General features: G+C 44.9%; 1 protein-coding gene and 1 pseudogene across 1 annotated transcript; both read left to right on the top strand.

Moving 5' to 3' along the window:
• The first annotated feature begins 26,388 nt into the window (after nucleotides 1–26,388).
• LOC147985508 (uncharacterized) lies at nucleotides 26,389–27,625 on the top strand (annotated as a pseudogene).
• A 534-nt stretch (nucleotides 27,626–28,159) lies between these two features.
• On the top strand, nucleotides 28,160–32,749 carry LOC125537680 (putative serine/threonine-protein kinase PBL7). Its single transcript, XM_048701002.2, has 5 exons — nucleotides 28,160–28,554; nucleotides 29,152–29,351; nucleotides 29,730–29,919; nucleotides 31,202–31,593; nucleotides 31,998–32,749. Exons 1-5 carry the CDS (start codon nucleotides 28,374–28,376, stop codon nucleotides 32,463–32,465), a joined length of 1,431 nt encoding a protein of 476 aa, XP_048556959.1. The 5' UTR covers nucleotides 28,160–28,373; the 3' UTR covers nucleotides 32,466–32,749.
• Nucleotides 32,750–72,089: the final 39,340 nt, after the last annotated feature.

Genomic DNA, 72,089 nt, shown 5'->3' on the forward strand with positions numbered 1-72,089 from the left:
TTCGACATCGGGTCCATGGGCATGAACACAAAGGTTCAAGGTCGACTCCCACTTCTTCAATGCATAGCCTTTCATTCACTCCTCGTTTTGGAAGAAATTGTAGTGCAGAAGATTTATCTGGCGAAGTACCAGAAGAGTAAGACTCGCATCTCTTTTGAGTTACACGGATTAGGGAAGGCATAGGTTCAACCCGTAGGGGTATCTTAGGAACACCTACCACTAACTTCGAGAGCATATAACATCAGCTCAATAGTAGAGCATGGTTGACAATAAGCAGAGGATACAATTTACCGAAGGCAATATGTATCAGGGGAAGAGCGCGCGAGATTTTGAATATGAAGGACATTCCGGATAATAATCCAACAAAGGATTCAGCGGTCCTTAATGGATCTGATGTGAGTATCAGTACTCAATCAGAAGAAGGAAAGAGTGCAAAGGCATTGGATTATAGAAACATCTGAATAATTCGATGCATGAGTACAAAGGAGTTATGATTTCAAGTCGAAGGATCAGAAGCAGAGGCTCTGATCAAAAGATGAGTAAGTTGAATAGACTTAGAGGTGCACCCGATCAAATCTTGATTGGGCAAGAACCAGCTCATAACCGGAGCGATGTCGGAGCCAGAAAGAAAGTTTCCAAGGATTAACTGATGATTGCGAGTATTCGCTCACACATTGAATCCATAGGAACAGAATGACAACCACAAAGAATTTTAAAGAATATTGCTAAACATATGGAATTAATCCTAATGCAAGCAGGCAAGGAGAATTAAGAGCAATAGGCTGCAAAGGATTTTTGGAAGATCACATAGTATTTCCAAGTATTTTGGAAAGCAAATGAACAACTGGGGATGAACGGGTTCAGTGAATTATCCGTAGTGCAAAAATAAGCCGCAAAGTAGAAGGCATAAAGGATTCTCGAAACAACGGAGAATACATCTTCTAATAATAGGAGCATCTGGATATGAAGGTACAAGCGACAAGGATATTATTCATGGGGATTAATTATGGTCAGGAACTGCAAGGCAGTGGGCACAGGGTCTCGGCAAACATCGAGGAGTATCTACAGAATCTTCTGGCGAAGCAAGCGATCATCGATAATGTCGGGGCTCCCTGGGAGGAAGTGGTTACGAGATCCTAGAGTCAGAGTTAGTAAAAAGTTTAACCCGAATAGATGAGAGATCAGAGTCCCAGAGTATAGACGAGGAATAAAAGATCCTAATACCACCCAATGGTGACGTGGGCCCGTAAGCCACACAGCCAAGTTAGTAAAACGGTTTTCGGTTTCTAGACTCAACTTCGGCCAAGGAATTGGAAAGGGGGGATCCTACAGGCAGTTGGCTCTGATACCAACTTGTGACGCCCTTGGTTTGACCGTACACTAATCACACACGCAAATGTGTACGATCAAGATCAAGGACTCACGGGAAGATATCACAACACAACTATAGACACAAATTAAAATAATACAAGATTTATATTACAAGCAAGGGGCCTCGAGGGCTCGAAAACACAAGAGTCGGCGGAAGCAACAATATCTGAGTACAGACATAAGTTAGACAAGTTCGCCTTAAGAAGGCTAGCACAAAAGCAACAACGATCGAAAAGGCAAGGCCTCCTGCCTGGGAGCCGCCTAACTACTCCAAGTCGTCAACGGTCATCACGTAGTAGTAGGCATCCTCCGGGTAGTAGTAGTCATCAGTGGCGTTGTCTGGCTCCGGGGGTCCGTCATCTGGTCGCAACAATCGGGTATGGGGGAAAAGAAGTAGCAAAGCAACCGTGAGTACTCATCCAAAGTACTCGCAAGACTTACATCAGATCTAAACTAAGTATGCATCTATATCAAAGGAATGGGTTGTATCTGTGGACTAAACTGCAGAATGCCATAAAGGAAGGGGAAAGCCTAGCCTATCGAAGACTAGCATCTTCTGGAAACCACCATCTTGCAGCAACAGGAGGGAGTAGAGTAGCATAAAGTAAAGTAGCAATAATGTTATCAATCTCGGCCAGAGATCCTTTCTCGACTCCCTGCGAGAAAGCAATCCCAGAGCCATACTATCCATTCATCATATCCATTTCTCATGTCCATCCATTTCTCATCACAATCCATTTCTCATCAGAAGTATCCAGTTCTAGTTGCATCGATCGGGATATAACTCCAAGTGTCCGTTACCGTAGGACGGGCTATCGATAGATGTTTTCTTCCCTGCAGGGGTGCACAAACTTACCCACCACGCTCGATTAACTCCGGCCGGACACACTTCCCTGGGTCATGCCCGGCCTCGGCCAAACAATACGCCGCAACCCGACCTAGGCTTAATAGAGAGGTCAGCACGCCGGACTAAACCTATGCCCCCAGGGGTCATGGGCCATCTCCCCGGGAACTCCTGCACGTTGCGTGGGCGGCCGGTGAGCAGACCTAGCTACCTCCTTCAAAAAGGTAGGTGCTTACCAGTCCAACCCGGCGCGCGCCGCTCAGTCGCTGACGTCTATTAAGCTTCGGCTGATGTATATGACGCAGAACGCCCATACAATGCCCACGTGATAGTTAGTGCTATCAACCACAGGCCCCTCGGATCAAATATCCAAACCGTAGTGGATTAGGAGCACGGGGTAACGAGCAGAGACTCACGATCGATGTGACCCCGTCGCCCCGTCTCGAGTACTTGCGGCAAGGGCTAAGAATGCCCGGCCACGCCTCGTAAGTATCTCGCGGGCACCCTCCAGGTCAACCCGACTCCACATCACTCGCAATTAAGCTCGCGCGAGTACCCCTCAGGGCCGACCCGTCTTTAGTAACATGGCTCAGTGCAAAGTCATAGTAACCATAGTAACTGTGTGTCTAACACCAAGGGGAAAACCCGAGGAATCACCCCCGGTGAATTCCACTCGATGTTATCATCAAGGTGAACGTAAGAGGATCCACCCTCGAGGTTCACATTTGATGGGTTGCACGACAGAGCCGTAATGGAAGTGGTTAAGGAGGAAATCACCCTCGATGACCTTGACCGTATAGCTACACTACGGAGATCTCATCAGGAGTGATGTAAGAGGTTCCACCCTCGGCACTCGATGGTAGGTCTGCAGAGTCGTACAACTAGGGGGTGATGTGAAGTGTCGGGGCCTGGACGTCGATCACGTTGATCGAGTCATCGAACATAAAGTAAGGCAACTGGGACAAGGTGGGGTCACTGATAGATCTCTAACCAACCTATACTAAGCAGTTTAGGACAAGCAGGTAAGGTATGAAAGCAGGTAACAACAACAGGCTATGCATAAGAGTAGGATCATACAGAAAGCAGTAGCAGTTCTAATGCAAGCATGAGAGGGAAAGAAATGTGCGATATCGGAATGCTCAAGGAGGGTTTGCTTGCCTGGTTGCTCTGGCAAGGAGGGGGGTCGTCGTCGACGTAGTCGATCACAGGGGCTGCATCGGTCTCGGGGTCTACCGGAGAGAAGAGGGGGAAGAAACAATAAATATAAAGCAAACAAAGTATCACAAAGCATAACGTGGCAATATGTTGTGCTGGGTGTAACCTAACGTATGGCTACGCGATACAGGTGAAGGGGGAAATCAACCGGGAATGTTTTCCCGGTTCCGGACCTGTGTCAGACAAATGACCGGAGGGGGAAAGTTCCATGTTCAGATAGTTAGAGGCATCTGACAGGAAAAAGGATCGTGTATTCGGATTCGCCTCGTCGTTCTGAGCAACTTTCATATAGAAAACATTTTTATCCGAGCTACAATTATTTTTCTACGATTTTTCAAAGATTTAAAGATTTTCTAGAATATTTTTATTTAATCTAATCCAAATTTGACCAAGTCAAATTGACTAGTCAAAAAGGGAGGATGAGGCCCACATGTCATTGGCACATAATTTAATTGATGGCTAAACTAAAATGGAGGGGTTTAAATTAACATAGGGGGCCACATGACATAGGCTAGCAATTATCCTAAGTAGTACTAATTAGTCTAACTACTCTGACCACTAAGTATTTAATCAACCTAAACTAATCAGGGCCAGCCCCATTTGGCAGTGAGCCAGCCCTGCCTCCCACGCACACACACAACACACTCACGCACACCACGCTGCACACAAACATTGCACGCACACAGCACACACATACCCATGGCCATGACCAGCAGCGGTAGCAAGCAGAACAGCTTGCAAGGCGGCACAGCGGCACTACCAAGCAGCAACAGCAGCAAGCAAAAGCAGAGCTGCAGTGGCGAGCAGTAGTGCAAGAGCAGCAGTAGCACTAGGCTGCAGCATGCATAGCAGCAGCTACGACAGCAGGCGGCGACGTCAGTGGCGCAGCAGGAGCACGGGCGCGGCCCGGGCGGCGGGATCGCGAGCAGGCGCGCGGGGAAGCAGCAGCGCGTGGGCAGGCTGGCGGGGCGCCGTAGCGGGCGCGAGCAGCTGCGGGCGCGGCGGACTGGGGCGGCGGCCACGCGGCGGTCGTGCAGGGGCGAGGGGAGCGAACACAGGGCCCGGGCGACGATGGGCGCAAGGGCGCGCGGCCACGGGCAGGGGGCGTGGCCACGGCGCGTGCGCGTACACTAAAGCTCGAACGCGGCCAGGGTAGAGGACGACGGAGCTCAGGGACGACGACAAACAGCGACGAATCAAAGGGGAAAAGGGGGGAATTAGCCAAGGAGCTCACCGCGGAGCTTGTGGACGAGGTCAAGAGTTGCAGGGGTGGCCGGATGCATCAAGCTCGACAACAAGATGCGACGGCTGTGGCGGAAACCATCTCGATCCCGAGTGTACGGTGCCTCTTAGCTTGATTCAGCGGATGTAGGTGAAGGAGTCGATGATGGCGGAGCTACTGGAGAACCTCCTGATCGCCGGGGAGGCCAGTGGCCGCGAGGATGGCGACGGCGCGTCGACGAGAGCTCGGGAGCGAGCGAAACCGAGAGGGAGAGGACGAGCAAGAGGATAAGTGTGGGAGAGGGTTTGTCTTCAGGGTCGGGAGCGGTCTTATCCTCATCGGGGGTGTACCGGATGGTCGACACGGCGGCAACAACGGCCAGGGCAGCGTGGATGTGCTCCGCGCACAGGTTCTCTGCCTCCTGTAGGTGAGGATGAGGATAAGGGAAAGATGGGCTGGGCCTAGGTTCTGTAGCACTAGAGCCCAAGCGCCTGGCACCCTTTTTTTCTTTTTTTTATTTGCTTATGCCTTTCGCTACTGTTTCTATTTAAATGAGCTAGCAAACAATTTTCGTTAATTGTGAAACTTTGCACATAAATCAAACACAACAATACTAGATGGCACAAAAAGTTTGGGGCCATTTGGAGTTATCTAACGGTTTTTGGAAATTGAAAAGGCAAATTTAATTGCTGCCGGACCACTCAAATAATTCCCAGGGGCATTTGGGAATTTAGGTGAGGTTGGTTACAACATTACAAATACTTAGAGAATAATTTCCAAATAATGAACTATTTTGATTGCATGACAGAAGAAGTAAATATTTGACATGCAATTCAAATTGGAATTTGGCTTCGATTTTGGACAAGTGGAAAATTAGCTTAGTGTTCACAATGACATGACCACCATTAGAGGGAGATCACTGTAGCATGATTCTCGGGTGTTACAAAGATCAAGTTTCCACGGATGTCCGCGACATAGTTCAAGCTTTCAAATCTGACCTGATGGCCAGGGGCGTGGCTATCGATCTGCTCTAGATGGCCAAGCGAGTTGGCCCGCAGTACGAAGCCACCGAACACGAAGATCTATCCAGGGAGGAAGGTTTCTCCCTGGACAATGTTGTTGTGGATGATTGACGGAGCCATCGGACCTCTTGACGATGACACAATGGAACTCTCAATGAAAGCACCAATGTCGGTGTCAAAACCGGCGGATCTCGGTAGGAGGTCCTGAACTGTGTGTCTGAGGTTGATGGTAACAGGAGATAGGGAACACAATGTTTACCCAGGTTCGGTCCCTCTCGATGGAGGTAACACCCTACGTCCTGCTAGATTAATATTGATGAGTATGGGGGTTACAAGAGTTGATCTACCACGAGATCATAATGGCTAAAACCCTAGAAGTCTAGCCTATCTGATTATGATTGTCTCTACGGACTAAGTCCTCCGGTTTATATAGACACCGGACGGGACTAGGGTTATACAAAGTCGGTTACAAAGAAAGGAATCTTCATATCCGAACGTCAAGCTTGCCATCCACGCCAAGGAGAGTCCCATCCGGACAGGGGTGAGAGTCTTCGGTCTTGTATCTTCGTAGCCCATCAGTCCGGCCCACGCACAACAGGCCGGACGCCCGAGGACCCCTTAGTCCAGGACTCCCTCAGTCACCTCCATCGCTCGGAGGCACGGAGATAGACTGCCGTATGGCAGGCGGTTCGGCATTCGCATCCGCAGCCGCCGGGGGAGACTCAACCTTAGGACCCAACCGCATGGGCCCACCAGGATGGGGTTGTCTCGAGGCCCCTCGAGACGTTCGGGGAGCAGCCCCCACTCGTCGAAGCGTGGCATTCCCCTGGCGAAGTCTCTCCCGTTCTTATAATCTTATAAGGGGAGCCCTCCCTGGGGAAGCGTGTCAGCCTCCCGTCCGACCAGGAGGCAGAGTACCCCGCTTAGCGCGTTTGAGGGCAGAGAAGGCGCCTGGAGCCTCATGGTGTCCTTACAACTAGTGAAGGCCCACATCGGATGGGAATGGCGCTGAATGGGAGCGATTCTCCACCAGATGAACTCCCTCACCACCATCGCCATCGTCATGCCCTCTCTCCTCTGGCCGGCCAGCCTGGCGGTGACTTGCACGAACCTCGGGCCGACGAGCCTCTCGTGCTTCCACCCGGAGCTCGGCTCTGCTGGAACCGACGGAGTTTGGAGCAGGGGCTGCGCACGACGGCATCGACGTACACCCATTGCTTCCGGAACCCCTCCGCGTCCGGATGGAGCTCCGTCGCGCTCACCGGACAAAACGACATGCACTCAGAGCACCGTGCGCTGGCGACCAACTGGAGGGAGAAGAAGTGGCGGAGCAGCGCCACCGAGGGGGCGATGCCCACGAAGGCCTCGCACAAGAACACGAAAACAAAAAAAGGAGGATGATGGACTCTGGATCCAGATGCAATGCGTGGACTTGGTAGTGCATGAGCACAGTATTGAAGAAATCCGAGAACGGCGGAAGCAAGCCGGAGAAGAGGGCATGGAGGTGAAGGGCGATGGTGGTGGCCTCTAGGTCGTTCGAGGACCGAGAGGCGGGCCAGATCTTCGTCGCCTTCCACTCATTGGAGTCAGCTGCGGTCACCAGGTGGATTTTTTGGACCGGCCTAGGGCGGGTTCCGGCCCCTCCTGGCGGTCCGACGCCGTCGTGGCCCTACTCCTCTTCCTCTTGGGAGCCATGGGGGTATGGCGATCTAGAGGCAGCGGAAGATTCGGCGGACAAAGCGTGAGGAAGGGAGGAACGGAAGGCAGGAGCGGAGCGGGGCAATGATGGCCCTGTTGCGTGCGCCAGTCTTTTGTCAGCCTGGGCAGTTGCCGATGGGACGTGGGGAAGTGGAGGCGTTCGTGCTCCGTCGTGCGCCACGCGTCAAGCCTGGCCCGTAGGAGATTGGGGCTTGCAGCGCTTCTCCCTTCGCCTCGAAGCCAGGACAAGCGCACCTTGGGCCCGGGGGCTACTGTTGGCATCCTGGGATTGGGGGTACCCAGGCCTGTCTGCCCGTGGCCCAGCGCGTGACTTCATCGACGGCCCGCTATGGACCTACTCCAAGACCTCAAGGGCAAGACCCTCGCGAGGGCCCCTGGCCTCGTGAGGCGAACGACACCAAGACCTCCTGAGGAGCAGCTCCCGAGCCTGCCTCCCGAGGAGCGAAGATCTTTATGCAGGTACCCACCTCACGAGGCTCGCGATGACATGAGCCATGACAACCAAGGGCGCCAGCGGGCGCAGTCCAGGAATTTTTTTCTCTTTCGTGCTAAGGAGGCAAGGACAAGAGCGGGTTCCCGAGGAGTCCCCCAAAGGCTTCCATTCCGGTGAAACAAGACCAAGACCATAGGCTCGGTAGGACGGATGTCATCGCCGAGCCCACAGCTGTGTCACGACCAAAAGCTCTGCAGCGAAGACCACCTTTCGTCAGGATATGATGTACTATTGTCCCCCTTCAAAATTGGCCAATGTGGTATTCCTTCCTGCCTAAGCTATGAGGGAGGAGAGCCGAGCCTAGTATAAGTATAGGCTAGTCTCCATCGTAGAGAGGGGATCAAACCCTTTGGCAATGGAACTCTCTCGAGGTAGCTCATCCACTGCACTAGTTCATACTCAACCTCCTCGCGAGGCCAATCCACCACAAAGCAGGAGTAGGGTTTTACACCGCAAGGTGGCCCAAACCTGGGTAAATCTCCGTGTTCATCTCTTTCCCCGCTCGCACTAACTCGGCGAGGCCAAGCCGTGAGGCGGCGAGCTTGAGGCAGCAGCCAAGCTAGATCTTCGCACACGCCCTAGTGTTCGAACCTTGTTTGGGTCCACGAAGCCTCGATTCCGACAACTTCGAACATTAAGGAGGAGAGGAACTCACCCAGCAAGCCGGAGACTTTGGGTACGTCAAAATCTCAGGAAGCTATGAAGCACCGGCATTGAAGGCTAGTTCGTGGGCTACTGAGGGAGTCCTCGGGCTGCCGGCATATCTCTCATGGGCCAAATAGGTGGGCCGCGCTGCGAACTACTAGAAGGTCGAACTATGAGGCGACTCCGTATCCGGACAAGAAGTCTTTGATGCCTTGGTGTGTCCTCCAAGTCAAGATAAGAAGAATCGACATGTTTATCCCTTCTTTGTAACCGACCATGTGTACCCCTGGTGTCTATATAAACCAGAGGGTTTAGTCCGTAGAGGCTAGAACAATATCCATCATCCGACTCACCTAGGGTTTAGTTCATCTGATCTCATGGTAGATCGACTCTATAATCATCCTACACACTTCAATATATTCAAGCAGGACGTAGGGTTTTACCTCTTCGAGAGGGTCCGAACCTGAGTAAACATCGTGTTCTTCGTCCCTTGTTCCCCATTGATCCAAGATCCACAACTCGGGACCCCCTACCTGAGATCCACCGGTTTTGACACCGACAATGTGTAAACCAAAAAAGATATATGATAATTATGGAACTCCGAGATTGCTTGGTAGTAACTAATAAGTGAACAAGATCACAAAGCAAATATCTAAAAGAGTTAAATATACTACACGTGCCCTAACTTATCCGACGCGGTCAGTTTGGAGTCTAAATTTGAAAAATACACAAAAGTGGTGTCGTAACTTGTCTAGACGTTCAAATACGGTGCCTGTGGACGTATGCCGCCGTATCAAGGGCCCGTGTGGCATGCGAGCGTGCCGTTGGGCCACATGTCAGTGGGTGTGGGCGCGTTGTGAGCTGTGTGTGTAGTTTTTTTTATAGAAATACCCCTGGACTTTAGCTAATTCTCGGGAAAATATCATTACGGGCGTTGGACGCATGCTATTTTTTTACGGCAACGTGCCTGTACTTTAATTAATTCTCACAAAAATATAAACACAAGTTGGTATAAAGGGAATTCAAACCACTCACCTCCTAGTTGCCTAACAAACAAGCGGACCAAGAGGCCACACTTTCATTTACATTTAACTGCCAGCTAACTTATATGCACGGTTCCACATATCTGCCTAACAAACAAAAGGACCAAGAGGCCACACTTTCATTTACATTTAACTGCCAGCTAGCAACTTATATGCACGATTCCACATATCGCTTTGCACATGTTTTCTACAGTTGTTTTTTGAAGTACTGCTTCGTTTTTTTTTTCAAGTGAAGTTTCCATTTAATTTTCATGATACATAAATCTTCCCATATGAAAAATAAAATAATTATCAATATGCAATTATTGTTTATTTTATATCTTTATTCTACTTTCATTATTGTGTACCTTGAAGAGATAAACATGAAATTTTCCTAAAAATTATGTGGACATAAAAAGTTGAACGTATACTAAAAATTATTGTGTAAATTTATGCATCTTCATTGAGGACCATAAGCACGAAGAATTATTGTGTATCTTCATTCTATTTTTAAAATGCACAATTATTTAAAATTGACATTATTGTATTTAAAAACTGTTCAACATGTATTAAATATTATTGTGTGACAATAATAAATTCTAGAAATGTACTAACATGTTAAGCGTGTTCCGAGAAATTTAAGCGCATTCATAATTTTCAAAAAACACGGTGAGCATTTTCTAAAATAATATGAAAATGAAAAATGAACATGAACGTGAATGCGTATTTCAAAAAATGCTCACCGTGTTTTTAATATACGTTCAAATTTTTAATTCCACATCAATTTTAGAAAAACTTCATGTTTATCTCTTCAAAGTACACAATAATGGAAATAGAATAGACATAAAGTAAACAAAATTCCATATTGATAATTATTTTATTTTTTCATATGGAAAAATTTATGTATCATGAAAACTAAACATAAACTTCAGTCGAAGAAAAACAAGATAGTAACTTGAAAATAAATAAAAAGAAAATTACTCTAGTAAAAGCAGAGCGATACGTGCAATCATCTATATAAACTGCTTGCTGATAATTTAATGCAAACTAGACCGTGGCTACCTGGTTCGCTCGATTGTTAGGCGATGAGGATGTCCCGTGTTCGAATTCCCTACACGCTGGCTTATTGGTGTAAGTGCATCTAGTGCCACCCCTAGTTGGTTTTGGAGTATTGACGACAAACCTAGTTGAGGGACTAATGTGTTTGTGAGAATTGCAGGATAACACAGGTAGAAGTCCCTCATTGATTCGGTTTTACTACCAGAGATGACCCCTAAAAATGTATGAAGATATTGAAGTCAAAGGTGGTATATGAAGATATTCACATTGAAGACTATGACAAAAGAAGACACGTTATGAAGCCTATGGAGCTTGAAGACTTAGATCTTTCGTAGTTCTTTTTCTTTTGTGTTGAGTCATAGGAACCACCGTACTGTTAAGTGGGGTCCAGGAGAACCAGTCAGAATGACTGAAGTGATGCCTAAACCAAAAACCTATGTCTTCGAGTGAAGACAATGAGAGAGAATCTTGTCCAGAGCCGGACAAGTCAGCTTTGCTTGTAGCCCAAGTAAAGTTGCCATGAGAGTTTGAAATCTGACCGTTGCGACACGTGTCAGTTCCTTAGTGACCCAGGGTCATTTCGGACAAATCAGGCCGGGTTGCCAAGTGGCTATAAATAGCCCACCCCCTACAACCATAAACGGTTGGCTGCTCAGATTTCAGTGCACGGCTTTTGTCGTTTGAGAGCAACCCACCTCGAAGCCTTTGAGAGAAAATTCCTAGCGAGGAGAAAAGCCCTAACCACCCAGAGCCAGAGAACATTGGGCATCACTTAAGTCTTCTTGTTTGTGTGATCTAAAGACTTATTACACTTGAGGACTGTGAATCCTCCAGACGGTTAGGCGTCGCGTTCAGAGCATCCAAGAGACATTGTGGATTGCCAGTGAACGAAGTCTGTGAAGATTTGGGAGTCTACCTTGAAGACTTACCAGAGTGATTGGGCGAGGACTATGTGACCTTAGCTCAAGGAGAATACGGTGAGGACTTGGTGTCCTGAGCTGCGTGTTCAGGACTGGGTGTCCGGGACTATGTGTCCTAAGGTTTAAATACCTAGCCGCTCCAACCAGACGTACAGTTGTCACAGCAACTGGAACTGGTCCAACACATCATTGTCTTCAACGAGTCACTGGTTTCATCTTCACTTCTTTTTTCTTACTGTTACTCATTGTGAAGCCATTGCTTGCTTGCTCTATCTTTTGTCTTCACAACGTGAATGTATGATCTGTTTGGCTTCATAACTTCTTCCCACCTGATCCTTATTACACTGTAGCTGTTTGTCATTGCGCTTTCACTTTATTGAATACTTGACCATGCCTGGCCTAGTGTAATCTAACTTCCGCTGCATAGTAATAGGCATAATCTTCTCTGTTTGTCTTCATAACTCCCACGTTTTGAAGACTTTCATAAAAATCGCCTATTCACCCCCCTCTAGTCGATATAACGCACTTTCAATTGGTATCAGAGCAAGGTGCTCCCTTGTTCTGCGTGATTCGGTTTAACCACCTGGAGTTTTAGCTATGTCGACTGCAGGGATAATCAAAGTCTCCGCTGCGTGCCCCGTCTTTGATGGAACTGAATATCCCTACTGGAAGAATAAGATGCGCATGCATCTTGAAGCCATTGACGTCGACCTATGGTATGTCGTCGAGAACGGCGTTCCCAAGGCTGGAGAAGGTGTCACTGCTGCTGATGTCAAGAAGTTCACTCAACTGGACTCTACTGCCAAAAATATCATCTGTGGTCATCTGACAAAAGGACAGTATGGCCGTGTGAGTGCCTTGAAGACATCAAAGCTGGTCTGGGACTGGCTCTCCAAGGTCAATGAAGGCATCTCAACCCAGAGAGATCAAAGAATTAGTGTTCTTCGCAACCTCTTCAACCGCTTCAAGCGAAATGACAATGAAAATGTCCAGCACACATTTGACCGGCTCACTGACATCACAAATGAGTTTCAAGCCCTCGGCGCCACTGAGATCACCAAACATGAAATCGTCAAGACGCTGCTGAGATCACTTGATAGTTCGTTTGACATCCTAGCCCTGATGATACAAGAATGTCCTGATTTCAAGACACTCGATCCGTCTGACATACTTGAGGCTCAACACACATGAGTTTCAGCTTTCTGAGAAAAGAGATATCTACGGTCCAAACTATGGGCGAACTCGTGCCTTGAAGGCAAAAGCTGTTTCCTCATCTGAAGAAGAATCTGACAGTAGTTCTGATGATCCTGAAGATATTGGAAGGGAACTTGCAATGCTAGTGAAGAAGTTCCAAAAATTCACCAAGAAGAAAGGCTTCAGAAAATCTTCACGATCAAGCTCAAGGAATGATGAAGCTTCTGCTCATGACTACAAGAAGAAAACATGTCACAAGTGCAAGAAAACTGGACACTTCATCTCTGAGTGTCCACAGTGGGACAATGAGAACAGAAGGAAGAAGAAGAGCAAGGAATATGATTCTGACGACAAGAAGAAGAAGAAATACTCAAAGTCTTCTTCCAAGTCTTCCTCAAAGTCTTCATCACACAAGAAGAGCTCATCTGGCAAGGCACGTGCGTTTGTTGGCAAGGAAATGGATTCAGAGGAGGAGTCCGCTTCTGAGGAGGCAGAGGTGGAGTTTGAGGAGGAGTCTGATTCTGGCATTGCGAGTCTGGCTACAGCATACGTCGCCAAGTCCATCTTCAACACTGAAGACAATGACTTCATCACCGACACCGATGCAAATGACAAGAACGACTCCACTCCTACCTACTGCTTCATGGCACGCGGTGCCAAGGTAAACACACGCACTACTCGCTATCAAACATCTAGTGACGATGACTCTGACTGTGATTCAAAACCCAGCTACAAAACACTTGCTAAAATTGCAACTGAACAACAGAAAGCTATGGAACATATTCAAAAACTGTTAGACAGAAGCGATGATCTGTTAGGTGCTGAAATGACTCGATCTGAATCCTTAATTGAAGACATAAAAAATCTTCAGGTTAAGTATGAGGAACTTGAAAGTTGTCATGAAACTCTCTCAACAACTCATGAAAAGCTTTCCTATGATTATCTTCAAAGGAAGCAAGATCTTGAGAAATTGAGAGCGGCTCATGAAAATCTTCAAAAGGAAAACGAGTCACTTCACGCCGAACAGATCAGCTCCGCTCAGAAAGGATTTGAACCACCATGTCTTAAATTCATTGAGCGTGATAATGCTACTACTGTTGCTGAATGTTCCACTGCTACTGCTGTTGCAATATCTTCAACTGTTTATGTGGGAACTAACCCCTCTGCTGAGGATTCCACTGCTATTGCTGATGAGAATGCTAGGTTGAAGACATTGCTTGAAACAGGGATGTACAAAAGTCTTAAAGAACATCAGACATTATGTGATGTCCTCAAGAAGCAGATTCTGAACCGAAACCCTAGGAAAGAGGGTGTTGGGTTCGTAAGGAAAATAAATGCAGATGGCTCTTACTGAAAACCTGAGCAGTACCCCAAAACCACATGGGTTGCTGCAAAGGAACCTTCAGCAGATCCATCCAATTTATCTGGCTTCACATGTGCTAATCCCATTATTATTGATGAATCCTTTGATGCAAACTATAAACTATTTAAGAATCAGAATGGTGAAGTGTTTGCCAGGTACATTGGTACTAACTGCAGGAATGGACCGCCTATGAAGAAGATCTGGGTTCCGAAAAGGTGTCTGGAGAATCTTCCTGTGAATGTCATCATGACACCTCACGTGAAGAAGACAAACCTCAGACCAAAGGCTTCATACGGTCCAAAGGCTTCATACAGACAGAGGACTCACCTGAGTCGCACTAACGCAAATGTTTTGCAGGGAAACCATACTCAGGCATATGAATATGAGAGCGGTTCATCGAACCGCCATGTTCATAAGACCAAGAACTATTCTGCTTATTCTTATGAGTACTATTGTCCGCCTGCAAGACTGTTTGCTAGGGCTCCAAAGCCAAAATTCTCAAATGCTGCACTTAGACTTATTGCTTCTCAGCCACCCTTGAAGATGTGGGTGGCTAAGAAAGCTTAACTCTCTTTTGCAGGGAAAGGTCTCCAGCAGAAAACCAAAATCGTCTAACGCCATTGCTGGGGACCTTAAACATCTTGTAGGGCGCAAGATCAAATGCCTGAATGGTCTTACTATGTACTTCATTCCTGAATCGCTTTCTACTCTCCCTATTAGTCCTAATCTGGATCTAAGTTTTCATAACCCACTGGTTCGTCAAATGTTTTTGCTTCACAATTCTCTTCGTGAAGCCTATCCCCCTAACTGCACTGTAGGGTACGACACCAGCGTCTTCAAAGTCTTCAGAATGGATTATTGACAATGGATGTACAAATCACATGACTGGCAAAAGAAGCCTTCTTATGGACTCAACCTTACGTCCATCCGACAAGAGCCACATCACATTTGCTGACACTGGTAAAAGTAAGGTATTGGGTCTAGGTAGAGTTGCAATCTCAAGGGATCAACACATGGATAAAGTCATGCTTGTTGAATCCCTTGGCTTCAACTTAATGTCTGTCTCAATGCTTTGCGATTTGAACATGATCGTAATGTTTGGAAAATATCGTTGCCTAGTACTAATGGAATCTGACAAGTCTCTGGTGTTTGAAGGGTATCGGAAAGATGATCTGTATGTGGTAGATTTCTCGGCAGGGCCACAACTTGCAGTATGTCTTCTTGCAAAAACTTCAGAATGCTGGCTTTGGCATCGGAGGCTTGGGCATGCTGGCATGAGGAACCTCCACACCCTTGCGAAGAAGAAGCATGTCATAGGCATCGAGGGCGTCAAGTTCAAGAAAGATCACTTATGCGGTGCCTGTGAAGCAGGGAAGATGACAAGGGAAAAACATCCTTCGAAGACAATCATGACTACTACTCAACCCTTCAAACTGCTCCACATGGATCTTTTCGGTCCCACTCACTACTCAACTTTTACTATTACTGCTTGCCTCTATGGCTTCGTCATTGTTGATGATTACTCTAGATATACTTGGGTGCACATAATCCTTTACAAGACTGAAGTGCAGGATGTCTTCATACGCTTCGCCAATCGAGCTATGAACAATTTTGGCGCCAAGATAAAGCACATCAGAAGTGACAATGGCACTGAATTCAAGAACACTGGCCTTGATACATATCTTGATACCTTGGGCATCACACATGAATTCTCAGCTCCGTACACGCCACAGCAGAATGGCGTCGTCGAACGCAAGAACAGAACACTCATTGAGATGGCCAGAACGATGCTAGATGAATACAGGACTCCAAGAAAATTCTGGACTGAAGCCATTGATACTGCATGTCATACAATCAATCGTGTTTATCTTCACAAGCTTCTGAACAAGACATCTTATGAACTCCTAACTGGCAAGAAGCCAAATGTCAGTTACTTCAGAGTATTTGGCTCAAGGTGCTGGATCAAGGACCCACACCACACCTCAAAGTTTGCACCAAAAGCACATGAGGGCTTTATGCTTGGATATGGAAAGGATTCGCACTCCTACAGAGTCTTCAACCTCTTTCATTACAAAGTTGTTGAAACAGTGGATGTGCGGTTCGATGAGACAAATGGTTCACAAAGAGAGCAACTACCAAATGTGCTAGATGAAGTTCCAGCTAGTGAATCAATCAAGCTTATGGGAACTGGAGAGATTATACCTTCTGAAGCTCATCCTGAAGAAGAAATTATCATCTCAGCACCTGATCAACATGAAGACAATGCTCAGCCTGAAGACATTCCTCCCAACAACAACACAGATCAGCAAGAGCAAAGTCTTCGCCCTGTACATCCTCGTGTTGCCAATGAAGTGCAGATTGATAGAATAATTGACAGCATCAATGCACCTGGTCCACTCACTCGTTCAAGGGCAACTCAGCTAGCAAATTTCTGTGGGCACTTCGCATTCGTCTCAATATCAGAATCCAAGAAAGTTAAAGAAGCCTTCATGGAACCTGAATGGATTCAAGCTATGCAAGAAGAGCTTCAACAGTTTGAGCTGAATAATGTATGGGAACTGGTTAAGCGTCCTGATCCACGGAAGCACAACATAATAGGCACCAAATGGATATACCGCAACAAACAAGATGAGCATGGTCAAGTTGTCAGAAACAAAGCTCGTCTCGTTGCTCAAGGATATACTCAAGTGGAGGGTATTGACTTCGATGAAACATTTGCTCCTGTGGCTAGGCTTGAAGTCATACGCATACTGCTGGCCTATGCAAATCATCATAACATACTTCTATATCAAATAAATGTGAGAAGTGCCTTTCTCAATGGAAAGATTGAAGAAGAAGTGTATGTTGCACAACCGCCTGGCTTTGAAAATCCAAAACATCCTGACATGGTATACAAGCTCAACAAGGCACTGTATGGCCTCAAACAAGCCCCTAGGGCCTGGTATGACACACTCAAATACTTCCTGAAGAGCAAAGGCTTCATACCTGGTTCCCTGGATCCCACTCTTTTCACGAAGACATATGATGGTGAACTATTTGTGTGCCAAATATATGTGGATGACATTATCTTCGGCTACACCAATCAGAAGTACAGTGAAGAGTTTGGATATATGATGCAAGAGCAATATCAGATGTCCATGATGGGGGAGCTGAAGTTCTTCCTTGGTCTTCAAATACGACAACAACGCAATGGCATCTTCATATCTCAAGACAAGTATCTCAAAGATTGCCTGAAGAAGTTCGGTATGCAAGACTGCAAAGGCTTCACAACACCAATGCCAGCCAAACATCATCTAGGTCCTGACGACAATGGTAAAGAGTTCGATCAAAAGGTATACCGCTCCATGATTGGTTCTTTGCTTTATTTATGTGCATCTAGGCCAGATATTATGCTTAGTGTTTGCATGTGTGCTCGATTTCAAGCGGCACCAAAGGAGTCGCATCACTTAGCTGTGAAGCGAATTCTTCGATATTTGGCTCACACCCCAACTCTAGGATTATGGTATCCAAAGGGCTCAGAGTTTGACTTGGTTGGATTTTCGGATGCTGATTATGCTAGTGACAAAGTTGATCGCAAGTCTACATCAGGCACATGTCACTTTCTGGGACGATCACTTGTATGTTGGTCTTCAAAGAAGCAGAACTATGTATCTCTCTCCACTGCTGAATCTGAATACATTGCTGCTGGATCTTGCTGCGCTCAGCTTCTGTGGATGAAGCAAACACTCAAGGACTATGGCATTCATCTGAAGCAAGTGCCACTTTACTGCGACAACGAAAGCGGCATCAAGATTGCCAACAACCCAGTTCAGCACTCAAAGACAAAGCACATTGAAATTCGTCATCACTTTCTCAGAGATCATGTTGTGAAGGAAGACATTGATATCATACACGTCAACACTGAAGAACAATAGGCAGATATCTTCACCAAGCCCTTGGATGAGAAGAGATTTTGCAAGTTGCGGTGTGAGCTAAATATCCTGGAATCCTCAAATGTCCTGTGATCAGGCACACATCCTAACACTTATGCATATGATGACTTAGATGTGCAATGCACAAAGTAAAGTATATCTTCAATCAATGAAGACATACATTCTAAGTGTGAATACATTAATGTGGAATTTGACTTCGGAGCGCCACGATAATTGTGCGCCGTGTCTGGGTCTAATACTTCCTATACGGTGGGTAACGCCACCACCAAACGTTCTATTTTAAAGTGTTTCACTCATGGCGTTACCTTGCAATATCTTCACATTTGGTTTGGCTTCAAACTTAACATGTCTTCATGATTATCTTCACTACATTGATTATATAGATATATACATACTAGTGTTCTGTCCTCTACAACATTCACTTATAGCTATGTCTTTTTGGTTGAATCTTTTGAACTAAGTGAATGTGATCGGACCCTGATCTCTCTATGCTTTCTATCTCAAATTCTATCTCTCCAAGTCATATGCATTCTATTGAAACTGTCGAATGTCTTCACTGCGTCCTTGTCAGCAGAAGATATAGAGACAACCATAAAGTCCGTTTTCAATGCTCATTCCTCCACATAAAATCCGGAGAAGTAGGAACGACCGCCCGATAATCAAGGCGTGCGTGGGACGTGGAACAAACCCCAAACTTCCGCAAACAGGCCACGCGTTCCTCAGATGCGAATCGCCAGGGGCACCTGTGTAATAGCACAGTGCCGCCCCTGTGCCTATAAATTCACACTTACCGCGGTCATTATCTCCTTCTTCCACCCTCGCACGAACCCTAGCGCCACCGCTAGCTCTCGACGATGCCGGCGACGAAGCGCTTCGCTGCCGCAACCTCTCCGACGCCGTCCTCACGCCGACCGCGGACATCGTTCTCTCCGCCGTCGCCGTAGGTGTCTTCCGTCGCCAAGTTAGGGCACGGAGGACTGAACTGCTCGGCATCATCTCCCACTTCCATCTAGCAATTTCAAGTGTGGTAAATAAAACTTCTTTTTACAGCCTCTTTTGATCTCAAGGTTCTGTCACTTTCTATCATAAAAAGTTTATCTTCACACAAGTTAGATCTCTCAATCTGCATCTCATAACATGCCTAGTATATTCACTTGTGCTTCATGAAGTAGTTAGATTCCTCACTTGTACTGATCTGTGGGTTCGTACAAATCTGGAACCAACTTCTTATCTATGAGTGAATGTCTTCGCACGATGAGGTCAATGTCTTCTAAACTGATTAATCTTCAAAACCTTCTGAGAATGCATATGACCTCTTCCCCTTCCCTCGCACCTTAATGCTGTCACAGGTACATGTCCGTGGGAGAACCCTTCGGTTCTCATAGTCTGCATTCATTTGCAGAATTCCTACAGCATCACATAAACTCTCCTGAAGCCAGTTCCTATTGGTCCAGCAAAAGAAAGCCTTTGAAGCCTTTGAAAATTTTGAAGCCTTTCAAGTTAAAGTTTATGGCTTCAGAAGCAGCAGCAAGGAAGGGGGGCAGACAGAGACGTGAAGGAACTTCCAAAGATCTGCCTGAAGACCTGGCAGAAATGTATAAAACAGACCCTGAAGAGAATTATGGGCAGCGCAAGACTCGAATCCAATGGATTCGACGCTATTGGGCTGAACAATGGTTCAAATACCGCTTCGTCACCCAAGAGTATGCTGAGAAAAGTGCCATCAAGAAACCGTGGGGGGACATCATTTACAAGAATCTCATACCCAGGACCAGAGATGAAGCCATTGCTCAAGGCTTCTACCCATGCATGGTCCGAGGACCACAGCCTGATGATGCACATCCGTCGTCACTACTCTGGTGTCGTGACGACAATCTGTTCAAGCGCAACTTCTAGTTTGCCCAACAATCAGCGAAGCAGAACAAGAAGAAATTTGGGTTAGACTTCAACCCTGGTCCCTCCGCACCAAGGGCAGATGGCACACGCGACGCCGAACCCAATATCATCGGTCCGTTTGCCAACCTTGAAGGCCTCATCACCCACATCCTAGTCCAAGGGACTGCCGTGAATGACCCTCCAGCTGACTCTGAGTCTGATGAAGCTCCTGCTGTACCGAAGCCAAAGCAATCAAAGAAGCCAAAAGCTTCAAAGCCGACCCCTTCCTCAAAAATCTCAAGGGCGAAGCCATTGACAACTGCACCTCCTGAGGACAGTGTGCAGTCTGAAGACGTATCCCGCGTCTCCAAGCCCCAGAAGGCCAAAGTGCCTCAGCCACACACCGGCAAAGAGCTCACAGCTGCTGCCATCCTGCGCAGCGAAGCCATAGATCTGTCAAGTGATGAAGATCTTGGAGATGACGCTCTAAAGCGAGCTCATCAGCATTGGTCATCCTCTGACGCCAATTGCACAAGATGCGTCATGGGCGGATCGCCCTCAAGAGGAAGAAGACTTTGAGGCCCAGCCCACTCCAACCCCACAAGCATCGTCTGCGTTCCGCAGGCTTCGCAAAGGTCCAAGGCCTCAAGTCTATGCTGAAGACATTCCGGCTGCATCAGCCGAAGAAAATGAAGAAGTACCACAAGATCCCACTCTCCCGCTACACCAAGAAGCAGTTCTCCAGGAGAACGTGCTTGTGACTGACCCTCTAGCTAGTCAAGCGGAGGCTGAAAATGTTGAGGCTGCCACAACCAACACTGAAGCCAATGTGGAGCCCTCCCCACCAAAAGCTTCAGCAGACAGCGAAGCTACTGAACCAGACACTTCTGTTCCCGAGTCTTCTGCAGGTCCTCAATTTGATTACCATGTTGAGCACAGGCCTCATGTACAGAAGCCACTCCCAAGGCTGCCAAGGTTCCCAGGTCCTGCATCAGCACCTGGCTCCTTTGACATCAATAGCTTCAAGGCAGACAATACGTTTTTCAACAGCTCCAAGAACCCCTATTCAAGGGAACGGATTTCATCAGATAGGTTCTGGAGCTATCCTCAGCGCAGCTACTATTCATGCATCCTATACAACCAAGGTCGCATCTTCCCGCACAAGCACCTTGATGTTGAAGCCATTGCTGGTCTGCCCTGCTTAGAGGAAGCGCTGAATTGCTTCAAGCAAGTGGGTCTGCTGCAGTTTATAACTGATGAAGAGCACTGGAATGAAGAGCTTCTGTTGCAATTCTATGCCACCCTACACATCAAGGGATACAACAGAGTTCCGAAGACTTGGGCCCTGGAGTGGATGACCGGCAACGTCCATCACGAAGCCAATGCATTCGATATCATTGAGCTCACCGGCCTGCCCACTCCTGGCGAACTCTTCGAGGAAGGTTGTCCACTTCACACTGAAGCTCTTGAGAGCATATTCCAGAGGCCTGAACCAAATATGAGTCAGATGCTCTCCATGATGAAGCCACTGCCTCTCGATGCTACTTATCCAACAGAGTTCTTCGTTGAAGACTTTGAGTACCTGCCCAGAACAATCTATCACATTATCCGGCGGACTCTCTGGCCTATTAAAGGGCACTCTCCAAATGCCAAGATTGAGGGTGCAATGAAGACTCTGATATTCTGTATCCTTCATGGCAAATGCTTCAACGCACAGGATTTCTTCATACGCCAACTCGCTGCATCAGGCTCAAATCTCTTTGGTTTAAAGTTCTATGCTCCTTGGGTAATGAGACTGATCAAGCTTCACTCTGCGATCTCATATCAGCCCTCAGCCCGCAACCATCGGATCTTCTTGCCAGATGTGGATACCTCTGTTAAAGCTATATATCCTGAGCCTACCAAGCAACCGTTGAGTCTTCAGAATGCAGAACACCAGAGCTTCACTCAGAACGATGAAGGTGTTGAAGCCATCTCCAGGGTGTATCCTTTGGCTGGCACTACACGTGCGCCACACCCTGCTTCAACTGAAGCCACTGATAGTGCAACTGCTTCAAGACCCAAGAAGATCGCTCGTGTTCTCAATGACCGAGAACTTCTTGTGGCCCTTCATCAAAAATAAGATAGGCATCACGACTGGCTAAAGCATTAGATGAAAAGCCTCTTGGTGGATGTTAATCGTCTTCGAAATCTTGCCACCAAGAATGCTTTCGTCACTCATGAAACCTGTCGTCGTACATGGAAAGGGCTCTCAATGATGTGTGCTGAAGCTGAACTTGAAGAGGATGGCTTCACTGAGCGCTTCAAGTTTGACACCACACCTCCTAGAAGGGCTGTGATGCGCAACACACCATCACTTGAAGACTCTGAGTTTTCTTCATCTGCTGCCATAGTCACTGCCAGAATCATTGATGAAGAAGACGATGCTACATCACCGCTACCTGCTTCAGCACCTCCCAGCTCTTCTGCACCGCCAAGCACCTCCAACGACCCTGCTGCTCCTGAGAACGAGTAGACACTCTATGTCTTCAAACCTTTTTGGTCCTTGCTAACAAAAGGGGGAGAAGCATATGGGTTGATAGTCTTCAAGCGGGTCCATATGGGCGGGTGCCTTATGTTTTGCTATATTTTGCTTCATGCTTACAACTCTCGTTTTTGCTTCATTTGGTTTCTTGAGTTGTAACACTAAAACTCGATGGTCGTCTGCTACTTGTTTGCCACCCTGTTGTGCAAAGATAAATTCCGCATGTGCGATGATAAATTCCGCACTTATCTCATTCCGCAGACGTCCATTTTCCATTATGCATGTCATTATCTTCATATACTTTCACATGCATAGTGGATTGTCATCATAAGCTGAAGTGGATCTCCACAAGTACAACCTGCCATGTGCATTTGCATTCCAGAAGCAAATTAACTTATATGCACATCTTCAGGGGGAGCCCTTGCAAGTTATGAAGACAATTCCTTATCCTTTACAATTTCACAGACTATATTCTCCGTTGAAAACTTCAACTAGTTTGTCATCAATCACCAAAAAGGGGGAGATTGTAAGTGCATCTAGTGCCACCCCTAGTTGGTTTTGGAGTATTGACGACAAACCTAGTTGAGGGACTAATGTGTTTGTGAGAATTGCAGGATAACACAGGTAGAAGTCCCTCATTGATTCGGTTTTACTACCAGAGATGACCCCTAAAAATGTATGAAGACATTGAAGCCAATGGTGGTATATGAAGATATTCACATTGAAGACTATGATAAAAGAAGACACGTTATGAAGCCTATGGAGCTCGAAGACTTAGATCTTTCGTAGTTCTTTTTCTTTTGTGTTGAGTCATAGGAACCACCGTACTGTTAAGTGGGGTCCAGGAGAACCAGTCAGAATGACTGAAGTGATGCCTAAACCAAAAACCTATGTCTTCGAGTGAAGACAATGAGAGAGAATCTTGTCCAGAGCCGGACAAGTCAGCTTTGCTTGTAGCCCAAGTAAAGTTGCCATGAGAGTTTGAAATCTGACCGTTGCGACACGTGTCAGTTCCTTAGTGACCCAGGGTCATTTCGGACAAATCAGGTCGGGTTGCCAAGTGGCTATAAATAGCCCACCCCCTACAACCATAAACGGTTGGCTGCTCAGATTTCAGTGCACGGCTTTTGTCGTTTGAGAGCAACCCACCTCGAAGCCTTTGAGAGAAAATTCCTAGCGAGGAGAAAAGCCCTAACCACCCAGAGCCAGAGAACATTGGGCATCACTTAAGTCTTCTTGTTTGTGTGATCTAAAGACTTATTACACTTGAGGACTGTGAATCCTCCAGACGGTTAGGCGTCGCGTTCAGAGCATCCAAGAGACATTGTGGATTGCCAGTGAACGAAGTCTGTGAAGATTTGGGAGTCTACCTTGAAGACTTACCAGAGTGATTGGGCGAGGACTATGTGACCTTAGCTCAAGGAGAATAAGGTGAGGACTTGGTGTCCTGAGCTGCGTGTTCAGGACTGGGTGTCCGGGACTATGTGTCCTAAGGTTTAAATACCTAGCCGCTCCAACCAGACGTACAGTTGTCACAGCAACTGGAACTGGTCCAACACATCATTGTCTTCAACGAGTCACTGGTTTCATCTTCACTTCTTTTTTCTTACTGTTACTCATTGTGAAGCCATTGCTTGCTTGCTCTATCTTTTGTCTTCACAACGTGAATGTATGATCTGTTTGGCTTCATAACTTCTTCCCACCTGATCCTTATTACACTGTAACTGTTTGTCATTGCGCTTTCACTTTATTGAATACTTGACCATGGCTGGCCTAGTGTAATCTAACTTCCGCTGCATAGTAATAGGCATAATCTTCTCTGTTTGTCTTCATAACTCCCACGTTTTGAAGACTTTCATAAAAATCGCCTATTCACCCCCCTCTAGTCGATATAACGCACTTTCAATTGGTATTTTTTGTGAGTATTAATTAAAATCAAGGGGTATTTTTCTTGCAAGAATTAATTAAAATCATGGGGCATTCATGTAAAAAAAACATAGCTCACATCGCGTCTCCAGCGCCTGCAACCACTAACATGTGACTCAGTGACAGGCTGGCATGCCACGCGGGCACTCAATACGGCGGCATACGTCCAGAGGCACCGTATTTGAACGCCTAGACAAGTTACGACACCATTTTTGTGTATTTTTCAAGTTTAGGCACCAAACTGACTACGCCGGACACGTTAGGACACCTGTAGTGTATTTAAATCTATCTAAAAGCACATATGATTCATATCTATGCCACACACTAGGACTTACTGTATCATCACACTTCTACCATCATAATGTGATGGTCGTCACATTTCAGTTACGAAAGTTTATGCACACAAGTATGTTGAGATTTTTATTCTTCTTTACCATTGTATGGCGTTCCACACTTGCTTGCAATTGCAACAAAAAACAATGTCAGATCTAAAAAAATGCATACCACATGATAATTCCTTCTCGTAAAGGTAAACTAGAAAATGGCTCAATGGTGACACCATAGGTTCTATGCGTCACTCTAGTGCGTACTACTATCTTCACTCCATCTTTCTCTAACTTTTCATATCCTTGATTACATAATTTGACAACTCTCATGCTAGCGCCTTATGAAAGCGCAAAAGTGAAACTAAATTCATCTGTGGTCATATTAAAAACACTATAAGATCACAATCCCGTAATCTCCATGGAAAAACAACGATAATCACAAGATAATTCCCCCTAAAACTAAAAAAACACGAATGATGAAATCCTATATCTAAGTGGCACATTTGTTCACCTTCTCTTCATCTCAATTTATTCAATATGACATAATCCAACCACTCAGTATGATATGGCCTTTCAATTGTATACACGTCAAGAAAGTATAATCCTAAAGTTAGGGTCTCTCACATCACAAATAGTCATAGAAGAAACATTGCAGAGCCACTCAAATGAAGACCCATAGTAGAATCACAATTCTACCATCACAGTGTAATGGGTATCGCGTTTCAGTTAGTAAAGTTTAAGCACAAAATAATGTTAAATTTTATTCTTCCTTGGTATTATATGGCATTTCATACTTGCTTGCAATTGCAATGGAAAATGCTATCATGTATCCGGCAATGCACACCGTATGATAATTTAATTCATGCCACATGATAGTTCTTTCTCATAAAGGTAAACTAGAATCATATATGCTTCCTAGAAAAATAGAAAATGACTCAACCGTTACACCACAGTTTCTATGCGTCACTCTAGTGATGCCGTTATCTTCACACCATCTTTCTCTACCTTTTATATCCCTGACTGCAAAATCTGACAACCTTTTTCTTTGCGAGAACAAAATCCAACAACCATGCGTTATTCACGTGGAAAAGTGAATTTGGATTTATTTCAGGCCATTGCAAAAACACTGTAAGATCACAAAGTCATAACAAACACTCGAAAGAAAAACAACAACAAAGGTCACAAAAACAATTAAGTAAAATGATGAAAGCACCCTGTCTTAATGTTTTTAAGATAGTATAATCTGACAATTTATATGCTCAAACCTTTCAGTTGTATGCGCATTCTGAATGTAAACCAAATTTAAATTCTCTCACCCTCAATAACTATCGTCGCAGAAACACTATAGCGCCACTCAAATAAAGACCCACATGATATTTATCTTAACTTTGATCCTTTAGAGCATCTCCAGCCGCGTCCTCAAGAGACTTTCCCCAGGCGTTTTCTTAGCGTTGGCGGGCGAAAATCGGCTCAGTCACGTCCCCATGAATTCGTTTTTTGTCGGGTTGGGCCGAAATAACAGTCGGCGCACCCGAGCCGAACCCGGCGCGCTGGGGGCGCCTGGGGGCGTCGGCACAAGCGAAAAGAGGCGTGGGGCCGCTCTGTCGGCAAGAGGAGGGCCTTTTCCCGCCGTTTCTTCCCGCTTTCCCCCCGGCTTCCTTCTCATTCTCTCCATTCCTCCCGCCAATCTCCCTCCTCCTCCCCTCGTCGGACGCCATGCCGCCGAAGAAATACGTGATCCCCGCGCCGCGACGGCTGCGACCGTCGCCGCCGCCCAGCCGAAGTAGTGGAAGCCGAGGGCGTCGCCGTCCAAGCCACCGGGCATATCCAACGCCGTCTGGAGGGCGGAAGTCCAGCGTCGGGAGGCTGTCACCACCGACCGGCGGAACAGGGCCAATGCCAAGAAGGCCAGGGACAACGCGACGCTCGCGGCTGCGGCCGAACAAGCCGAGGCGGCTCACGTGGGGATGACGAATCCTCCCAGGGGCCACGCCCAGTACGCGCCCTGAAGCTAGCAAAGCGCCGGTTCTCCGGCCGGCTTCTCGTCGTCGCCGCAACCCTGGGGATGCACGCCGTCGTCGGGCTACGCCGACGGGGACGCGCACGGTGGGTTCAACCCCAACATCACCTTCCCCCATGGTCACCCGGCCCAGCGCACGCCCTCGCCCGTCTTCGCCGGCGTGCAGTACCCTCCATACAACTACTCACCACCGGCCTACGCGTCGTCCCCGACGCCCCCTCTCTGCCGTGGCGCGCTGCCCTTCTCACAAGCTTCCGCATCGCACCTTGGCGACACTGATGCGACCGAGGCCGACATGGACGACATCATCACGGCAGGCTCGGCCGCCGCCGCCGCGTCCCCCGGGTTCACTACCCAGGACGAGATGATTGGCCTCGATGGCGACATGGACAGCGAGCTCGAGTACGACGAGGAGGAGCCGGACGAGCAGGAGGACAAGGACGAGGAGCCGGCGCCGATTCCGCCGAAGAGACGCAAGAAGAAGGGGGCGGTCAGGACCGGTGAGCCACGCATCAAGTGGTTGTCTAAGGAGCAGGATGTCTCGCCAAAGCGTGGAAAGTCGTCTGCCTCGACCCGATCACCGGCAGGAACCAGAGCATCGACACGTATTGGAAGCGCATCAATGCCGAGTTCGACAAGCGCAAACTCGTTGACCCCGACTTCAAAGGCGTCTTCATGCAGCGCGGGTCGAAGGCAATGGCGAACCGTTGGGGGCTCATCCAGTCGGCGTGCAACAAATGGCATGGGATCGTCGAGAAGATCGCGGCTCGCCCGGAGAGTGGCGCCAGCGTTGAGGATCAGGTATGGCACGCCGCTGCCCCACTTCTTCTCGCCATGAGCCCCCGCCAACTGTTTGTTCCTCGGCGTAGCTGCTGCACATGTTCACCATGTATCGCCAGGACAGTTGGGGGCTCATCCAAGCCCGAGCCATGATGCCTCCACGATGCCCAGCAGCACAGAAGCCCGCCGACGCCGCCCATCACCGAAGTAGGCCCGACACCGCCAAGCCCGCGCACGCCAACTCCGCTGACGCCGGAGGCCGACCTCGCCGTGTGAAGCGTTGCACGCACGTCCTTTCTTTTTTGTATGTCGAACTTTTCATACAATCGCCGAACTGATGATTGCCGAACTGGGCCGATGTGATCGACGGGCTTGTGGCATCTTTTGTGAGCGGGAATGTCCATGTTTGAATTTGCCACGGTTTGGGAGGCGTTGCCTCGGGACGTGGCTGTGAGCTAGGTTGTCTCCAGTGATCAATCTAACGCCGGTTCGCCCCCAGACCGTTCTTTTTCGGCGTCCTAGGGAGCCGAACGGGACTGGAGATGCTCTTATGGAAAAGAGGCAACCAAGATAGATCACACGGAAAAGGAAAAAAAAAGTGAAAATGACAGTGAGGTCCTAACCTCCCATAGACCATGGTTACCCGTTTCTTACCAACCCCAGTCCCGAGGGCCGCCTGTTAAGACGCAGCGGCGCAAAACGGCAGCAGCCAAAGGCAAGGCCGAAACCGCGTCGGCTCACGGAGTCCACCACCAGTCTCCTCCCCTCCTCCTCCTCCTACCCCCGCCTCCAAGGCCCCTCCGCCCGCCCGCCGACCTGGTCCGCTGGTCCGGGGTGCTCTGTCCGGCACGAATCCAGCGGCGCTTGTTGCGGAATGCGGGGAGTTCATTGGTGAGCCGCTATGGGTTGCTTCCCGTGCTTCGATTCGGGCTCCGACGGGGAGCTGCTCTACCCCAAGCAGGGCGGCGGAGGCGGCGGAAATGGCACGGGCGGACGGACTGTGTCCGCGGCATCGTCCTCCGGCGTCGGCGCCCGCGAGGAGAGACCCATGGTCCCGCCGCGCGTCGAGAAGCTCCCCGCAGGTGCGTGCGTCTCTCCGATCGGCCTTCTGGTCGATTGATGGGAGTAGGATCGGATCCGTTGATGGTTTGATGCTCTCTGTTAATCTCTTCTCCCCTTTTCCTCCACCGGCACGGCGGCACCACGGGCCGGAGTGGAGGGGAAGAGACGCTCGGCTTCAGGACTTGTAGATTCGTGTAAGATAGTAATCGTTTCGTTAGAGCAGCCTGGCCTTGCGCGGAATAATAGCTCAGATCTGGATCTTGTGGCGATCTTTTCGTCGACTTTGCGTGACCGTGGGGGCTGAGCTGTGGAAGAAGTGCCTCATGAGGGTTTGATGCTCTTTGTTGGTCTTTTCTCGCTGGACTCTAGAATCTAATGGCTGGTGACGGTGGACAAGGTGATCCTGGTGAATGGGATTGAGGGAAAAGACGGGAATAAAGTGTGGTTAGTAATCCCCTAAGATATTTCTGATAGTGGGTACAAATATCTTACCTACTAGGCTGGTTTCCGCGATTTATCGTATGACAACTCATTCAATTAGGAGTAGAATGCTTATTTGGGTTGGTGCCTTCATCGTGATTGTATCTTCATCTGCATGACGATGTGAATATGTGCAGGGGCTGAGAAGGCAAGGGCAAAAGGCAATGCCGGAATGAAGGAGCTTTCAGATCTCAGGGATGCCAATGGCAATGTCCTCTCTGCGCAGACATTCACCTTCCGCCAGCTTACAGCTGCCACGAGGAACTTCAGGGAGGAATGCTTCATTGGGGAGGGAGGGTTCGGACGTGTTTACAAGGGCCGTCTTGATGGAGGCCAGGTAACTTGTTTTGTTGGCAAAGCTAGGTCTTAATTTTTGTTTCCGTCTTTCTTGTTTCTTGATGTTAGAGTAGTACCGAGGTTACTTGGTTGTATCAAAGGTGCCATTGATTCGTCTAGGACATCCAAGAAAACCAGTGTTTGCACATGATCAGTGGATGCCCACATGCAAGAAAAGTCCATGTTCACTTATAGGCATGGCAGATTCAATTTCTGCCGGCCTTGGCTGCTCGACTGTCCGTAGGCCCTTTGTTAATTGAGCAAGATGAAGCACATGAAACAATTAATGCTTGCCATCTGAATGAAGTATTTTATGTCCTAAAGCATGAGACGGGGCCTAACACATGCAAAGCTGAAATGTTTGAAGCACCTGTTGCAGGTTGTTGCTATAAAGCAGCTCAATAGGGATGGAAACCAAGGAAACAAAGAATTTCTGGTGGAGGTCCTCATGCTCAGTTTGCTGCATCATCAAAACCTTGTTAATTTGGTTGGTTATTGCGCTGATGGAGAGCAACGCCTTCTGGTGTATGAGTATATGCCCCTTGGATCATTGGAAGACCATCTCCATGGTAAGACTGTTTGTTGCTTTCTATATTGGCGTTGTGCAGACTGCAGAGCAATGCCTTTTGAGCCTCCATTCATGTTTTTGTGCGGCTACTGTGCACATATGTGATACTGGTTGTTTCTCACATGTTTGGTTCAGTACAGGTTGTCAATCTGCTATTCTGTCTGCCCCCATCTGTCCATGATTGTTTTATTGTTGCTCCATGTGCATGATTCTTTTCTTGATTGTGAGACATTTTGCTCTGCCAAGTCCTTTTGTCCATGCAGCGGTACATAACATGCACAGTATCCAGTAGGTTTCTCTGATTGACCTTGCTGGCTCCATCTTTATCTGTTACCTAATTATAGTTGGGTGAACATCCTGTATTTGTATGTATGTTTGTTAGCATGGTGGTATAACTTAATCTACTACTTACTTGGTCATGTCAACCGCTTGAGACATGGCTGCTGCATATTTTATATTCTGGGAAATATATGAAGAGTGCAAATTAGGTAATTTGACTCTATTAGTGATCTGTGGTGAGTGTGGTCAAATATTGGATGTCTTCCATGTGTATGTGGTTTAATATCGATGATACATTCATACGGTCATACCCCGTGTGTACTTTTAGTGCAAGATATAATTTATTTTCGTAAGGCAGGAAAGAAGTTGATATTCAAATACTGAACTTCATTTAGGTTCATTTTGCTACCAAGCTCACCGAAGTGAATAAAGCAATCACTGTGACGGTAGAATTGCTAGATGTGCCGGTTAATTTGATTATTTAAACAAGGGGTCATGTAAATTATTGTCTTGAAGAATGTAGTTGGGGACCAGAGAATAGACCAGCTACTAGCTAAGTCAGATGTGCCAATAATTGGAACCTAGCATGAAAACATATTGCTGACATAACAGTAAGTAACCCTGTTCCAGATGACTCGGTTTTTCTGGGCTGTGCTGTTGTCAATGTTGTGCACAGAAAGTACATTACTGAACTATATCAGTTGAGCTCAGATCTAGCTATGCAACTGTGCAGTAGGAACATTTTCTTTTGAACCATGTGGATGTCTTCCCGATTCGTATCTTCATGGGCCAATGTTTTTCTTTTTGTGGTATTCATGGGTCAATTTTTGGGATAGGAATGCATAGTCCTTTAATTCGCTAGTGCTGCAAATGCAACTTCGTTACTTCAGAAACTCCATGCAAAAAAAAGAACATTTGTATAACTATTACGTTCAATCTTGCTCCAAGCAACTCTGCGTATTTCACTTTTGGCTAAATTAACTTCTGTGTAACACTTGATGCAGATCTCCCTCCTGATAAGGAACCGTTGGACTGGAACACTAGGATGAAAATTGCAGCTGGTGCTGCTAAAGGGCTGGAATACCTCCATGACAAGGCACAACCACCAGTTATATATAGAGACTTCAAGTCATCAAATATTCTATTGGGTGATGATTTCCATCCAAAGCTGTCAGACTTTGGTCTCGCTAAATTGGGTCCTGTTGGTGACAAGTCTCATGTCTCTACACGTGTGATGGGAACATACGGCTATTGTGCTCCAGAATATGCTATGACAGGGCAACTTACAGTCAAGTCAGATGTCTATAGCTTTGGAGTGGTGTTGCTTGAGTTGATTACTGGCCGGAAGGCCATTGACAGCACCAGACCTCATGGGGAACAAAACCTCGTGTCGTGGGTATGCTATGTTAAAATTGTTCATAATCAATTGTTGCTATTTCCTACTCATTCTATCAGATTATCTATCCATATATCACTTGTTGATAGTCAGATATCAGTTTCTCTTATATATTTGCTGGGTAACTGGATATTTAATTATGATGGGAAGTTGGGAAATAAATGTGGGGGTATATTTAGAAGCTATTAAGGACCTTTTTTCAAGTAAAAATTAGTATGATAGAAGCATGATTATGACAATGCTTATCCACAATCGCTTATGGATACAAGTAGTAGAAAGTATGTTGGGAGCAGGCCACAGTTTGCAAGTAGCAGTAGAAATATTAGTCCTTTGTGCAATGCTTATGATTTTCCATGTGTCATGGAATTAATTGTGTAGTAATGGCATTCTTTATACATTGCCAGGCACGCCCTCTTTTCAATGACAGGCGGAAGCTCCCAAAGATGGCTGATCCAGGGCTGCAGGGACGATATCCCATGCGTGGGCTCTACCAAGCCCTCGCTGTGGCGTCAATGTGTATTCAGTCAGAGGCTGCTTCGCGACCACTTATCGCTGATGTTGTGACTGCTCTTTCCTACCTGGCGTCCCAAATTTATGATCCTAATGCGATCCATGCCTCGAAAAAGGCAGGTGGCGACCAGCGAAGTAGGGTTTCTGATAGTGGAAGGACGCTCCTGAAGAATGATGAGGCAGGCAGCTCTGGACACAAGTCGGATCGGGATGATTCCCCCAGGGAGCCTCCACCGGGTATCCTTAATGACAGGGAGAGGATGGTGGCTGAGGCGAAGATGTGGGGTGCGAACCTGCGGGAGAAGACGCGTGCTGCTGCCAATGCACAGGGGAGCCTTGATTCTCCAACTGAAACCGGATAGTGGCAGTCGTCAACCTGTGGCCTTGTGTTTTCTCTCTGTCGACTGTGCTTGCTTTCGATTGGCGGGGAAAGATGAATTGGGTGCTTTCCGGTGGTGTTAGATGTGTACATTTATAGGGGCAAAACAAAAACAAAACAAAACAAGAGGAGAATTGGGTGGCTTTGTACTGGATATGGTCGTACCTGTAAATTCTCGGAAAATTTTGCGACGATGGAGAACAAATCTGAACTCGTGTCTGTTGTCCCTGTTCCTCTTTCTTTGTTTGTATAATTTGCATTGCTTTATGTTTTTTCTTAGTTATTATAGGATTTGCACTGGTTGCGGGCTTGCATCCTGATTCTTCTAGCCTTTGGATCGCTGGATTGGATGGCTCAACAGGTTTCACCAGGTTTTTTGTGTTTGCTAGGTACTAGTAGTGCTCGGTTCCTCTTTAGCTAAAGTGGAGGCCCTTGACAATATATAATTTTACTACGGCTAGTGTTTATTTGATCGTTTGTTGATGCGAGGGGCCCTACCAATCCGTAACTTTCTAGCACGTGTTGTTTTTGTTACTTGACTAGTAAGATGCTCGTGCTACGTTACGGATAACACAAGATTAGATGGATTTAAGTTATAGTCAGAGGCCGTATATTGCCACGGACAATAAAATATGTACGGAGATATTGATCGAAGCAATGCTATGTTGTTGATAGGTACACATGGAGCACGATCCAAAGAACATATATGCTATAGCTTGAGCGCACATGCATAAATGGTTCCATGAGAAATAATTATGAAGTAGAAGTGTTTTACTGAATGCTTTGCCAAATATGCGTAGGAAAAATGAATCAATATACAACGCCACCATGAAGAGAAGAAATATTCCAGACACAACTCACACAGCTAGTTCCACTTAATTAGTTACATAACTTAGGCATCTATCAGGCCATGGAATCATTTGTCAAGCATAGTATACCCTTCGTTTTAGTTGTCTGCTCAAAACATATGTGCCAACAATATGAATCCTGGAGTTTTCGCTTCCTGTTATCTATGTGATCAGGAAGAAGACAATGTGGAACATCTACTCATCCAATGCGTTTACTCAAGACAGGTATGGCACACGGCCTTGTCCAGTGTAAGGATTGCGCCAACACTAACACCGGTGGCGAATGATAACTTGGAATCGTGGTGGGGTAGCACCCATAAGCTGATTCGCAAGGAGAACCGTAGAGCTTTCGATAGCCTGGTGATTCTGGTGTGTTGGCGAAGCAACGAAATGCTCGAGTCTTCCATCCGAAGACTCCGTCTATCTCCGCCTCTATATTAGTGTCTAGGATTCTTGATGAGCTGCGCATGTGGGCGACAGCGGGAGGGTGGGGAGTTGAAAATATTGTGTGAGGAGTTAACATAGTGTGTGGAATTGGAGTTGGCCATAGCCTCAGTCGGCTTGTGACTGGTGGCTATGCTTGTAACTCTCTTGTACATTTCTTTCACTCTTCTATAAAGTTAAGGTACGCAATTTGCGTACTCTCGAAAAAAAAGTTTTCGCTTCATCTATTTGGTCACCTAAAAGGACATAAGATCAGACAATCACTACTGCATACATAATTGTCTCTGTTATATTCAGACAAAGGAAAAAGAATGTGCCTATTCAGGATTGGTAGTACATTTAAACAAAGCAAGAAAATGAGCAGCACCGGCAGTATATTTTCACTAAGCAAAGAAACAAGATATACATGAGTGAATAGCAAAAAACCACTATATTACAGGCTAGGGTTACCAAAAACTAGCACTTTTCTTAATTTCCTAAAATGCTACCACAATTTTGGTTCGCTGTTCCAAAAAAACCAAATCGCTATGTGATTAAATTTTAAACATTTTTATGACAACTGGGCCCACCAATAAGAAAATCGTTTCTTTGACCGTTGCCTTCCACGTGGGGCCCATATGTCAGCTTCAACCCTGCTCTTTGGAACCATTTTCCCTCTGCCTCATTTCAGCGAGCAGCTTGTGTGCGTGCAGCTCACCCAGGACAGAAGCGGCCGCCGTCGGGGAGCTATGCGTGCAGTTCTCCCAGGACAGTGATACGTCTCCAACGTATCTATAATTTTTGATTGTTCCATGCTATTAAAGTATCATTCTTGAATGTTTTATACTCATTTACTAGCAACTTTATATCATTTTTTGGACTAACCTATTGACATAGTGCCCAGTGTCAGGTGCTTTTTTTTGCTTGATTTTTACTTTGCAGAATATCAATACCAAACAGAGTCCAAATGCCATGAAACTTTTTGAAGAATTTTTTCTGCCCAGAAGACACCCAGGAGGCCCAAGAAGTGCACCAGAGGGGTCCCATGGGGCCCACTAGGCACCAGGGCGCCCCAGGCCCCCCAGGCGCGGCCTGGTGGGTAGTAGAGCCCACAGGCACCCCCCTCCACTGACCTCTGCCTCTATAAATACTCTAAAATCCCAAAAATCCTAGGGGAGTCGACGAAACACAATTCCATCCGCCATAAGTTCCAGAACCACGAGATCCAATCTATAGGCCTTTTTCGGCACTGCCGGAGGGGGCTACGATCATCGAGGGGTTATTCATCATCACCGTTGCCCTTCTGATGATGCGTGAGTAGTATACCACAAACCTACGGGTCCGTAGGTAGTAGCTAGATGATTTCTTCTCTCTCTTTTTGATCTTCAATACGATGTTCTCCTTGATGTTCTTGGAGATCTATTTGATGTAATTGAAGGAAATATGCCCAGAGGCAATAATAAAGTTGTTATTTTATATTTCCTTACTCATGATAAAGGTTTATTATTCATGCTAGAATTGTATTGATCGGAAACTTAAATACATGCGTGAATACATAAACAAATAACGTGTCCCTAGTGAGCCTCTACTAGACTAGCTCGTTGATCAAAGATGGTTAAAGTTTCCTAACCATAGACATGTGTTGTCATTTGATAACGGGATGAGATCATTAGGAGAATGATGTGACGGACAAGACCCATCCGTTAGCTTAGCATATTGATCATTCAGTTTATTGTTATTGCTTTCTTCATGTCAAATACATATTTCTTCGACTATGAGATTATGCAACTCCCGGATACCGGAGGAATGCCTTGTGTGCTATCAAATGTCACGACATAACTATGTGATTATAAAGATGCTCTACAGGTATCTCCGAAGGTGTTTGTTGAGTTGGCATAGATCAAGATTATGATTTGTCACTCCGAGTATCGGAGAGGTATCTCTGGGCCCTCTCGGTAATACACATCATAAGCTTACGAGCAAATGGCTAAGGAGTTAGTCACGAGGTGATGTATTACGGAACGAGTAAAGAGACTTGCCGGTAATGAGATTGAACTAGGTATGAAGATACCGACGATCGAATCTCGGGCAAGTAACATACCCATGGACAAAGGGAATTACGTATGTTGTCATAACGGTTCGACCGATAAAGATTTTTGTAGAATATGTAGGAGCCAATATGGGCATCCAGGTTCCGCTATTGGTTATTGACCGGAGAGGTGTCTCGGTCATGTCTACATAGTTCTCGAACCCGTAGGGTCCGCACGCCTAACGTTTGTTGACGATATAGTGTTATATGAGTTATATGAGGTGACCGAATGTTGTTCGGAGTCTCGGATGAGATCACAGACATGACGAGGAGTCTCGAAATGGTCGATAGGTAAATATTGATATATAGGACGATGGTATTTGGACACCAGAAGTGTTTCGGGACGTACCGGGAAGAAATCGGGTCACCGGAAGGGGTTCCGGACACCCCCGGCATGTATATGGGCTTAATGCGCCAAGGGAGGAACAGACCAGCCCACAGGGGGCTGGTGCGTACCTTTCCCTAGACAAATAGCCCTAGGGAAGGAAAAGGGGAAGGGCTAGCCCCTCCTGCCTTTCCCTCTCATGGGAGAAAGGAAGGGGGGCACCCTTCCCTGCCTTTCCCTCGCTCCTATACATGGCAGGGGGCGCCACCTTGGGAGAGACCCCAAGTAGGACTCCTCCTACTTGGGCGCCCCCCTTGGCTGCACCTCCGGGATGAAGCTGCCCGGGCCAACCTTACATGTCCACGCACATGAGACCGGTTCCACCGACAGACATGCAACTAGTTTTGCATAGAGCTGGCTGGCGGGTGTCTGTTTCTCCTACTTTAGTTGAATCGAATTTGACTGCGGCCGGTCCTTGAAGAAGGTTAAAATAGCAAACTTGACGAAACACCGTTGTGGTTTTGATGCGTTGGTAAGAACGGTTCTTGCTAGAAGCCCGTAGCAGCCACGTAAAACTTGCCACAACAAAGTAGAGGACGTCTAACTTGTTTTTGCAGGGCATGTTGTGATGTGATATGGTCAAGAAATGATGTGATATACGTTGTTGTATGAGATGATCATGTTTTGTAAGTTATCGGCAACTGGCAGGAGCCTTATGGTTGTCGCTTTATTGTATGAAATGCAAACGCCATGTAATTGCTTTACTTTATCACTATGCATTAACGATAATAGTTGGCGAGACGACCATGACACAACGATGGAGATCAAGGTGTCGAGCCGGTGACAATGGAGATCGTTACGATGCTTTGGAGATGGAGATCAAAAGAACAAGATGATGATGGCCATATCATGTCACATATTTTGATTGCATGTGATGTTTATCTTTTATGCATCTTATTTTGCTTAGTACGGCGGTAACATTATAAAATGATCCCTTCACGAAATTTCAAGGTATAAGTGTTTTCCCTGAGTATGCACCGTTGCGATAGTTCGTCGTGTTGAGACACCACATGATGATCGGGTGTGATAGACTCTACGTTCACATACAACGGGTGCAAGATAGTTTTGCACATGCGGAATACTCGGGTTAAACTTGACGAGCCTAGCATGTACAGACATGGCCTCAGAACACTGGAGACCGATAGGTCAAACGTGAATCATATAGTAGATATGGTCAACATAGAGATGTTCACCATTGATGACTACCCCATCTCACGTGATGATCGGACATGGGTTAGTTGATTTGGATCGCGTATCACTTAGATGACTCGAGGGATGTCTATTTAAGTGGGAGTTCTTAAGTAATTTGATTAATTGAACTTAATTTATCATGAAATTAGTACTAATAGTATTTACATATCTATGTTGTAGATCAATAGCTCGCGATATAGCTCCTATATTTTTTTGATATGTTCCTAGAGAAAAGTTGAAAGATGATAGTAGCAATGATGTAGACTGGGACCGTGATCTGAGGATTATCCTCATTGTTGCACAGAAGAATTATGTCCTTAATGCACCACTAGATGACAGACCTATTGTAGGAGTAGATGCAGATGTTATGAAAGTCTGGCAAGATCTGTATGATGACTACTTACTAGTTTAGTGCACCATGATTTACGTCTTAGAACTGGAACTTCAAAAATGTTTTGAATGCCACGGAGCATATGAGATGATCCAAGAGCTGAAATTGGTATTTCAGACTCATGCCCGTGTCGAGAGGTATGAGACCACTACCAAGTACTTTGCCTACAAGATGGAGGAGAATAAGCTCAGCCAGTGAGCATGTGCTCAGAATGTTTGGGTACTACAATCGCTTGAATCAAGTGGGAGTTAATCTTCCAGATAAGATAGTGATTGACAGAGTTCTCTAGTCAATATCACCAAGCTACTAGAACTTCGTGATGAACTATAATATGCAAGCGATGATGAAAATGATTCCCAAGCTCTTCGCGATGCTGAAATCAGCGAAAGAAATCAAGAAAGAGCATCATGTGTTGATGGTTAACAAGACCACTAGTTTCAAGAAAAAGGGCAAAGGGAAAGAAAGGGAACTTCAAAAAGAATGGCAAGCAAGTTGCCACTCCCGTGAAGAAGCCCAGAGCTAGACCCAATCCTGAAACTGAGTGCTTCTACTGCAAAGGAAGCGAAACAACCCCAAATACTTGGCGGATAAGAAGGATGGCAAAGTGAACAAAGGTATATTTGATATACATGTTATTGATGTGTACTTTACTAGTGTTCATAGTAGCCCCTGGGTATTTGATACTGGTTCAGTTGCTAAGATTAGTATCTCGAAATAGGAGTTGCAAAATGAACAGAGACTAGTTAATGGAGAGGTGATGATGTGTGTTGGAAGCGATTCCAAGGTTGATAAGATCACCATCGCGCACTCCCCGTACCTTCGGGATTAGTGTTGGATGTAAATAATGTTGGGGAACGTAGTAATTTCAAAAAAAATTCTACGCACACGCAAGATCATGGTGATGTATAGCAACGAGAGGGGAGAGTGTCATCCACGTACCCTCGTAGACCTTTAAGCGGAAGCGTTATGACAACACGGTTGATGTAGTCGTACGTCTTCATGATCGATCGATCCTCAGTACCGAACGTACGACACCTCCGCGTTCAGCACACGTTCAGCTCGGTGACGTCCCGCGAACTCACGATCCGGTAGAGCTCGGGGAAGAGTTTCTTCAGCACGACGGTGTGGTGATGATGTTGATGAAGCTACCGTTGCAGGGCTTCGCCTAAGCACCACTACAGTATGACCGAGGTGGATTATGGTGGAGGGGGCACCGCACACGGCTGGGAGAGATCAATGATCAACTTGTGTGTCTAGAGGTGCCCCCTGCCCTCGTATATAAAGGAGCAAGGGGGAGGCCGGCCGGCCCTAGAGGGGGCGCCAGGAGGAGGAATCCTCCTCCTAGTAGGAGTAGGATTCCCCTCTTTCCTACTCCTACTAGGAGGAGGAAAGGAAGGGGGATAAGGAGAAGGAAGGGGGGGGGGGCGCCGCCCTCCTCTCCTAGTCCAATTCGGACCAGAGGGGGAGGGGGCACGTGGCCTACCCTGGCCGGCCCCTCTCTCTCTCTACTAGGGCCCAATAAGGCCCATTAACCCCCCGGGGGTTTCGGTAACCTCTCCGTCACTCCGGTAAAATCCCGATTTCACCCGCAACTCTTCCGATGTCCAAATATAGTCTTCCAATATATCAATCTTTATGTCTCGACCATTTCGAGACTCCTCATCATGTACTTGATCATATCCGGGACTCCGAACTACCTTCGGTACATCAAACATATAAACTCATAGTACCGATCGTCATAGAACTTTAAGCGTGCGGACCCTACGGGTTCGAGAAGTATGTAGACATGACCGAGACATGTCTTCGGTCAATAACCAATAGCGGAACCTGGATGCTCATATTGGTTCCTACATATTCTACGAAGATCTTTATCGGTCAAACCGCATAACAATATACGTTGTTCCCTTTGTCATCGGCATGTTACTTGCCCGAGATTCGATCGTCGGTATCCCAATACCTAGCTCAATCTCATTACCGGCAAGTCTCTTTACTCATTCCGTAATGCAACATCCCGCAACTAACTCATTAGTCACATTGCTTGCAAGGCTTATAGTGATGTGCATTACCGAGTGGGCCTGGAGATACCTCTCCGACAATCGGAGTGACAAATCCTATTCTTGATCTATGCCAACTCCACGAACACCATTGGAGACACCTGTAGAGCACCTTTATAATCACCCAGTTACGTTGTGATGTTTGGTAGCACACAAAGTGTTCCTCCGGTATTCGAGAGTTGCATAATCTCATAGTCATAGAAACATATATAAGTCTTGAAGAAAGTAATAGCAGTAAACTTAAACGATCAAGTGCTAAGCTAACGAAATGGGTCAAGTCAATCACATCATTCTCCTAATGATGTGATCCCGTTGATCAAATAACAACTCATGTCTATGGCTAGGAAACTTAACCATCTTTGATCAATGAGCTAGTCAGGTAGAGGCATACTAGTGACACTATGTTTGTCTATGTATTCACACATGTATTATGTTTCCGGTTAATATAGTTCCAGCATGAATAATAAAAATTTATCATGAAATAAGGAAATAAATAATAACTTTATTATTGCCTCTAGGGTATGTTTCCTTCAGTCTCCCACTTGCACTAGAGTCAATAATCTAGATTACACAGTAATGATTCTAACACCCATGGAGTCTTGGTGCTGATCATGTTTTGCTCGTGGAAGAGGCTTAGTCAGCGGGTCTGCAACATTCAGATCCGTATGTATCTTGCATATCTCTATGTCTCCCACCAGGACTTGATCCCGGATGGAATTGAAGCGCCTCTTGATGTGCTTGGTTCTATTGTGAAATCTGGATTCATTTGCCAAGGCAATTGCACCAGTATTGTCACAAAAGATTTTCATTGGACCCGATGCACTAGGTATGACACCTAGATCGGATATGAACTCCTTCATCCAGACTCCTTCATTTGCTGCTTCCGAAGCAACTATGTATTCCGCTTCACACGTAGATCCCGCCACGATGCTTTGTTTAGAACTGCTCCAACTGACAGCTCCACCGTTCAATATAAACACGTATCCGGTTTGCGATTTAGAATCGTCCGGATCAGTGTCAAAGCTTGCATCAACGTAACCATTTACGACAAGCTCTTTGTCACCTCCATAAACGAGAAACATATCCTTAGTCCTTTTCAGGCATTTCAGGATGTTCTTGACTGCTGTCCAGTGATCCACTCCTGGATTACTTTGGTACCTCCCTGCTAAACTAGTAGCAAGGCACAGATTAGGTCTGGTACACAACATTACATACATGATAGAGCCTATGGCTGAAGCATAGGGAACACTTTTCATTTTCTCTCTATTTTCTGCAGTGATCGGGCATTGACTCTTACTCAATTTCACAACTTGTAACACATGCAAGAACCCTTTCTTAGCTTGACCCATTTTGAACTTCTTCAAAACTTTATCAAGGTATGTGCTTTGTGAAAGTCCAATTAAGCGTCTTGATCTATCTCTATAGATCTTGATGCCCAATATATAAGCAGCTTCATCGAGGTCTTTCATTGAAAAACTCTTATTCAAGTATCATTTTATGCTATCCAGAAATTCTGTATCATTTCCAATCAATAATATGTCATCGACATATAATATTAGAAATTCTATAGAGCTCCCACTCACTTTCTTGTAAATACAGGCTTCTCCAAAAGTCTGTATAAAACCATATGCTTTGATCACACTATCAAAACGTTTATTCCAACTCCGAGAGGCTTGCACCAGTCCATAAATGGATCGCTGGAGCTTGCACACTTTGTTAGTACCCTTTGGATCGAAAAAACCTTCAGGTTGCATCATATACAACTCTTCTTCCAGAAAACCATTCAGGAATGCAGTCTTCACATCCATTTGCCAAATTTCATAATCATAAAATGCGGCAATTGCTAACATGATTCGGACAAACTTAAGCATTGCTACAGGTGAGAAGGTCTCATCGTAGTCAACTCCTTGAACTTGTCGAAAACCTTTCGCAACAAGTCAAGCTTTGTAGACAGTAACATTACTGTCAGCGTCAGTCTTCTTCTTGAAGATCCATTTATTCTCGATGGCTTGCCGATCATCACGCAAGTCAATCAAAGTCCACACTTTGTTCTCATACATGGATCCCATCTCAGATTTCATGGCCTCAAGCCATTTTGCGGAATCTGGGCTCATCATCACTTCCTCATAGTTCGTGGGTTCGTCATGGTCAAGTAACATGACCTCAAGAATAGGATTACCGTACCACTCTGGTGCGGATCTTGCTCTGGTTGACCTACGAGGTTCGGTAGTAACTTGATTAAGTTTCATGATCATCATCATTATCTTCCTCACTAATTGGTGTAGGTGTCACAGGAACCGGTTTCTGTGATGAACTACTTTCCAATAAGGGAGCAGGTACAGTTACCTCATCAAGTTCTACTTTCCTCCCACTCACTTCTTTCAAGAGAAACTCCTTCTCTAGAAAGGATCCATTCTTAGCAACGAATGTCTTGCCTTCGGATCTGTGATAGAAGGTGTACCCAACAGTTTCCTTTGGGTATCCTATGAAGACACATTTCTCCGATTTGGGTTCGATCTTATCAGGTTGAAGCTTTTTCACATAAGCATCGCAGCCCCAAACTTTAAGAAACAACAACTTTGGTTTCTTGCCAAACCACAGTTCATAAGGCGTCATCTCAACGGATTTCGATGGTGCCCTATTTAATGTGAATGTATCTATCTCTAAAGAATAACCCCAAAATGATAGCGGTAAATCAGTAAGAGACATCATAGATCGCACCATATCTACTAAAGTACGATTACGACGTTCAGACACATCATTACGCTGTGGTGTTCCGGGTGGCGTGAGTTGCGAAACTATTCTGCATTGTTTCAAATGTAAACCAAACTCGTAACTCAAATATTCTCCTCCACGATTAGATCATAGAAACTTTATTTTCTTATTACGATGATTTTCCACTTTGCTCTGAAATTCTTTCAACTTTTCAAATGTTTCAGACTTATTTTTCATTAAGTAGATATACCCATATCTGCTCAAATCATCTGTGAAGGTGAGAAAATAACGATACCCGCCGCGAGCTTCAATATTCATCGGACCATATACATCAGTATGTATGATTTCCAATAAATCTGTTGCTCGCTCCATTGTTCCGGAGAACGGCATTTTAGTCATCTTGCCCATGAGGCATGGTTCGCAAGTACCAAGTGATTCCAGAAGTCCATCAGTATGGAGTTTCTTCATGCGCTTAACACCAATATGACCCAAACGGCAGTGCCACAAATAAGTTGCACTATCATTATCAACTCTACATCTTTTGGCTTCAACATTATGAATATGTGTATCACTACTATCAAGATTCAACACAAATAGACCACTCTTCAAGGGTGCATGACCATAAAAGATATTACTCATATAAATAGAACAACCATTATTCTTAGATTTAAATAAATAACCGTCTCGCATCAAACAAGATCCAAATATAATGTTCATGCTTAACGCTGGCACCAAATAACAATTATTCAGGTCTAAAACTAATCCCGAAGGTAGATGTAGAGGTAGCGTGCCGACGGCGATCACATCGACTTTGGAACCATTTCCCACGCGCATCGTCACCTCGTCCTTAGCCAGTCTTCGCTTAATCCGTAGTCCCTATTTCGAGTTGCAAATATTAGCAACATAACCAGTATCAAATACCCAGGTGCTACTGCGAGCTCTAGTAAGGTACAAATCAATAACATGTATATCACATATACCTTTGTTGTCCTTGACATCCTTCTTATCCGCCAAATACTTGGGGTAGTTCCGCTTCCAGTGACCAGTCCCTTTGTAGTAGAAGCACTTAGTCTCAGGCTTGGGTTTCTTCTCTTGAGCAGCAACTTGTTTTCCGTTCTTTTTGAAGTTCCCTTTCTTCTTCCCTTTACCCTTTTTCTTGAAACTGGTGGTCTTGTTGACCATCAACACTTGATGCTCCTTCTTGATTTCTACCTCCACAACCTTTAGCATTGCGAAGAGATCGGGAATCGTCTTATCCATCCCTTGCATATTATAGTTCATCACGAAGCTCTTGTAGCTTGGTGGCAGTGATTGAAGAACTCTGTCAATGACACTATCAACCGGAAGATTAACTCCCAGCTGAGTCAAATGATTATGGTACCCAGACATTCTGAGTATATGTTCACAGACAGAACTATTCTCCTCCATCTTGCAGCTATAGAACTTATTGGAGACTTCATATCTCTCAATCCGGGCATTTGCTTGAAATATTAACTTCAAATCCTGGAACATCTCATATGCTCCATGACGTTCAAAACGTCATTGAAGTCCTGGTTCTAAGCCGTAAAGCATGGCACACTGAACTATTGAGTAGTCATCAGCTTTGCTCTGCCAGACGTTCATAACATCTGGCGTTGCTCCTGCAGCGGGTTTGGCACCCAGCGGTGCTTCCAGGACGTAATTCTTCTGTGCAACAATGAGGATAATCCTCAAGTTACGGACCCAGTCCATGTAATTGCTACCATCATCTTTCAACTTTGCTTTCTCAAGGAACACATTAAAATTCAACGGAATAACAACACGGGCCATCTATCTACAATAACATAGACAAGCAAAATACTATCAGGTACTAAGTTCATGATAAATTTAAGTTCAATTAATCATATTACTTAAGAACTCCCACTTAGATAGACATCCCTCTAATCATCTAAGTGATCACGTGATCCATATCAACTAAACCATAACCGATCATCACGTGAAATGGAGTAGTTTTCAATGGTGAACATCACTATGTTGATCATATCTACTATATGATTCACGCTCGACCTTTCGGTCTCAGTGTTCCGAGGCCATATCTGCATATGCTAGGCTCGTCAAGTTTAACCCGAGTATTCTGCGTGTGTAAAACTGTCTTACACCCGTTGTAGATGAACGTTGAGCTTATCACACCCGATCATCATGTGGTGTCTCAGCACGACGAACTTTGGCAACAGTGCATACTCAGGGAGAACACTTTTACCTTGAAATTTAGTGAGAGATCATCTTATAATGCTACCATCAAACAAAGTAGAATAAGATGCATAAAGGATAAACAACACATGCAATCAATATAAGTGATATGATATGGCCATCATCATATTGTGCCTTTGATCTCCATCTCCAAAGCACCGTCATGATCACCATCATCACCGGCGCGACACCTTGATCTCCATCGTAGCATCATTGTCGTCTCGCCAATTATTGCTTCTACGACTATCGCTACCGCTTAGTGATAAAGTAAAGCAATTACAGGGCGATTTCATTGCATACAATAAAGCGACAACCATATGGCTCCTGCCAGTTGCTGATAACTCTGTTACAAAACATGATCATCTCATACAATAAATATAACATCTTGTCTTGACCATATCACATCACAACATGCCCTGCAAAAATAAGTTAGACGTCCTCTACTTTGTTGTTGCAAGTTTTACGTGGCTGCTACGGGCTGAGGAAGAACCGTTCTTACCTATGCATCAAAACCACAACGATATTTCGTCAAGTTAGTGTTATTTTAACCTTCAACAAGGATCGGGCGTAGTCACACTCGGTTCAACTAAAGTTGGAGAAACTGACACCCGCCAGCCACCTTTGTGCAAAGCACGTCGGTGGAACCAGTCTCGCGTAAGAGTACGCGAAATGTCGGTCCGGGCCGCTTCATCCAACAATACCGCCGAACCAAAGTATGACATGCAGGTAAGCAATATGACTTGTATCGCCCATAACTCACTTGTGTTCTACTCGTGCATATAACATCTACACATAAACCTGGCTCTAATGCCACTGTTGTGGAACATAGTAATTTCAAAAAAATTCCTACGCACATGCAAGATCATGGTGATGTATAGCAATGAGAGGGGAGAGTGTCGTCCATGTACCCTCATAGACTGTTAAGGGAAAGCGTTATGACAACGCGGTTGATGTAGTCGTACGTCTTCATGATCGACCGATCCTCAGTACCGAACATACGGCACCTCTGCGTTCAGCACACGTTCAGCTCGGTGACGTCCCACGAACTCACGATCCAGTAGAGCTCAGGGAAGAGTTTCATCAGCACGATGGCGTGGTGACGATGTTGATGAAGCTACCATTGCAGGGCTTCGCCTAAGCACCGCTATAGTATGACTGAGGTGGATTATGGTGGAGGGGGCACCGCACACGGCAGGGAGAGATCTATGATCAACTTGTGTGTCTAGAGGTTCCCCCTACCCCCGTATATAAAGGAGCAAGGGGGAGACCGGCCGGCCTTAGAGGGCGCGCTAGGAGGAGGAATCCTCCTCCTAGTAGGAGTAGGATTCCCCTCTTTCCTACTCCTACTAGGAGGAGGAAAGGAAGGGGGAGAAGGAGAAGGGGCGCGCGGCCTGTCCTGGCCGGCCCCTCTCTCTCTCCACTAGGGCCCAATAAGGCCCATTAACCCCCGGGGGGTTCCGGTAACCTCTCCGGCACTTCGGTAAAATCCCGATTTCACCGGGAACTCTTCCGATGTCCAAATGTAGGCTTCCGATATATCAATATTTATGTCTCGACCATTTCATGACTCCTCGTCATGTCCATGATCATATCCGGGACTCCGAACTACCTTTGGTACATCAAACATATAAACTCATAATACCAATCGTCACAGAACTTTAAGCGTGCGGACCCTACGGGTTCGAGAACTATGTAGACATGACAGAGACATGTCTCCGGTCAATAACCAATAGCGGAACCTGGATGCTCATATTGGTTCCTACATATTCTACGAAGATCTTTATCGGTCAAACCGCATAACAATATACGTTGTTCCCTTTGTCATCGGTATGTTACTTGCCCGAGATTCAATCGTCGGTATCCCAATACCTAGCTCATTCTCGTTACCGGCAAGTCTCTTTACTCGTTCCGTAATGCAACATCCCGCAACTAACTCATTAGTCACATTGCTTGCAAGGCTTATAGTGATGTGTATTATCGAGAGGGCCCAGAGATACCTCTCCGACAATCGGAGTGACAAATCCTATTCTTGATGTATGCCAACTCCACGAACACCATCGGAGACACCTGTAGAGCACCTTTATAATCACCCAGTTAAGTTGTGATGTTTGGTAGCACACAAAGTGTTCCTCCGGTATTCGAGAGTTGCATAATCTCATAGTCATAGGAACATATATAAGTCATGAAGAAAGCAATAGAAGTAAACTTAAACGATCAAGTGCTAAGCTAACGAAATGGGTCAAGTCAATCACATCATTCTCCTAATGATGTGATCCCGTTGATCAAATAACAACTCATGTCTATGGCTAGGAAAGTTAACCATCTTTGATCAATGAGCTAGTCAAGTAGAGTCATACTAGTGACACTATGTTTGTCTATGTATTCACACATGTATTATGTTTCCGGTTAATACAAGTCCAGCTTGAATAATAAACATTTATCATGAAATAAGGAAATAAATAATAACTTTATTATTGCCTCTAGGGCATATTTCCTTCAAATAAATGGTATTCGATGTTTGCGTTGAGCATGAATATGATTGGATCATGTTTATTGCGATACAGTTATTCATTTAGGTCAGAGAATAATTGTTGTTCTGTTTACATGAATAAAACCTTCTATGGTCATACACCTTATGTAAATGGTGTATTGAATCTCGATCGTAGTGATACACATATTCATAATAATGATGCCAAAAGATGCAAAGTTGATAATGATAGTACAACATATTTGTGGCACTGCTGTTTATGTCATATTGGTGTAAAACGCATGAAGAAACTCCATACAGATGGACTTTTGGAATCACCTGATTATGAATCATTTTGCGAACCATGCCTCATGGGCAAGATGACGAAAACTCTTTCTCTGGAACAATGGAGCGAGCTAATGACTTATTGGAAATAATACATACTATTGTATGCGGTCTAATGAGTGTTGAAGCACGCAGTGGGTATCATTATTTTCTCACCTTCACTGATGATTTGAGTAGATATGGGTATATCTACTTGACGAAACACAAGTCTGAAACATCTGAAAAGTTCAAAGAATTTCAGAGTGAAGTGGAGAATCATCGTAACAGGAAAAATAAAGTTTATACGATCTGATCGCGGAGGCGAATATTTGAGTTATGAGTTTGGCCTTCATTTAAAACAATGTGGAATAGTTTCACAATTCACGCCACCTGGAACACCACAACATAATGGTGTATCCGAACGTCGTAACCATACTTTATTAGATATGGTACATTCAATGATGTCTCTTACCGATTTACCACTATTGTTTTGGGGTTATGCATTAGAGACAACTGCATTCACGTTAAATAGGGCACCCTCTAAATCCATTGAGATGACACCGAATGAACTGTGGTTTGGCAAGAAACCTAAGCTGTCGTTTCTTAAAGTTTGGGATTGCGACACTTATGTCAAAAGGCTTCAGCCTGATAAGCTCGAACCCAAATCGGAGAAGTGCGTCTTCATAGGATACCCAAAAGAAACTATTAGGGTACACCTTCTACCACTGATCTGAAGGCAAGATCTTTGTTGCTAAGAATGGGTCCTTTCTGGAGAAGGAGTTCTATCGAAAGAAGTGAGTGAGAGGAAAGCATAACTTGATGAGGTAATTGTACCTTCTCTCGAATTCGAAAGTAGCACATCACAAGAAAACTATTCCCATGACGCCTACACCAACTAGAGAAGAAGCTAATGAGGATGATCATGAAACTTCAGATCAAGTTACTACTGAACCTCGTAGGTCAACCAGAGCATGATCTGCACCAGAGTGGTATAGTAATCCTGTTCTAGAAGTCATGTTACTAGACCATGGCGAACCTATGAATTTTGAAGAAGCTATGATGAGCCCAAATTCCGATAAATGGCTTGAGGCCATGAAATCTGAGATAGGATCCATGTATGAGAACAAAGTGTGGACTTTGGTGGACTTGCCCGATGATTAGCGAGCCATAGAGAATAAATGGATCTTCAAGAACAAGACTGACGCTGATGGTAATGTTACTGTCTACAAAGCTTGACTTTTTGCAAAAGGTTTTCGACAATTTCAAGGGGTTTGACTACGATGAGAGTTTCTCACTCGTAGCGATGCTTAAGTCCGTCCGAATCATGTTAGAAATTGCCGCATTTTATAATTATGAAATCTCGCAAATGGATGTCAAAACTGCATTTCTTAATGGATATCTCAAAGAAGAGTTGTATATGATGCAACCAGAAGGTTTTTGTCGATCCTAAAGGTGCTAACAAAGTGTGCAAGCTCCAGCGATCCATCTATGAACTGGTGCAAGCATCTCGGAGTTGGAATATACACTTTGATGAGGTGGCCAAAGCATATGGTTTAATACAGACTTTCGGAGAAGCCTGTATTTACAAGAAAGTGAGTGGGAGCTCTGTAGCATTTCTGATATTATATCTGGATGACATATTATTGATTGGAAATGATATAGAATTTCTGGATAGCATAAAAGGATACTTGAATAAGAATTTTTCAATGAAAGACCTCGGTGAAGCTACTTATATATTGGGCATCAAGATCTATAGGGATAGATCGAGACACTTAATAGGACTTTCACAAAGCACATACCTTGACAAGATTTTGAAGAAGTTCAAAATGGATCAGTCAAAGAAAGGGTTCTTGCCTGTGTTGCAAGGTGTGAGAGAATTAAAGTAATTCCCTATGCTTCAGCCATAGGTTCTATAAAGTATGCCATGCTGTGTACCAGACATATTGTGTACCTTGCCATGAGTTTGACAAGGGGGTACAATAGTGATCCGGGAGTAGATCACTGGACAACAGTCAAAATTGTCCTTAGTTACCTAAGAGGACTAAGGAAATATTTCTCGGTTATGGAGGTGATAAAGAGTTCGTCGTAAAGAGTTACATCGATGCAAGGTTTGACACCGATTCAGATGACTCCGAGTCTCAATCTGGATACATATTGAAAGTAGGAGCAATTGGCTAGAGTAGCTCAGTGCAGAGCATTGTAGACATAGAAATTTGCAAATTACATATGAATCTAAATGTGGCAGACCCGTTGAATAAACCTCTCTCACAAGCAAAACATGATCACACCTTAGTACTCTTTGGGTGTTAATCACATGGCGATGTAAACTAGATTACCGACTCTAGTAAACCCTTTGGATGTTGGTCACATGGTGACATGAACTATGAGTGTTAATCACATGATGATGTGAACTATTGGTGTTAATCACATGGCGATGTGAACAAGATTATTGACTCTACTGAAAGTGGGAGACTGAAGGAAATATGCTCTAGAGGCAATAATAAAGTTTTTATTTTATATTTCCTTACTCATGATAAAGGTTTATTATTCATGCTAAAATTGTATTAATCGGAAACTTAAATACATGTGTGAATACATAAACAAATACCGTGTCCCCAGTGAGCCTCTACTAGACTAGCTCGTTGATCAAAGATGGTTAAAGTTTCCTAACCATAGACATGTATTGTCATTTGATAATGGGGTCACATCATTAGGAGAATGATGTGATGGACAAGACCCATCCGTTAGCTTAGCGTATTGATTGTTCGGTTTATTGCTATTGCTTTCTTCATGTCAAATACATATTCTTTCGACTATTAGGTTATGCAACTCTCGAATACCGAAGGAATGCCTTGTGTGCTATCAAATGTCACAACATAACTGGATGATTATAAAGATTCTCTACAGGTATCTTCGTAGGTGTTTGTTGAGTTGGAATAGATCGATATTAGGATTGGTCACTCTGAGTATCAAAGAGGTATCTCTGGGCCCTCTCGGTAATACACATCATAAGCTTGTAAGCAAACGACTAAGGAGATAGTCACGAGGTGATGTATTACGGAACGAGTAAAGAGGCTTGCCGGTAACGAGATTAAACTAGGTATGAAGATACCAACCATCGAATCTTGGGCAAGTAACATACTGATGGACAAAGGGAATTACACATGTTGTCATAACGGTTCTACTGATAAAGATCTTCATAGAATATGTAGGAGCCAATATGGGCATCCAGGTTTCTCTATTGGTTATTGACTGGAGAGGTGTCTCGGTCATGTCTACATAGCTACATCTATGGGAACCTACGAAAGGGTTAACGTAAATTGCCTCTCTCTCTCCTCCCTGATTTTCATGGTGGTGGGTGATAACCCACAAGTATAGGGGATCGCAACAGTTTTCGAGGGTAGAGTATTCAACCCAAATTTATTGATTCAACACAAGGGGAGCCAAAGAATATTCTCAAGTATTAACAGTTGAGTTGTCAATTCAACCGCACCTGAAAGACTTAATATGTGCAGCAAAGTATTCAGTAGCAAAGTAATATGGAAGTAACGGTAACGGTGGCAAAAGTAATAGTAATAGTTTTTATAGTGATTGTAAAAGTGGCAACGAAAGAGTAACTAAGCAAAGATCAATATGTGAAAAGCTCGTAGGCAATGGATTAATGATGGATAATTATGTCAGATGCGATTCCTCATGCAACAGTTATAACATAGGGTGACACAGAACTAGCTCCAGTTCATCAATGTAATGTAGGCATGTATTCCGAATATAGTCATACGTGCTTATGGAAAATAACTTGCATGACATCTTTTGTCCTACCCTCCCATGGCAGCGGGGTCCTATTGGAAACTAAGGGATATTAAGGCCTCATTTTAATAGAGTACCGGACCAAAGCATTAACACTTGGTGAATACATGAACTCCTCAAACTACGGTCATCACCGGTAATTGTCCCGATTATTGTCACTTCGGGGTTAACGGATCATAACACATAATAGGTGACTATTGACTTGCAAGATAGGATCAAGAACTCACATATATTCATGGAAACATAATAGGTTCAGATCTGAAATCATGGCACTCGGGCCCTAGTGACAAGCATTAAGCATAGCAAAGTCATAGCAAAATCAATCTCAGAACATAATGGATACTAGGGATCAAACCCTAACAAAACTAACTCCATTACATGATAAATCTCATCCAACCCATCACCGTCCAGCAAGCCTACGATGGAATTACTCACGCACGGCGGTGAGCATCATGAAATTGGCGATGGAGGAAGGTTGATGATGACGATAGCGACGGATTCCCCTCTTCGGAGCCCCGAACGGACTCCAGATCAGCCCTCCCGAGAGAGATTAGGGCTTGGCGGCGGCTCCGTATCGTAAAACGCGATGAATCCTTCTCCTCGATTTTTTCTCCCCAAACTGAATATATAGAGTTGGAGTTGAGGTCGGTGGAGCCTCAGGGGGCCCACGAGACAGGGGGCGTGCCCCCACCCTCGTGGATAGGGTGTGGCCCCCCTGGTGTTGATTCTTTTTCTAGTATTTTTTATAAATTCCAAAAATATTCTCCGTAAAGTTTCTGGTCATTCCGAGAACTTTTATTTCTGCACAAAAATAACACCATGGCAATTTTGCTGAAAACAGCGCCAGTCCGGGTTAGTTCCATTCAAATCATGCAAGTTAGAGTCCAAAACAAGGTCAAAAGTGTTTGGAAAAGTAGATACGCCAGAGACGTATCAGCGGGCCCCTCCCTCCCCCGAATCTACAATCAACATCTCACACGTTTCACATTATGTTAATTACGTAACTGGGATTATGTAGGTGTAGCATTACTCGTCCAAAAAACCCAACTAAGCCAACCTCCCAGCATATCGCGTGGGAAAAGACCCGGCCGCGCCATTTTAGTAGGGATTACTGGATTACTAGTAGTAGTATCGATGGATTGCACGAAGCACCAAGTTTTTTTTTGAGGGGGCGAAGCACCTAGTTTAAAAGGAAAAAGGCGATACACTCATAGCACCCGTGTCGCAGTCTCATTGCACCCCACACATGTTCGGTCCTGCACATGGCTCACGCAAACGGAACGCGCTTTGGCTTGCGTCATCACTGACACATGGGACTACAATTGGAGAAACCGACGATGCACCAAACTCCCCTCACCCACCGCGCGAAATCCGCCCCCCAAAAAAATTCCCCCCAAATGCCAAATTCAACCGCCCTTCGGCCAACTAGCCAATAATATTCCCCAAACCCCCTTCCCCCCATCCCCCTCCACTCCATTCGCTCCGCCAAAGCCGCCCTCCCCGCCACGCCGATACATTGGCGCCGCGCTTCGTCGAGGGGACGGACGGTGATCCTCTTGCTCCCACAGTACGCTCTTGTAGACTGCCATCCTCGAGCCGCGCCGCCACCGCTGGCGACGTTCTTGTGGAGGCGCACGGCGGTCAGCGCCGCCACTGCTGGCAACGTTCGTGTGGAGATGCATGGTGGTCAGCTTCTCCCATGGTACACGCATTCTAGACTGAGGCCCCGTGCATGTCGGTGTAGCGCTGAATGTTAGCTGATAGACGCTGTTAATCTCACTGTTTGCCGAAGTAGTTTACAGTCAATATGCTCTGCTTAAGAAGCTTCCTTGCCATGTTCTGCACTCAATCTGCTTAGCTGAGATGGCATGCCAAGCCCGAGTAGTTGCTAAAATATCCTGCCATATATTTATTGTGACGTAGATTGCCATGGTCTAGTAGCCAATTTGTTAGGTGAAATAGCTCTACACCATTTTATACTTGATCTTTGTTGCTGCGATGGCCTTCGATAGTTCGATGGCTGCGTGCTCGGCCTCATTGATTGCTGAAACAGCCTGCCATAATTTAGCACTCAAATCTGTTTGCTGAATTAGATTTAAATATATTTCGTTACTTAGATCTATTCGTCCAAATATCTTGCCATAGCTTTAGACATCGACCTAGGTATTTTTTCTGGACTTCATAAAAAATCATATATGTTTTTCCTGTAATATCTAGTAGAAGAACTAATTTGTATGTCTAACAGATGGATATGACTTGGATAACTTCTGCTCGAAGATTCTCCGCTGCATATGTTGAACTTCATGAACTTTATCAGAGCTGAGTACGATGGTCCGAAATCAGATGTGCTCTGCCCGTGTAGCAGTTGTATGAATTCAGTTACAAGACCCCAGTCAACTGTGCAAAATCATCTACACTTGTATGGGATGTCGCTCACATATACTAGGTGGGTTCATCATGGTGAAGCTATGAATGTCAATGTTACTCACTACGTGGAAGCAGCAGATCACCATCTTGATCTGCCTGATGCTCAGGTGGAAGAGGAGGAGGAGGTGGTGGTGGCGGAGCCAGTGAGTTTGACCAACATTGAAACAATGCTACGAAATGCTCATGCATTTTGTGAACTTTCACCTATAGAAGAAAAAGGTGGGCCCGCATGTTGGAACAATGCAACGTGGCTATCACCCCAGGAAATAAGCTGTCAGTATTCTCAGCTATGGTCACCTTTCTTCAGGTGAAGACATCTGAGCGGATGACCAACAAATCATTCGATGCGATGTTGGCTACTTTCCGCAAAGCTTTCCTAGATGCGTCTGAGCTACCACACACCTACAGTAAAATGAAGAATTTCCTTCGTGCAGTTGGAATTGGATGATCCATGTTTGTAAGAATAATTGTGTTCTGTTCCAGAAGGATTATGCCAACTTAAGTGAATGCCCAAAATGCAAATCATCAAGATGGAAAGATGGCCATGCTGTGAAGAGGATTCCTCATAATGTTCTGAGACATTTTCCAATACACCAAGATTGCAGAGGTTGTTTCATGATGCTGAAACAAGAGAGAGTGTACTATGGCATTCTAGGAACCAGGAGTACAGAGATCAGAATGCAATGAGCCATCCAGCACATGGTAGTGAGTGGAAATTATTCAATCAGAAACACAAAAAGTTTGCTGCTGACCCGAGAAACATTAGACTTGGCTTAGCTTCAGATGGATTTAACCCATTTGGCCACTAGAGCGCCACATATAGCATGTGGCCAGTGCTTGTTATCCCTTACGACATGCCTCCAAATGTCTGCACCAAAGAATCAAACTACATGATGGCCTTGCTCATCCGAGGTCCAAAAAGTCTTGGAAAGTATTTTGATTTATTCATGGAGCCTCTTGTGGAGGAACTTCAACAACTATGGAGGGGTGTTCTCACTCGAGACCTATATAGCAGCCCACCAGCTGATTTCTTTCTGCGTGCTGTTATAATTTGGTGCATCCATGATTATCCGGCTTTGGGCACTATGTCAGGGCGAATGACACATGGTTACAATGCATGTGTTCGCTGTGACAGGAATCCGCTGTCATACGCAATACTTAGCAAGATCTGTTACATTGGACACCGTCGTTTCCTTGCGAAGGACAAGCCGCGTCCTACAAAATACCGAAGACATGTGTTCAATGCAAAGCATGAAAACCGCGATGCGCCAAAGAGGCTCACCGCCGATGAGTTGCAAGTGGAAGTAGAGAAGGTCAGGCATATTACACCAGGAAACCATCCTGGTAATGGTAGCGGGAAAAGGAAGTGTGGCAGGGCAGAACAGAGATTATTGTTTACCCGCAGGTCCACTTTGTGGGACTTGGAGTATTGGAAAGATTTGGATCTGCGGCATAATCTTGATGTGATGCACATCGAGAAAAATATATGTGACAACATTATTGGCACACTTCTTAATATTGAAGGCAAGACGAAAGATACCTTAAAATCTAGGATTGATTTGACACACCTGGGTATCAGAAAGGATTTGTTGGTGGAAGATGAAGGTAAACCACGGGATATGGCACCAGCTGTGTACGTCTTGGACAAGGTAAAAAGAAAAGAATTCTGCGAGGTCCTGTCACGTGTGAGGTTCCCACATGGATTTCCTTCCAACCCTAAAAGGAGAGTTAGTGCAGATGGAAACATGGTACAAGGGTTGAAAACTCATGACTGCCACGCCATACTTCAAAGGGTTTTACCTGCTATACTTAGAGGATTGGGCCGCCCTGACTTATACAGAGCAGTTGCAGAGTTGGGACAATTCTTCAGGGAACTCTGCAGTAGAAATATCAGGTAGATGCTTTGGAGCGTCTTAGAGACAAGATACCAAGTATCCTATGCGACCTTGAGAAGATATATCCTCCAGCCTTCTTTGATGTGATGGTACATTTGGCTGTTCATCTACCTAATGAGGCACTACTTAGAGGTCCAGTACAGTATGGCTAGATGTACCCTATTGAAAGGCGGCTAGGCACTTTCAAGGGCTATGTTAGGAACAGAGCTAGACCCGAGGGTTCCATTGCAGAGGCCTACATTGCTACAGAAGCGTTGACATTCTTCTCAAAATACATTGAAACAGCTGATCAGCTTAGCAAAGAGGTGGGTAAATACAATCCCGGGCAAAATGTTTTCGATATTCTGTTCGAGTTATAGGGAAGAGTCGACAAGAGGACAAACCTAAAGATTTGGACAAAATGGTTTGGTATGTGTTGAATAACTGTCCTGAGATACTACCTTATATCAAGTAAGTGCTAAGTACTCCAGCTTATACATCATAATCTACTAAACTTGCAGCAGATTCTTAGATGTTTGACGCGATCACTATGTTGTGCAACATCTACAAAAAGGAGTTACTGCTGCAAAATCCAAGAAACATTGACAAACTGGTTATGGAAGGATTGGCGAAATGCTTCAAGAGCCATGCAAGCTTTTGAATTGCACTATCAGTTTTTTTAATATATTGAGTACATAAGATGATTCGCTTGTCTATTTTATAACCATAGGTTACGAAGATGCGGGAGGATGGGCAGGCAGTTGATGATGCCCTTTATGCACTAGCAATGGGTCCTGATACCCGGGTAAGACATTATGAATCTTGCGTTGTTGGAGATGTGCGCTACAACACCCTTGCACGCGACGAAGGCAGGAAGACACAAAACAGTGCCATCATGAGCATTGATACGTACAACAGAGAGACAACAGAAATGTATGCTAACATAACAGACATTGTTCAGTTACAGTATATCTCCAGTTTCGAGGATCATCAGTGTGTGGTTCTGTTGTGCTATCGTTGGTATAACCTGTTTTCCAGGATCGCAAAAAGCTAGAGCTGATGATTATTTCAAATCCATTAATGTCAAGGCGGCGTACCAGACCAACGAGCCTTTTATTTTGGCAAATCAAGCAACACAGATATTTTTCTTGAAAGACACATTTGCACGTAGCGATGACTGGAGAGTATTGCAAAGATTTGAGCAGAGGAATTCATTTAATGAAGTTGCACAACAAGATGATGCTTACACTACTCCTGATGTACAAGATTCCACAGATGTTCCTAATATCTTTGAGAACCATCACGTCAATGACGCTGGCGAAAAGATTGCCTGTCGTGCTGTGGACATACAAGAGTTGATCAAGAAGAAGCCAATGTTCGAGGACATTGAGGATGAAGAAGAAGATGACACTCTGGGGAATTACGATTCAGACTGATACACATGGCGAAGATGTTGACACTACTGCTGCGGATGATGATTAGATTGCTTTTGTCGTATTTGCCTGTCAGAAGACATTTTTTATCTACTATGTGAAATTGTGTTTGCTATGACAACTGAAACCTGATGAACATGTTGTTTAGTATTTTGCTGTGAGAACATCACTTGTTATGTATGCTCATTTGTGTTTGGTGATTGTATGACGACTAAAACATGATGACATTGTTGTTTAGTTGTACTCATATTTGGTTGTGAAACTTGAATTTGATGACATAGTTTGCTGTTGGACTGCAATTTTCTCGACGTCTTCGAATGGGAACAAAGCTGACCCGACAGGGCCTCTGCTAATTTATTTATTTATTACCAAAAGGGCCTATGCTATTTATTTATTTATGAGCAAAATGGGATACCCCCGATTTCTGTTAATAGAAATCATTAGATGTTCACAACACTACGCCCAGCCTACTACACAGGTTTCATTCGTTACTAGTTTCAGCAAAGTGCTCATGTCATAGCCATTGAATACATCACGAGTGCTACATACACTGCAAATAAAGAGACAATCATCCTACAGAGCACATCAATTTTTCCCATTATCTTCACAAGCTCTTTCATCTCCTCATTGATGTCAAGGCCGTTCAGCAGCTATTGCTTGGCCATGATCAGAGGACCTGCATCTTTAACCTTCTGCTCTGCATCTTCCTCTTCTGCCGTTCCTTTAGTTACTTGTCCAACACCCCAACCTGCTAGTATTGGGATTCCCCAGCTAACCAAATAATCAGCATAGTTGCGTTCCCCCACATCAGCAACTTCCCATAAATACAAATCACACGAATCTTCCCTTTTCAGCATGAATCAAATTGGAAGATAATCAACCAAACTATTAAAAAATCAGTAACTGAAAGCAGCAGAACAACACTTAAACATGTTATTACCCCATGATTCGGGCATTTGTAGAAGACTCGGCCAGGGTTGAGGATTGTGGTTGAGACACGACGGATGACTCTGTGTGATTTGCAGCAGTGGCACCACACCAACGACAACGAGTTGCGATGAGCAACTGGCTGCGGTGTATGTGCCAGCGGGGGTGTGATGAGACCCACATGCGATGGTACGGGTGGCGACTTGGCGCATATCTGGTTGTTGACTGCTGAAGAGCAGGTGGACGAGCAGCCAACGGACATGGTTGCTGCGGCCAGAGCTTCTGATGCTAGGCAGAGTAAGTAGAGAAGAGGAGAAGCAAACGTTGGATATGTCAGTTTCATTACTTGCAGAGTAGCATAACACCATATATAGTCATAGTCTAGGTTTGGATTCGAACAAGCTACATGAGCACGTCTCTCTTTTTTCTAAAACTCAGCAACATCTCTTTACTGGTACACTAGCTTGTTCTATACGCCTTCTCAAGTCTTTGATTTGCTTTCTTTTTTTGCGAGGAAGGAAGGAGGACAAAATTGAGAGTTCCTGGGACTCAAACCCAAGACCTCTCGGTTGAAAACCAAGGGTGCTAGTCACTTATGTGGCGAATGTTCCCTGGGAGGAGGATGGCAGACGAATGCATTTTCCTCGCAGTTTTAGTTGCGAGGCAAGATCGAACGATCGCAGTTTCGGGAATGTTATCAGGAGAACGAGCCCAGTTTTTCTTTTCTTCCTATATATAAAAAAGTATGCTACTTGGTGTCAGCTTAGTCAACAAACGATTGTGCCAACCTTGACAGTTGGATTGACATTCAATGTTTGTCGTGTTTCTTCAGTCTCTTCTTCCTCCAGCCGCCAAAGCCAAACCAGCGTCGGTGGGACCGCTAGCTCCCGCCTCCCACAGATGGCTGTGCTGTCGCGCAGGCATCGTGGCCACATCGCACCCTAAAACTCTGCACATCTTCCCTGGCTCCTGTTCGTTCCCGTCCGAGGCCTCACCATCATCCTCCGCCTTGGTTCGCTCACCGCGGCGCCGCCCTCCGGTGTTGTCAACATGGTCAACAACCAAGAGGAATAAGGAGATGCCTGTACATGGTGAGGATGACAATAGGGACCCAGCAGCGTGCGCAGTAATTTTGTTTTTCGAGACGGAGAAGGGTATCAACTGGGTTGTTCGGGAGCTATGGCCCGTCTAGCACATGACCAGCCCAGTTTGTTTTTTTCCTTTCTAAAAATGGCTAGCCCAGCTATTTTTTTGCAGAATAACCAACGTAGGCCTACTTGCTTTTCTGCGCCCTGCTGGGCCGGAAATCTTTCAAGACGAGGAGGGATGCATTTTTCCCATAAAATGGACTATAAGTAATAATAAATGGGCTATAAGTAATATTAAATGGGCTGTAAAATGAAAAATACAGCAAACAGGTAATTACTTCCAAAATACTTTTTTTCTTTCGGATTTTGATATTTTTAAATTTCATTGTTTTTGTGCGGGTAGAATTTCATTGGATTTAAATTAAGGTATGTTTATTTTTAAAATTAATTTGAATCTGGCTAGAAATTTCGGGTTGTATGCTATTTGGGACAGATTTGGAGGCTGGCTTGTGGGTCTACTAGGTTGATGTGTACGAAAGGCTTTGTCAACTTAGTCCACAAACAATTCTAGTAGCAGTGACCATTGGATGTTAATCCAACGGCTGTGCTGCTTCTTCAATATCTGATCTTCTTGCTCCAGCCGCCCAAACCAGCGGCGGTGGGACTGCCTGCTCCCGCCACCCGTGGCCGGCTATGCTGCCGCACAAGCCGCACCGCCCCACCCTACTCCATTGCTGGCCAGGCCATTCCTCTACTCACCCACACCTCCTGTTATTTTCCGGCGACGGAAGCCGGACCAGTAAACCCTCGTACTCCCCACCGCGTGGGAAACCATTGCCGAGTCTTCCCTGGCCCCGTGTCGTTCCCTTCCTAGGCCTCGCTATCGTCCATCGCCCTGGTGCTCTCGGCGCGCCGTGGTCAATGTGGTAAACGAACGACATCCATCGGACGTGGACTGTACATGGAGCTGGGTCCACGGCCACACACAAGGAAATGCCTCCTTATTACGCGCAAAATAATGATTCATCCACCTGACATCTGGGACCCACCGGAAGGGCCTCTATACTTCACGGAAAAATGTTCCCCCCGCTGACAGGTCAGACCCACCAGCGATATTTTCGCACACAAGGAAGTGCCTCCTTATTACGCACAAAAAATAAATACCCCCTGCTAGCTGGGACCCAACATTGTGGGAGGCTGACATGTGGGCCTACTAAGTTGACGGGGATGGAGAGCTTTGTAAACTTAGTCAATATGAACGATTCTAGCTCCAGTGACCGTACGATGTCCATCCAACGGCCGTAGTGCTTCTTCAACCTCTGGTCTTCTTGCTCAAGCCACCCAAAGCAGCGCCGGTCGTGCCGCCTTCTCCTACCTCCCATGGCTGGCTATGCTGCCACGGAGGCCTCACCGCCCCCTACTACTCCCACCGCTGGCCAGGACCTACGGCGACGGCAGCCTCATACCGCAGACGAACCAGTGAACACTCGTACTCCTCTCTGCATGGGCATCCACTGCCGCGTCTTCCCCGGCTCCGCGTCGTCCCCTTCCTAGGCCTCGCCATCGTCCACCGCCTTGGTGCTCTCGGCGCGGCGTGGTCAATGTGGTCAACGAACGACTTCCATCGGAAGAGTACTGTACGTGGAGAGGCTGACAGATGGGTCCACGGCCGCAGCAAGGAAGTGCCTCCTTGTTATGCGGAAAATAATTATTCCTCCACGTGACAGCAGGGACCCACCGGATGGGCCACCGTATTCCGCGAAAAAAACGTTCCCCCCCTGACTGCTGGGATCCACCAGCTACATCTTCGCACGCAAGGAAGTGCCTGACAGTCGGGACCCACCTGGTCGAAGCGTATGTAGCGTTGTCATTCTGGTCGCGAACGTGTACGTACATACGATCGGTATGTCTGTAGGCTACAACGATGAACCGTGGTCGTGTAAGGAAGGGCACATGTCGTAGTAGAGGCGCGCATGTGTCATAGTAGAGGCGCGCACGGAGCATGTACACGTACGTACAGTGGCCAAGGTGCAAGAAAGTAAATACGGCCACATACGTACATACAGACGGGGTCTCGAATGCCTACTCGTGCATACGTACGGCCAGGGCTCGTGTACATGACTGGGTCAGAACGGAGAAACTGTGTCGTCATCGTGTTCATGGGGAGGCAACGGAATGCGCCGTGTTCATCGGGAGGCAACGGAACGCGTGCTGTTCATCGTGAGCCAACCGGCTTGGACGGAACAACTGATGGAAACGAGGCATGGCGTACCGCGGAACGGAGGAAACGGCCTTGTGTTCGACCAGCCACGGTCGAAACAGGATCCTGTTCATCGGGAGGGGTCTGGCGTATAGCAAAACGGAGGAAACGGACCTCCTACGGTGGAAACGGGGTCATGTTGATCAGGAGGGTGTGGCATACCACAAAACGGAGGAAACGGACTTGTGTTGGAGCGCTACGGTCGAAACAGGGGTCCTGTTCATCGGGAGGGGTGTGGCGTACCGCAAAACGGGGCTCCACGGGCTACTGTTCATCTCCACCGTCGACCTCCTCCAGCCTCCATGGGCTACTGTTCATCCACCGTCGACCTCCTCCAGCCTCCACCTGCGACTGTTCATCCACGGGCTCCTGTTCATCCAGCCTCCACCACGCGCTCCTCCACCAGCTACTGTTCAACAAGCCCTCTCCACGGGGTCCTGTTCAACAACCCCTCCATGGGCTACTGTTCATCCAGCCCTCCACCGGCTATAGTTCAACCAGCCCTCCATGGGGTCCTGTTCATCCAGCCCTTCACGGGGTCCTGTTCATCCAGCCCTCCACGGGGTCATGTACATCCACCGACTCGATCGATCGGGGTCCTGTTCATCCAGCGGCAACGGCCTCTACTACCACGGGGGCCTGTTCATGCAACCCCCCACCGGGAACTATTCATCCAAACCCCCCCAACAACACTCATTGTTCATCAAGGGAAGGAGGCAGCCGTGTTCAATCGGCTTCAGTTAGCAGCAGCAGCGAAGGAATCACTCGGCTTTAGTTAACAGCAAGGGATCGACCGACCGCTCGGGTTCAGTAATGCGTAGCCTGCAGTGCAATCACTCGGGTTTAGTTAGAGCCCAATGCCTCGCTCGGGTTCAATTACAGCGCAATGCCTCGCACACACGCGCGTATGTATGAGAGAAACGCGCATCGCTCGGCCCCCGACCACCCACCATAACTGGGAACCCCCCCGATATTTTCCTCGCCCTCGCTTCTACCACGGTTTTTCCCGTCATGGACGGCCCAAAGAATGTCATGCAGCTGCGTCTCCGGCCCGCCCAGGATGAAAAGCCCATTTTCTGTCATGATTTTTAGTCATAGAAGTAGGAGCCCACCACATCTATGATGATACCGGGTTTTGTCACAATTATCGTCATAGAAGTGTCATAAGCATGACAGAAAAATTTTTTGTTAGTCCCAAAATGTCGCGGATGTGTCTTTTTTTGTAGTGCACGGTTCAGATTTTAGTTGCGTGTGCGATGCAGGGCATACGGTTCAGTTCAGTTAACTGTTTGCGATGAGGAGGAACAAAAGAAACGGGCAGCCAGATGGAGGTGTGTGCGATATACATCATACGGTTCACTCGGATGAACTGTTTGTGATTAGGCAACACAAAAGAAACGGCCAGCCAAATCAAGGTGTATGCGATATACGACATGCGGTTCACTCGGATGAACTGTTTGCGTTGAGACAAGAGAACAGAAACGGTTCAATATATCAAGATGTGTGTGATACGCGGCAAACAGGTCTGTAATCAGAAATGTGTGCGAAGACCGATAATAACACATACAATTGCTGCTAATAAGCCGTATGTGATATGCTCTGTGTACACAACATCTATTGGCCATAGGGGAATGGGCGGTCATCCGGATACGCCATAAGGATGCGAAGAGGCATCCTATATCAGCAAGGACTAGTTGTTCCACCAGTAGCTCATGTAAGAGAACTTAAGTGTGCTCAGGCTGGAGCAACCATCAGATGGGTGACTGGATGGGAAGTTGTGTTGATGTTAAATTAACTGATAGGATGGGTCGTATTTGTCAAATTAGTGACTGATATGACCCATCCCATGAGTTAATTTAACCTTGAGGTCCTTGTTTTTCATTTTATTATTATTTTAACACATGTTAAAGAAGGTCTACCGCATTAATTTTTGACAATGTGCGATATGTGGCATACAATTGACACATCCGACCTGTTTGTGATGGAATAAGCCGTGTGTGTTGTGAGCAAACGCTTGCTAGTATTCAATCGTTTGCGTTTAATGAATTCATCACCGACGGGTTCCCTAGTGTGGTCCGTGTTCATTTGATCATCATCTACTTCTTGTGCTAGCTCGATGTTCCTTCTATGCTAAGTTTCCATTAATTTGATGGTGTTTTATGAACATGCCACCGTTTCCTGCCAGTTCCTCACCTGTTTCCCGCCGCCCAGCGATATTGCGCATAAACCTAGGTGGCGCGCGACGCATGGAGGTGACAAGCGCAACCTGTAGCACATCCACCTTTTCCAAGCATGCCAATCCACCAAAGTGCAGCCTGATACGTCTCCAACATATCTATAATTTTTGATTGTTCCATGCTATTATATTATCTGTTTTGGATGTTTATGGGCTTTATTATGCACTTTTATATTATTTTTGGGACTAACCTATTAACCGAAGGCCCAGTGCAAATTGCTGTTTTTTGCCTATTTCAGTGTTTCGCAGAAAAGGAATATCAAACGGAATCCAAATAGAATGAAACATTCGCAAGGATCTTTTTTGGGAACAAACACAATCCAAGAGACTTGGAGTGGACGTCAAGGAAGCAGCGATGCGGCCACGAGGTAGGGCGGCGCGCCCAGGGGGCCAGGCGCGCCCCACCCTCATGGGCCCCTCGCAGATCCACCGACCTACTTCTTTCGCCTATATATATACTCTTATACCCTGAAAACATCCAGGGGAGCCACGAAACCACTTTTACACCGCCGCAACCTTCTGTACCCATGAGATCCTATTTGGGGACCTTTTCCAGCGATCTGCCGGAGGGGGATTCGATCACGGAGGGCTTCTAAATCAACACCATAACCTCTCTGATGATGTGTGAGTAGTTTACCACAGACCTTCGGGTCCATAGTTATTAGCTAGATGGCTTCTTCTCTCTCTTTGGATCTCAATACAAAGTTCTCCTCGATGTTCTTGGAGATCTATTCGATGTAATTATTTTTGCGGTGTGTTTGCCGAGATCCAATGAATTTTGGGTTTATGATTAAGATTATCTATGAACAATATTTGATTCTTCTCTGAATTCTTATATGCATGATTTGATATCTTTGCAAGTCTCTCCGAATTATCAGTTTGGTTTGGCCTACTAGATTGATCTTTCTTGCAATGGGAGAAGTGCTTAGCTTTGGGTTCAATCTCACGGTGCTTGATCCCAGTGACAGAAAGGGAACCAACACGTATTGTATTATTGCCATCGAGGATAAAAAGATGGGGTTTATATCATATTGCTTGAGTTTATCCCTCTACATCATGTCATCTTGCCTAATGCGTTACTCTATTCTTATGAACTTAATAATCTAGATGCATGCTGGATATCGGTCGATGTGTGGAGTAATAGTAGTATATGCAGAATCGTTTCGGTCTACTTGACACGGACGTGATGCCTATGTTCATGATCATGCCTAGATATCATCATAACTATGCACTTTTCTATCAATTGCTCGACAGTAATTTGTTCACCCATCGTAATATATGCTATCTTGAGAGAAGCCACTAGTGAAACCTATGACCCCTGGGTCTACTTTACATCATATAAGTTTCCGATATACAATTCTAGTTTACTATTTATTTTGCAATCTTTACTTTTCAATCCATACAACAAAAATACCAAAAATATTTATCTTATTATCTCTATCAGATCTCACTCTCGCAAGTGACCGTGAAGGGATTGACAACCCCTTTATCGCGTTGGTTGCGAGGTTCTTGTTTGTTTGTGTAGGTACTAGGTGACTTGCGTGTAGTCTCCTATTGGATTGATACCTTGGTTCTCAAAAACTGCGGGAAATACTTACGCTACTTTGCTGCATCACCCTTTCCTCTTCAAGGGAAAACCAACGCATGCTCAAGAGGTAGCACAACCTCTGCCATCAACCTCGTCGACAAGGAAAATGACCAAGCGCAACGGCCCGTCGAGGCCGAGGCACTCCCCGGCAACACGATGGATGACGGCGTGATGCACGTCATCTCCAGGGTTGAGCAGACCTTTGGCGCATGGCGCTTGAGCGCCGTGGATCAAGTTAGGCATGTCAATGCCGACAGGCTGCACCTTGCCGCATAGCCTGATCGATGGCACGCCGTAGAACAAGCTAGGCGCGTCTGCGCCGATAGGTGATGTCGCTTGAAGCTACATCATTATTTCCCCAAAGAGGAAGGGATGATGAAGCACAACGGCGGTAGGTATTTCCCTCAGATATGAAACCAAGGTTATTGAACCAGTAGGAGAACCAAGCAACACAACGTAAACAACCCCTGCACGCAAATAACAAATCCTCGCAACCCGACGTGTTAAAGGGGTTGTCAACCCCTTCCGGGTACGGTGCCTCAAGATAGGCAAACAGACGTGAGATAAAAGTGTAGTAGATTTGTTAGATCGAACACCAAATAAATTAAATAAGAATAAATTGCAGCAAGGTATTTTTATATTTTTGGTTTAATAGATCTGAAAATATATGCAAAGGAAAAGTAGATCGCAAAGGCAAATATATGAGAAAGAGACCCGGGGGCCATAGGTTTCACTAGTGGCTTCTCTCGAGAAAAATAGCAAACGGTGGGTGAACAAATTACTGTTGGGAAATTGATAGAACTTCAAATACTCATGACAATATCCAAGCAATGATCATTACATAGGCATCATGTCCAAGATTAGTAGACCGACTCCTGCCTGCATCTACTACTATTACCCCACACATCGACCACTATCCAGCATGCATCTAGTGTATTAAGTTCATGGAGAAACGGAGTAATGCAATAAGAACGATGACATGATGTAGCAAGATCTATCTATGTAGAGATAGACCCCATTGTTTTATCCTTAGTAGCAACGATACATACATGTCGGTTCCCCTTTTGTCACTGGGATCAAGCACCGTAAGATCAAACCCACTACAAAGCACCTCTTCCATTGCAAGATAAACAAATCAAGTTGGCCAAACAAAACCCAAATATCAGAGAAGTGTTACGAGGGTATAAGCAATCATGCATCAAAGAGATCAAAGAAACTCAAATACTTTCATGGATATAAAAAGATAGATCTGATCATAAACTCAAAGCTCATCGATCCCAACAAACACACCGCAAAAGAGTTACATCATATGGATCTCCAAGAGACCATTGTATTGAGAATCAAGAGAGAGAGAGAGCCATCTAGCTAATAACTATGGACCCGAAGGTCTACAAAGAACTACTCACACATCATCGGAGAGGCACCAATGGAGGTGGTGAACCCCATCCGAGATGGTGTCTAGATTGGATCTGGTGGTTCTGGACTCTTCGGCGGCTGGATCAATATTTCGTCGACTCCCCTAGGGTTTTGGGAATATTGGGGTATGTATAGAGCAAATAGGCGGTCCGGGGGGCACCCGAGGTGCGTACAACTCACCAGGGCGCGCCTGGGCCTCCTGGCGCGCCCTGGTGGGTTGTGCTCTCCTCGGAGCACCCCCTAGGCGTAGCCAGAGCCAATTATGTTCCTTTTGGTCCAAAAAAATCTCCGTAAAGTTTTGTTGCGTTTGGACTCCGTTTGATATTGATTTCCTGCGATGTAAAAAAACATGCAGAAAACATCAACTGGCACTTGGCACTACGTCAATAGGTTAGTACCAAAAAATGATATAATCTGCAAAATGATTATAAAACATCCAAGATTGATAATCTAACAGCATGGATCAATAAAAAATTATAGATACGTTGGAGACGTATCAGCATCCCCAAGCTTAACTCCTACTCGTCCTCGAGTTGGGAAGTGATAAAAGCAGAAGTTTTGATGTGGAATGCTGCCTAACATGTCATATCTTTTTCTTTCTTTATAGCATGGACATTTGGACTTTTTTATTGTTCAAAGTAATAGTCTAGTTTTGACATGATAATTTAAATATTGAAGCATATCAACAAGCAACCATGTCTTTCAAAATATCAACGCTAAAATAAGTTATCCCGAGCCCATCATGCTCAACCATTGATCCATTCATGAAACACACTTGCATATTAGCTACACCCAATACTCAAGTATGATCATATTGCCTCCTAGTTGGTGCTTTTACAAGAGAATATGGAGACTCAGATTCAAAATAAAAATTGCATAAAGTAAAATAAAGGCCCTTCGCAGAGGGAAGTAGGGATTTGTAGAGGTGCTAGTGCTCAAAGCAAGATAAAAACATTTTGGGAGGTGTATCCATCCCACCAACGAAAACGACTTAGAGTTCCCAACACTTTCCATGCTAGATATATCATACGCGGTTCCCAAACAGAAAATAAAGTTTATTCCTTTTTCCACCATACTTTCACTTTCCATGGCTAACCGTATGCACGGGTGCCTTCCATACCAACACTTCCCAAGGAATTTATTATTTGACAACATAAAGTAAATTCATTTTTTCATTTTGGGACTGGGCATCCCTAATACCTTTGCCTTACTCTCATGCAATGAAAAGTGAATAAACACTCATCATGAGAATAACACATCTAGCATGGAAAATATTAGCCACCGCTCACCGCTCCGCGAGCGAAACGAACACACAAAAGAGAAGTTTATTTTGAAAATTAGAGATGGAACATGCAAATTTGCTTAGAACGGCAAAAGAATACTACATATAGGTAGATATAGTGGACTGATGTGGTAAAACTGGTTTAAAGGATTTTGGATGCACAAGTAGAGATCATACTTAGTGCGAAATGAAGGCTAGCAAAAGATTGAGAAGCGACCAACCAAGAAACGGATAATCTCATAAGCAAGCATTAAGCATAATTAACACCGAATAGTGCACCATAAGTAGGATATAATTTCGTTGCACGACTATTGACTTTCGTGCTTGCATAGGGAATCACAAACCTTAACATCAATATTCTTACTAAAACATAATTACTTATCAACATAACTCACATATCACATCATCATCATATCTCAAAACTATTACTAAGAATCAAGTTTATTTTGTACAATGATCTTCATGAATGTTTTTATTATATCCTTCTTGGATATTTATCACTTTGGGACTAATTTTCATGTGTTGCTTTTCATAAGCTCAAACAAATATATGTGAAGATCATGAGCATAATATTTATTTCTTTCTCTCAAATTAACTTAAGTGAAGTAAGAGATAATTTCTTGAAAATTTTACTAACTCCCAAATAAATCTAAGTGAAGCAAGAGATCATTTCTTCCAAAATACTAAAGCACACCATTCTCAAAAAGATATAAGTGAAGCACTAGAGCAAGTCCATAGGTCATAAAAGATTTAAGTGGAGCATAGAGAGCAATTCTAACAAGTCAAGATATAATTTTGGCTCTCTTAAATAGGTGTGTACAGCAAGGGATCAAGACTTAAAACTCAAAATAAAACAAGCAAAGACTCATACCATACAAGACGCTCCAAGCAAAACACATAGTATGTGACGAATAAAAATATAGCTTCGAGTAAAATACCGATGGTCGTTAGAAGAAAGAGGGGATGCCACTCGGGGGCATCCCCAAGCTTAGTTGGTTGCTCATTTTTGGATAATAGCTTGGGATGCCGGGGCATCCCCAAGCTTAGGCTCTTCTACTCCTTACTCCTTCATCCATCGTAAGATAACCCAAAAACTGAAAACTTCAATCACTCAAAACTCAACAAAAACCTTCATGAGATCCGCTAGTATAAGAAAATAAATCACTATTATAAGTGCTGTATCAAACCAATTCATATTTTGTTCTTGCATTATATCTGTTGTATTCCAACTTTTCTATGCCAAAAATTCATCAAATAAAACCATAGAGCCATCAAAACAAGCACACAACGCAAAGAAAACAGAATGTGTCAAAACAGAACAGTCTGTAGCAATCTGACTATTTCGAATACTTCTGTAACTCCAAAAATTCTGAAAAATTAGGAAGACCTGAGAAATTTGTATATTGATCTACTGCAAGATGAATGGGTATTTTATCGCTCTCTAGTTAAACATGAGAATTATTTTCGTGAGCGCAAAAGTTTCTGTTTTTTCAGCAAGATCAAACAACTATCACCCAAGAAGATCCTAAAGGCTTTATTTGGCCCAAACACTAATTAAAACATAAAAAACAAAATCATAATAGTAGCATAATTATGCTAACACTCAAAAACAGGAAGCAAAAAGCAAAAGTAAATTTTATTCATTGGGTTGCCTCCCAACAAGCGCTATAGTTTTACGCCCTTAACTAGGCATAAAGCAAGGATCTAAGTTTTGTCATATTTGGTTCGAGATCATAAGATGACCTCATGATTTATTCATACGGTGGCCTAATTCTTGTTCTAGGGAAGTGTTCCATACCATTCCTCAAAGGAAATTAGAACTTGATATTGCCTTCTTTCATATCAATCACGTCACCAATAGTGCGTAGAAACGGTCTACCAAGGATAATTGGACAAGACGGATTGCAATCAATCAAAATCTATGGGCACATAATTCCTATATGCAAGAATAATAACACCATTAATTATTCCCATAGTCTTTTTAATAGTATAATCCGCCAAGTGCAAATTTAAAGAACATGATTCAATATCGGTAAGACCAAGCACATCACATAAAGATTTCAGAATTGTAGAAACACTAGCACCCAAGTCACATAAGGCAAAACATTCATAATTTCTAATCTTGAATTTGATAGTAGGTTCCCACTCATCATGTAATTTTCTAGGAATTGAAACTTCTAATTCCAATTTTTCTTCAAAAGCTTTCATCATAGCATCAACAATATGTTTAGTAAAAGCTTTATTTTGTTCATAAGCATGGGGTGAATTTATCATGGATTGCAATAAAGAAATACAATTAATCAAAGAGAAACTATCATAATTAAAGTCTTTTTAATCCAAAAGAGTGGGTGCATCACTAGCTAAAGTTTTGACCTCTTCAAACCCACTTTTATCAATTTTCTCAACAAGATTTTCACCCCCCGAATTATCGGGACGCCTTCTAGCTAAAGTTGACTCTTCTACAGTCCCTTTTTCATCAATCTTAACTTTACTAAACAAGGAATCAATAGAATAAACACTAATCATTTTAAGATCTTCATCACTTTTGTGAAAGAAATCACTAGAAAATGCTTTTTCTAAAAATTCTCTTTTAGCTCTAAGCATAGCGGTTCTTTTCTTACTTTCATCCATAGAAACATAAAGAGCTTTAATTGATTCATCTACTTTAGGCACAAAAAATTTCATCTTGAGATTTTCCACATCATGAGCAATTCTTTCAACACTTCTAGACAAATCATCAATCTTACTCAACTTTTCTTCTATGGAAGTGTTGAAAACTTTTTGCGTATTGATAAATTCTTTAATATTGTTCTAAAGATCAGAGGTGTTCCTATTATCATTATAAGATTCATTTCCATAGGAATTACCATAATTAATAGAGGAATTATTAGGAAAAGGCCTAGAATTAAAATTACCTTTATAAGCATTGTTGTTGAAATTATTTCGAGAAATAAAACCGACATCTATGGCATCACTATTTTGCTCAATCAAAGTAGACAAAGGAATATCATTAAAATCAATAGGAGCACTTCTACTAGCAACCAATTTCACAAGAGCATCAACTTTTTCACTCAAAGAAGAAATTTCTTCAACCGAATTAACTTTTTTACTAGTAGGAGCTCTTTCGGTATGCCATTGCGAATAACTTGCCATAATATTATCAAGAAATTTGGTGGCTTCACCCAAAGTAATTTCCATAAAAGTACCACTCGCGGCGGAATCTAAAAGATTACGAGAAACAAAATTCAAACCCGCATAAAATTTTTGTATGATCATCCAAAGATTTAACCCATGAGTTGGGCAATTCCTTAGAATCATTTTCATCCTTTCCCAAGATTGTGCAACATGCTCATGTTCAAGTTGCTTGAAATTCATGATCTGGGTTCTAAGGGAAATATTTTTTGCGGGCGGAAAATACTTGGTGATAAAATCATCTTTGCACTTATTCCAAGAATCGATACTATTGCGAGGCAAAGGAGAGAACTAATTTTTTGCGGAATCACGCAAAGAAAACGGAAACAATTTCATCTTCACCACATCATTGTCCACATATTTTTTCTTTTGCATATCGCATAATTCCACAAAGGTATTAAGATGGGACGTGTCATCCTCATTAGGATTACCAAAAATTGATCTTTCATAACAAGATTCAACAAAGCAATATTAATATCTCAAGACTTCGCACTAGTGGCGGGAGGAGCAATCGGAGTGCCGATAAAATCATTGTTTTTGGTATTTGAGAAATCACATAACTTGGTGTTCTCTTGAGTCATGATGAACGCAGGACAACAAGATTGCACTCAAAAACAGACCCGGCAAGAAAATGGCGAACGGAAAAAGAGGGGCGAATAAAACGACAATTTTTTGTGAAGTGGGGGAGAGGAAAATGAGAGGCAAATGGCAAATAATGTAAATTGCAAGGAGATGAGATTTGTGATTAGGAACCTGGTATATGTCGAAGATCCTCCCCAGCAACGGCGCCAGAAATTCCTTTTGATGTCGCTTGAAGCTACATCGGTATTTCCCTAAAGAGGAAGGGATGATGCAGCACAACAGCGGTAGGTATTTCCCTTAGATATGAAACCAAGGTTATCGAACCAGTTGGAGAACCAAGAAACACAATGTAAACAGCCCCTGCATACACATAACAAAT

This window comes from Triticum urartu, chromosome 2A (genome assembly GCF_056163025.1).
Source record: "Triticum urartu cultivar PI428250 chromosome 2A, HENAU_Tu73, whole genome shotgun sequence".
Taxonomy (NCBI): Eukaryota; Viridiplantae; Streptophyta; class Magnoliopsida; order Poales; family Poaceae; genus Triticum; species Triticum urartu.

What these genes read in the sequence shown, in the direction of transcription:
- LOC125537680 (XM_048701002.2), top strand. Translation starts at nt 28,374, where the DNA reads ATGGGTTGCTTCCCGTGCTTCGATTCGGGCTCCGACGGGGAGCTGCTC. An exon ending in CGTCGAGAAGCTCCCCGCAG is followed by an intron (nt 28,555 to 29,151) that starts GTGCGTGCGTCT and finishes GAATATGTGCAG; the next exon opens with GGGCTGAGAAGGCAAGGGCA. An exon ending in GCCGTCTTGATGGAGGCCAG is followed by an intron (nt 29,352 to 29,729) that starts GTAACTTGTTTT and finishes CACCTGTTGCAG; the next exon opens with GTTGTTGCTATAAAGCAGCT.